The 72,089-nt window shown below is 42.7% G+C and overlaps 3 protein-coding genes across 3 annotated transcripts; 2 read left to right on the plus strand and 1 right to left on the minus strand.

The window, feature by feature from the left end:
• Positions 1 to 22,956: 22,956 nt before the first annotated feature.
• Positions 22,957 to 29,457, plus strand: ufl1 (UFM1-specific ligase 1). The gene is made up of 19 exons (XM_034527898.1): positions 22,957 to 23,190; positions 23,373 to 23,518; positions 23,679 to 23,707; positions 23,830 to 23,927; positions 24,342 to 24,456; positions 24,590 to 24,720; positions 25,281 to 25,339; positions 25,417 to 25,563; positions 25,704 to 25,879; positions 25,967 to 26,146; positions 26,365 to 26,491; positions 26,653 to 26,775; positions 26,975 to 27,095; positions 27,184 to 27,350; positions 27,792 to 27,922; positions 28,101 to 28,181; positions 28,259 to 28,344; positions 28,478 to 28,658; positions 29,037 to 29,457. Exons 1-19 carry the CDS (start codon positions 23,114 to 23,116, stop codon positions 29,262 to 29,264), a joined length of 2,403 nt encoding a protein of 800 aa, XP_034383789.1. The 5' UTR covers positions 22,957 to 23,113; the 3' UTR covers positions 29,265 to 29,457.
• Positions 29,458 to 31,133: 1,676 nt separating this feature from the next.
• Positions 31,134 to 33,566, minus strand: lyrm2 (LYR motif containing 2). The gene is made up of 3 exons (XM_034527576.1): positions 33,477 to 33,566; positions 32,697 to 32,837; positions 31,134 to 31,502 (listed from the first exon to the last, which is right to left on the minus strand). The coding sequence occupies exons 1-3, from the start codon at positions 33,519 to 33,521 to the stop codon at positions 31,422 to 31,424; spliced, it is 267 nt and encodes an 88-aa protein (XP_034383467.1). The 5' UTR covers positions 33,522 to 33,566; the 3' UTR covers positions 31,134 to 31,421.
• A 2,238-nt stretch (positions 33,567 to 35,804) lies between these two features.
• On the plus strand, positions 35,805 to 45,095 carry frk (fyn-related Src family tyrosine kinase). Its single transcript, XM_034527977.1, has 8 exons — positions 35,805 to 36,444; positions 38,333 to 38,454; positions 40,566 to 40,729; positions 40,851 to 41,019; positions 41,504 to 41,662; positions 42,989 to 43,170; positions 43,764 to 43,929; positions 44,146 to 45,095. Exons 1-8 carry the CDS (start codon positions 36,053 to 36,055, stop codon positions 44,352 to 44,354), a joined length of 1,563 nt encoding a protein of 520 aa, XP_034383868.1. The 5' UTR covers positions 35,805 to 36,052; the 3' UTR covers positions 44,355 to 45,095.
• The last annotated feature ends 26,994 nt before the right edge of the window (positions 45,096 to 72,089 follow it).

Here is a 72,089-nt window from a genome sequence, read left to right on the forward strand (position 1 = left end):
TTGAGAACCACTGGCAACAACTGTTTCACTGCTAAAGCTGTCCACGTGGAACCCTCACACTTTACACTGCGCGCTCCACAGTGTGGACAGCGTTGGTTTCGCCTATACATCATTTTCATAGTGTACTATTTCTGCAGAGAGTAAACAAGGAATCGCTGTACTTTATTATTTAGTACGAACCGGGTAATTGATGCAACATGTGCACTGATGGCCATTATATTCAATAACAGAAAGCAAAAGATTTTTGTCTTCCAAGATCTTTCTGGAACTTTCTCACTACCATTTCCAACTTGTTATGAATCTGTGAGCAGCTCTTCAGTTCCCTTGTGCATTGCATGATGGGAGATCAGTGTCTATTAACAGCCCCCAAGTTTTTGAAGTGTGTATACAGTTTTTTTTTTTTTTTAAAGTAATAAATAAATGTATTTGTATAGATCTTATATAAACAGAGTGCCCAAAAAATGCTATCTAGTATACCAACCCTGCATGGAATCAGTATGTAACCTGGAAGTTGGGCACAGCTCTCAAAGGTCTAAAGTGTAACCGCTAGTTAACCTCATGCAAAGGTTGGTGGCAGGTCAATATCGTCATCTAGTGATAACTGAATAAGATATATGATATTCCTTGTGAGAAATGCTGGCTTGGTGCCAGAGGAGAAGTCAAGAAAATCTGACCATAATTTATGCTTGATTACATAATTTATCACAGACCAAACTGATGCTCAATTGTACATGTTGACCTGATAGCGGTGCTAGGTATAACAAGTCAAAGCGGTCAAAATCAATAGGCATAATTCCCCCCGAGGATTATGATAATTAACGCTAAACTAAACGCTATTGAGATATCTCCAAACCAAACCATTCGACAGCAAGACTCGACAGCATTGCTATCGTCGTCTGACTACATTACGTAACCAGATCTACAGCACAGGGCGTAAAAAAGCCAGCACAGTCGGGTCTGGAGCTGGATCTTGGAAGAAGGAGTCAGGGAAAGTTGAGAGGCACCATCTTCCTCCCCTTGCTCAATTCTCATTAATGTCAATTTCATAGTGCCGGACCCGGGGCGATGCTCTCCTAAAATGTGTCAGGAATATAGTCGCGCTCTGAATACACTTCCAGACATCAAAAGAATTCTTCGATAAGGCTGTTTTGATAAACCTTTGCCGTGTTGATGTGACCAACTTTTACCCCCGTGCCCTTTTGACCTTCAACGTGTGCCAACTCCAGAGGCGACAGAGGGCTGGAATTTTTTGCGAAACGGGAGCGAGAAACGCTTAAGATGTGACAGGAATTTAAAGTAAAACAACACGGTGACGAATTGTGAGTGTGCAGATGAGCAAAAAGTTGCTTAGGAACTTCTTCTTGTTTTGGGGGATATGTGTCACATCAGTATGGATTTGTCACCGAGTGAATAATTCTGCAGCGTTTCATACGTTTCAATGAGGGGTGAAATTCAGGTCATCGGTAGTGTAGTTTGAGTGTGCGCGAGTGTGTTAGTCAGCCCCCACACATTCTGGCAGTGTTATGAAAGAAGTCCTCGTCTGCATTATTCCTCCACTTCCCCGCTCAGCGTTGCTCCCTCTCTGCCTGTCCTCTTCCAGCGCACATTTTGACAGCAAACCCCCGCTGTGCTCATACCAAACTCCGTTGCCATGGTCACAGTGAAGTTGTGGCTTTTGCGCTTGTTGCTCTTTGGAGCTGCCATTTATCCTGTCAGAGAGGGACATGACTAACCCGCGGTGTGTTTTTCTTCCGGTGTAGAGGCACATCGTGTGGGGGTGGGTGAGCTGCATTGACGGGCGAGCTCCCACCCCCCCGAGCAGCACCCATCCAGCAGACAAAACAGATTTGCACTCGGCAGACTCCAGAATCAAGCAGATTGCAGATTTAAGGGCTTTTTTTGGATGAGGAACGACAGCCGCCTGGTAATCATTCATTTTCAATGAGAGGCTGGCAGCGGAGGAGCCGGCAATCTGGCAGACGAAGCAGCAAGGCAGCTCAGCCCCGTGCCCACCCGCCTGCACAGCAAGCGCTGAATAGCATGTATAGTGAACCCTGTGAATTGGAGATTAAGTGGACGTGAGGTTGACTGACCAATGAAATGAAGTCAGGTGATGTACGTGTCAGAAAAAAATGTCGTGTGGAATGCAAAAGTGTCCATTTTTCTGCCACGAGATGAAGACTCTTACTTTTTTAATGACTGGGTGTGTTTGGTGACCCCGAAAGGGCTGCACAAACCGTAATTCCGATTTTATTAAAGTCAATGAGAAATGCCCCGACTTCTCTCTTGATTTATTCCCTCAGTAAACATTGTAAACATGAGTGTATGTTCTCAATTAATAGTTTGCTGAGATGGGCAATGGCCGTAATCCAAGATGGCGACAGCCAAAACGCTTCTAAACCGTAGTTCACAAACCAATGGGTGATCTCTCAACGACTACCTCCCCTTCTTATATACAATGCACAGAAGTCCATTTTTTTTGTTTTGTTCATCCACCACCAAGCAACTCTTATTGGGTTGAACATCCGCGCGCTCTGCTCACTCAGGCCGTGGGACTCATGCTAGCGCTAAGCTAGCATATCGAACGGAAGCAGCTGCTCGTTTTAAAGCGGATGGAGAGCTGAGAGTCGGACAGCAGGGCTCTCATTACGCACGCACAAAATCATCACAAAAGTGACGAACTCTGGAAGCGACACTCCCCATCTCTGAGTGGATACGCATTTTAGCGGTGGCAGTAAATGTCCAGATAAAGTCGTATTGTTCATTCTCGGGACATCCAACCAGCTGAGCAGCTGTTTCCAGCAGCTGGCTAGCAATAAAACCACACAGCGGTCCATCGTGTAGATCGGGTGTGCAGATTATTGACATAAAAACCAGTCACACTGAAGCTCCCTTGATTGGGGTAACTTGTTTTATATTCATGCTTCTGATTTCAACAACTTTTTATGTGGATAAACACCATATTCATGAAGTGAAAGCAAGCATTACTGATCTGACACAATTAAGACCGCAACTTCATTGACTGTGTGTGCACTTGGTTTGACAGCAGAAGAAGCAAGCACAGCTGTGCCCTCCAGTTTTTTCTATGAAATCCTCATTTAAAGGTGTCCACATATGGATTCAGGAATGACATGACATGGGCCTCCTGGGTGAGAGTCCTGTGTTTGTTTGACTTCATCCCACCTTCCCTTTGCAGACTTTATTGCTCTTCGTTCTATGTCAGTTGCTCTCACCTTCTGATAGCGTCATGGATGGCTTTACATTGTAGTTTTGGACGTTAAAGGGTTCCGAGGTGTGTCAATGACAGACGGAGAACTGACCAAGCGTTTCTATTTGATGAGCTGTGAGTGAGAACAGGTTGCATTGAGAGGGTAAAAATATATATTGTGCAGACAGGCTTGACAGGATTGAATTGTTTTCTGTGTTTCTGAAAGATTCAAAGTAAGAACAGTTGATTGTACAGTGACAAGCTGCTCATTTCCCTTCCACTCACCGTGAGATTTATTTGAGGAATTCATGGTCTGGTGAAAACTCACACACCACTGATTAGAATTGAAGAAACTGGAAGCAAGCGGTAACAGAGTCTTTGAAATGTATCTATACCAGAAAGATATCTCCATCTAATGTCATTCCCCGGTGTTTAAATTAAGTTCTTTATAGATAGTTTGCAATGTATAACCTTATTTTATATCTGTTATTCAGTAAAAGCATGAGCATCAAAAAATACGTAAAGTACCAAAAGTCAAATGAGAAAGGCCCTTCAGAATCACATATATAATACTAATAATTTATATGATGCGTTCATTACTTTAATGTTACGGCTGGCAAAGGTTGAGCTTATTTTAATATACTGCTGGGTATCTTAACCTGTAAGGATTCATTTGCTCTATTAATAATCTAAAATAAGCTCTTCATGACATTTGGAGCATTAATATCGCTCTGAATAATATTAATAAATGCTTTGTCAACATGGCTGTGCTTGTAAGCAAGTTAGCTGTTAGATGCTAGCCGCCGGCTCAGCCACCTCCCTGTTGGGAGCCTTGTGGGGGCAATCTTTAAATTGTAAAGCTTTTTTTAAATAAATGTAGTAAAGGTAGAAAGGACATTATTTCCCTCTGACATGTTGTGGCTTGGAAGTATCAAGTATTAACACTTAAGTGGCGTACAAGTACCTCAAAGTACACAATCACAGTAATGTGCTCAGTAACATTACACCATTGCTCCATGAAATCAACAATATCCCACATCACATTTGGGTCGGCCGCAGCTCATGGGGAGAGGGGTCGTCCCGATAACCACAAGGTAGCCGGTTCGATCCCCGCTCTCCCCATAGCTGCATGTTGAAGTGTCCTTTAACAAGACACTGAACCCCCAGTTGCTCCCCGGGCGCTTCACTGCAGCGCACTGCTCCTTAATAACTAAGGATGGGTCAAATGCAGAGAAGAATGTCCCCACTCTGGGATTAATAAATGTGTACATTCTTCTTTTCATCAGTTCGAAGCAAAAAAAGAAACTGGTAAGTCAGAGAGCTTTCTCATATCAGCGTCACCTAAAGAAGGTTTTTCACTTAAGTAGAGCTACATTATTGGTGCTGAATAGAAAAGGACTATCTTCATGCAAACACGTTTTCATCTATCGCTTTTTCCTTTATAGGCGCTTCACTGTCGACATTCCTCAGAGAAAGAACTCTGAAAGGCGTCTTGGATTGAGACATCTATAGAATTTATACTTCAGTGCCTTCTATCCAAGGCCCCTTCTGAATTCTTCACATTTCCTGACCCTTATTTCTGAGTTTGCAGCTATGATTAGGGTCCCCAGTGGACTAGCTTCAGATGCAGACAGAGTGCAGTTGGCCAACAAAGGCTCTCTGGTTTTCAGTGCTCCTCAGAGCCAGCTGATCCCCCTTGGATGTCGACATATAAATCTCAATCTGCTTCTAATTGTAGCTGCTCAAAGACCTGCCCATGCCACAGGCATGCAGGCAGAGAATCAGTGGAGCTATCCAGAGCTCTGACAAAACTTACTGATTAGAAAATAATCATTATGTGACTGTTATGTTTTTTATTCCAGAAAAAAATGGATTACCGTTAGACTTAACCATTTTCCGTAATTCTGAACCCATTTTACAGCATTTCAATGTTTTCATGAATGGAAATAGGATGCCAAACTGAATACATATGTATTCAAAATGTATACTTAAAAGCTGCACTAATATTTTTACTGTGTGAAGTGAAAGGGGTCATTTGAATTATCCAACGCATTCTCACTTCCAACTCGTCATTTGTCGCCTCTTGGTAAGTGGCCTGCGTGCCAATTTCCACTCGTGACATGGAAAGTGTCTGTTAAAATGTAACTTCGATATGCAGGAAACATACAGTTTGTACTTAGTTTACTTGCTATCTAACTTACGCATTAGAAGTACTTGGATAGGCAGAAGAAAATATTGCGGTTGAGTTCAAATATATATGTATTACATAAAAAAGGTAGACTACGTTTGTTATGTAACTGGCGTGGAAAGACTTGCATCAGTTATGTAACTAAACAAAGGTAAATAAGTCATAATGACGACTTGGTTTCCACACGCGACACAAACCGCCGTCTCCTGAGTGAAAGTCTTGTGTTTGTTGCCATCCAAATGATGTACTGTAACTGCTGAATGTGTAAAGTAAAAGCTATTGTTAACTTCTGGCCATGATGTGATAAATATGTGTAACAACAACTATGGTTCTTGTGGAGTTTTAGGGTACTTTATACTAATTCACTCCATTTCTGATGAACACATTGCACTGTTGTGGAATCTTTTACCACTGTGGGGTTCTTTTTACTTAATGTGATTGTTTTTCCTTCCACTGTGCAGATTGTTTTTATTTCACTGCGATGCATTAACCACATTCCAGAGAATTGAAACGTACCGGAACTACACAATCCGTAATCTATTTTATTACTTTCACCTCAAAATGAACTCACTGTAGTTAGAAAAGTGTTCTCCTGATCTGCGCTGCATTCATGAGCTGGTAAGGAGCGTTGGAATCAGAAGAGTTGGCTGCTGAACAGAGTTCTTTTGACACGCTCTGTCGTGGCAGAATCAAACCCAGCAGACTCGTGGCACGGAGCACGGACATGATGGAAATTAAAATGTGAATGAAGCAGTTCTCAAAATCCGTCTTCAGTCCTGGGAGTGTATTCAGCCGTCCCTCCATCTGTAGCTATGCTTTCACAGCACCTGAACTTCAGGTTTTAGGATTCCACAAAACCTGTTTGGATTCATAAATCTTGGAAATACTGTCGTCCCATGAAATATGAATGTTGTAGAAAAGTAAAAAATGAATTCCACTGTCCAGCAGTATTTTGAGATGCACTTTTTTTAGAAAGCAATACAAGGTGGCCATAAACTGTCATTACTTTATGTATAGTTTCTTGTTTTATTTTATACAATTTATATTTGAATTCTTTCACAATGTATAAAATACCCAATACCCGTGTTACTATTGGTTTACGTCTGTGTAGTCATACAGTTCATTTAGAGACTCTTTTTATGTTATTAAACATCACAGGAAGAGGTCAATTAAACCCCAGACCCCCCAGACTAAAGAGACTTGGGGGGGAAATGCCCTTCACTTGGGTTTGATGAATGGCTGCCGTCAGCCCTTCTCATTTCACACTGAAGGTCGATTATTTCCTGGGATATCATAGGCATAACTTAAAGCCTGGTTCCTTTTGTTCACACACACATGGAAGCGGGAGAGCAACCATCTCTCTGGATATTAATACTTGATTTAGAAGTTGCTGGTCCAAATCCACTGAGCAAAATGTGTTGAGAGAAAATCCCTTTCAGGATGGTTCTCCAGCGTCTGAGCGATTTAGCTCACACACGCTCCCGTAACACCTTCAGATATCAATAGCGGGCTAAGCCAATGTCCGCTAGGCTTGTGCAAGGTGAGAAATGACCAGATAATGTTTATGGTGCAGATAATTTGCTGGGTCATTAGCAATGATACACAGCTCCTGGTGCACCGAGGCCTGCGTGTCACCGGCAGGCACTCGAACGCCTGAAGCCAGGCAGCCTGTGAGGAAAGAGAGAGGAAAGAAGGAAAGAAATCAATAATATATTACCTCAATTAAACTTGAATAACCGCTGCCCCTCTGATTAAGGTGCGTATACCCTGAAGGGTAGCAACCCGGGTCTAAGGTGAGCACAGCTTTTAATGGGACATGTAACAAAAATATATCAGCAAGGCCAGCGAGGCGAAACAACATGTTCTATATATCTTCAGACGTTTATCAATTAAGCAGAAATGGATGAAAACACGTCCTGAACGTGAAGAAAATTACTGTGGCTGATCAGAGTTGATGAAGAAGACTTCAGTAATTGTGACACGCTGAATAAAAATAACTTTTCTAGTCCCACGCAGTGGACTGTATAAAAAGTCACTGTGTTCTGGGGATCATGAATGCGTAATCAAACATCGTGATATCCAATTAAATTGCTGAATCCAAATGTATCCCTCTCGCATGTCACATAGCTTTACATGTTCGATCTAATATTACCCGTTAAGCCGACGAGATGGAAAGCTGCGGCGGTCGCTCCGAGCTTCTGAGTCTGCGGCGCAGTGCTGCCAAACTAAAAGCTGGAGGTCACCCGCAGCCAATCAGTAAACAGAGTCCTGTGACTCCTGTCACATGTTGACTGACACGTCACAAAGGATTTCTTCCAGCCTGAACACAAGAATACGCCCCTACTTCGCAATGGTAAGGTTAAAAGGTCATGGTCACATTTGCATATTTTGTTGACCTGTTGACGTCTACGTGATCATCACGTGACTTCCCAAACTGCATCTTTTTCCAACCAGTTGTTCCTTTCAAAGAACCGATCCCTGGCCCACTGCGCCACATCAACAGCATTTTTTTTTAATTCCCCTCAATGGCAGAGAAATAACTTCACACGGTGGCATTTAAAATCCTGTGTGACACAGAACGAAAAATAGAAACAATTAGGGACGAGTTTATCATTAACATTCCCAGCATTAAGGAAAATGCGTTAGCACGCCATAAAAGAATACTCTCTCCCTTTTAAAGTTAATTGCAGTTGATTAATCAGCGTGATTAATGGCCAAACAGCCATTCAGACTGTAGTAATAATCCGGAGAGTCATCCAAGGCCCATCTATTTTTCTAAATGTATGTTCATTAGCAAAGGCCTCAGTCTAACTTCACTCCTTACCTGATATTTGTCGTACTTGACAATGCTGTTCAACCTACACCGGCGCGTGATGAATGGGCAATCTGTGCTAATGATACATGCTCGAGATTGCTCTGCCTGCAAATGCCGCAGAAGTATTACTTTTTAATTTGATTTATTGCGCTTTACTCTGAGCATATGTGAGGTCTTGAAAGAATGCACAACCCACACGGCGGAGCACCTGGCACACACACACACACACACACCACTTTTCTTCGTATAATTGCACACACCCCACAAAGACGTCCAAATAAACTGGTAAACAGAACGAGCAGGATTACGTTTCATGCCCCACGCGGCAGTCAAACAACGTCAATCACGTTCCCCTCTCAATATTGTGACACGCTAGCTGCCGGCGTGCAGTGTTCAGTGTGCGACGTCGGCACGCCGGTCGGTCTGTTGCAGCTCAAAGTGCCACTGCAGCAGTTTTTTCTCTCCAAACTGTGTGGACGGAGCAGCTCCTCTTTTAAAGGTGGGGGGGGGGGGGCATCTCTCTCAAGACGTCCACTGTCATACTTATTTCAGCTACTGCTTGTCAGCACGGTGGACTCCTGGGAGATAAGGGAGGGATGCTCTGTGGAACGGCAGTGTGGCAGGAGGGAGAACAGTTGATCTGACCAGTGAGTTGGGGGGGGGGGGTGCGAGAGAGAGAAAGGAAGAAGAAAAAAAAGCTCTCTTCCCGCATTCCCTCTCCCTTTTTGATAGAAGTAGTGATGGAGCTTCTACAAAGCCGCATTTCAATATTTTAAAGAGGGCATCCATGACATTTGATGTGCAAGACCTTTTACGCAAATCCAGTAGAAGATACAGGTCACCGCAGGGACCACATCCCTTTATCCCTCACTCTAGAGCTCTCTTTTTTCCTTCTTCCTTTTTTAATAAATCTAAATGAACTCTTCACACTCCCTTTGAGGACCACCAGCCCCACCTGAACTACGGAGTGTAAAGTCAAACTCCTTGGCCCTGCGAGCATGCGTGTTTTTCTGGAGCACGGGCAACGTGTGCAGTTTCATTCTGCAGTGTGTGCGCGTGCGTGCGTGTGTGTGTGTGTGCGTGCGTGTGTGTGTGTGTGTGCGTGTGCGTGTGTGTGCGTGTGTGTGTGCGTGTGTGTGCCAATCGCAGCCGCAAGAACAGAAATCATAGAGCTTCTTGTGCGCGTCGCCTGAGGGTTAACGGTGAAAAAGCAGCAGCATTAGGCTTAGGTTGCAGGTAATCTCGGGGTTTCGGGGTGAGTGAAGCGATTGTAGTTGGAGGGGAGTTAAAGAGCACGCTGACTTTTAGTTCAACAAACATTAGGGGGAGCCTCGAGAGGCAGAATTAATCTCAGCTGTTAGGTGGAAGCAAAAGTCTTTGACCTCTTCAAAATGTCACCCCCTCACTTTGTTAGATAGCGTGAGCTTCTCCGTGCAGTAACGTAAAACGGGGTTGGGTAATGTTGCATTTGTTGAAATTCTCATTACATCCCGACAGCAATCCATACATCATGTGTCTAATAGGCTCCACCCACTTTGAATGTTACCAGCCAATTACATGGGCGTTATCGGCTCCAGCTGGTCACATTCGAAATGGCTGGGTTGGGTGGGTGGGGGGGGGGGGGGGGGGGGGGTGGGGGGGGGGTGGGTGGGTGGGGGGGGAAGGGGTGTCTCTTCTCTCTCCAACTATCTCTCCACTCTCTATTTACAAATGTGTTACAGCCAGCCCACATGCTGTTGTCCACATTAGTGATAATATTGGATTAAAAGTATTCTTCAGTATGTACCAGCCCTGGGATCCATAGGGCTGGGTTGCATTTTTATGTGTTTCATGTTTTGTGTTTGGAGTTTAATCTTATGGGGAGGTAATTATAGGTTGAATTGATTTAGTTCCATTTTGTTTGTTACTTTGCTGCTTGCCCACCCTGAAGCTTAAGTGTCCCAAAAAAAGTTGTGAGTAATAAATAATTTGAGGGTTGAAAATCTTTTGTTGATGCTGGTTGCAAAGAGGGGAGTCTCATTTTTCATGCCAAGGCAGGTTTCCCCTGTAGGCCGGGGCATAACATTAGGAAAATATCTGCATTTCTAGCTGCTAAATGCTCCACTATGTTTCGCTAACTGTGTCTGTGGTTTGGTGCTGAAAAGGTAGAGTTCATCAGAGCTTTTATTCTGAAAAACAGCTACCTGTTGGGCTGAAAACAAAGTTAATGAAAGCAAAGTTTACTCTAAAAGAGGCTAAAAAGCTAGCTCTGAGGAAACTGCTGAGTTGTGGGATCACTCTGTACGGTATTGTCACTACACATGAAAACTTTCACATCACACGGAAACGAACGAGCCAATTTCAAAAATATCGATTATAGTGCAGCTTTAGAAAAAAGGGGTTACGGTTGGGCTCGGCAATATAGGATTTGTAAGTGCCACTGAGTGCTCTTTCCACTGGGCTAAAAGACTAAAACAATTAGCAGCCAGTAAACTTCTGCTGGACTGAAAATCAATATTAAATCCTCCAGATTTCCATAACCGTCCACCTCACAATAATCCTAACATTGAAAAACGTGACGCTCAATAAGCTCCTGTACTTCACAATGAATGGCATATACATTTCCAGTCCATCCTCTGATGTACCAGCTATGAAAAATAGATACAGGCCGAGCGGATGACCAAAGATAATGGGCTTAATGCGATTCAGGTGTAGCGGCACGAACATTTAGTGTAGCTCGACATTCTTTTTGGGTTCACCGACCTCCACGAGTCCTCTCACACAGGACAGCTAAGAGACTATTTACAGACTCTTGAACCGCAAGCTTTTCTCGCCATGCAAAAAAGATCTTAGCTCAGGCGCAGTCATGCATAAACATGAAGCCTGAAAGTATTGCCACATTTTTATGTATTGATACAAGGGTTGTGGAGAAACAAAGTGCTTCTGTGAGCTGAACCCTTCCATTGCAGATGGTTAGCCTGCAGCTCCACATGTCAGAAATACTGTAAGTAAAGCATGGGGAGGGCTCCATGTGAACGTGCTCTTTTCCCTAGACCGTGAGGGGGAAAGGTCCTCTAAGCATAACCCACTCATTCTGAACACTGCGACTTTGGATTCACATTACCATAAGCGGGTATGAGTTCAGATGTCACGACTTCACAGGGAAAATAATATAACGGCCTTTTCAAAATAATCCTGAAATTAGGAATTTGACCCTCATTCATTGAGGGCTCTGCAACGCAACACATTCCTGTCTGTATTTCGTTACCAATCCGACGCGGTGCAAAACAAAAGCTTGAAAGGACCGATTCCCTTTTCACTGCAGGGCGAAGAGTCAAAAGCAGCACGGTGAGGGTAATTACAGGTATTGATTCACAGCTCTAATTATACGTGGAAAATTTGACCTGTGCAGACTATGTTAGTTTTCTATCAATTCTCCCTCTGTGTTTTCTTTTCCACAATGTAAATGATTCATGAGGTAATCATGTAGCATGAGCACCAGCTTATTTTCTCTTTTCACAGGCTGTGAGAAGACGGTCCAGTCTTGCTTTTCAACACCCAGACAAAAGACAACATGGACAGATTATGAGTTATTCTTTGTTGCTGCTGCTGCTGCTGCGTGTCTCTGTAGATGTTTTGCTCCCTGCTGTGGTCATTTTGCATCCCTTTGTAGTCATTTGGTTTTATTGAAGTTTAGTTTTTGTTCTTTTTTTAGTTGGTCTTTGTGTCGCTTTGTAGTCGGTTTGTGTCTCCGTAGCTGTTTGACAACCTATTGTGGTCATTTTGCAATTCTTTATTATCATTTTGCTTGTGTTTTCTGTCTCTTTGTAGTTGTTTTGTGTAACGTTCCCTTCGTAGTTATGTTTGTGTATATATGGTCGTTTTGTGTCTCTTTGGGTCATTTTGTGTCTGTGGCTTTGGCACATCTTAAAGAGACTGAAGTTTTTTGATTGACTGTCCAGCAAGAAATGTTAACAGTCACTTCAGGGGTCCAAGGGCCCCCTAAGGCCTTGGGCCCCCGGGCCTGTGCCCAGTAGACCCATCAGTAATCCATCCATACTCTCGAGCCAGGGAACCATATGACAAGTTGTCATGGTTTAAGCTAAGGGTGTGCACTGCCACCTTAACAGGCAAGAAAATGTGGATGTCTGTTAAGGAAGTAGACGCGGGATGGAGTCTTTCGAACTGTCCACATGGCCAGTCAAGAGAATCCTTCAGCGAGTAGCTAACGAAAAGCGTTGACATACCAGGTCAGATGCAATAGTGCCGTCACTGGCGATGCCAGCGGAACATCTAAAAAGTCTTGTCCTCAATAAATTGCCCCAAAGAAACGGGATTCCTGTGACTGTAATCCAAGGTGCATATCTCGCCTGTGTACCACACAAAAAGTGGAGGAATCTTAAAACCTTGAGGCCCCAAAGCCAAAAGCCAATATAGTGTATCTTGAGAGAAACACACTCTGGTCTTGATTAGGTTGCAGCGCTCCCGGGTTTGATGTGGCTTTCAAGGCAGCGTGACAAAAAGGAAAATCTCCGGGGGTCTACCTCATTCTATAAAGGTTAAATAAACTGGAAAATACAAACAATCTGCAGACTTTAGACAAGGTTGTGAGGAGCCCTCCTGTCCACGGGAATTCTATTGATGAGCGCCTGCGCCCAGATTCATCCCATCCCCGTAGTAAATTGTGAGGTGGGTGTGGCCTGTTATCACACTGGCTGTTCTCCAGAGATTTAAGAGTTTGAGAGGGGTTAAACCTCAGAGCGTGGGTTGTGTTTTCTCTCCTGTCAGCCTATGAAAAGATAACTACCATCTCGGATTCCCGTCTGTGTGGGAAACACAACCTTTGTGAGTTCATGCTCTGCTTTCCCCCAAAGACGGAATGACTGCATACCCTAGAGGTGATGAGCAAATTAATGAATCTGCTGGATGGGTGGAAAATCTTGCATTTGTATTGTAAGATAAAACGTGGTGTGCTATTACTAGAGAGCCACAGGAATACTGGAAAGCATGTCAGCAAATCAGGACGGGATTTTTAATAAAATGGTTGCCAGGCGGATTTTCTTTTGTAAAAAGAGGGTCAAATAACTGTTCAAACTATGAGACGGGATCTCTCATTCAGTATTTACATAAATGTAACCATGTGATTTAATTAGAAATATATTATATTGATGAATGGGTTGTAATAGGTTTTCTGTTTTGAAGGCGTAAGAAAGAAAAAAGAAAAGTTTACTTAAGCCGTTAATTTATACCTTAAAATGTTCATGATTGGGTTTGGTGCTATCTGTAAAATGCCATGGGGTTATTATTGCTTAAAAACATATTTAATGAACAAACTTAATGGATAGCAATATGTTGATTTTGAATGGATTGAGGTCAATATACAGATTTTACTGTCATCAATGGGTCAGTTGGTCAATTGTTATTCTTATTTATTTTGTTTCATATCCTAAACCCTAATTCCTAAAGACTGATTCTATTAATGTCGTCAAACAAATTTGCTGATTTTTTCCCATTGTCTTTTATTTAACATTTATATCTGCAGCACGCCTGAATGTTCATACCCTGCTGATAATTGTAGCCTACTCATGAAATTGATTCTAATATTAAAGTCTCACATACATTCTCTTTGTTTTACTGATGATAGGAATGAGGAATTAATAGAATGAAAACCTGTTTATTTGGTCTCATTTATAAAGTATTTATGTATATGTTTTCAATAAAAGTTGGGGTTTTCAAACATTTATCTCTTGGAAATGGCTAGTAACATTCAACATAATAAGGCAATGGGGAAATGGCAGAGGACCGTTCATTTACGCGCAAAATTGCTTATTTCTAGATGAGGGCTTTTGTTAATTGGGTCGCAACGGTTTTTAAAAGTGGGCTCCTTCGTAAAAAAGTACTGCCTGAAAACCCCATTAAATGCTCATTTCTCACTTTACCCCACATCTGGGGACTTCATCGCTACTTACCTGACTTCCTCCATCGTAACTACGGCCACGGAGAGCGTCACAGGGCGACTAGAAGCGCTGTACAAGTATTTGTCATTTGCAATTGCCACAGTTCACCGTCCAGGGCCACCGACAAAGCTGCCATGTTTGACGAGTTGGGAGTGAGAAAGGCTGCGTGCAATCATAATGATATCAGTATTAACAGTAAATAATTCTCAGACAATATTCAGCGTCAGGAGAAGACAAATAGAAGACCTTCACTGAGGTCATGTGGGTTACTGGGGGTGATCTTCAGGCATCAGTTGTAATTGACTGAGTATATGTCAACTGTGAAATGAAGAAGAAGAAAAGAAAAGTCAACCGTTCCACGTTCCTTATTTTTGAAAGGCGTGTTCTGAGATTTGACACCATTCGTCACTGTGACCCGAGCTCACGTCGACACAGAGAAACAGACACTGAAGTGTTTTTCATCCTCATGTGAATTAACGGAATTTTAAATAATCTTTACGAGGTGGTGGTCGGCCTCGGCAATGAGTTCTGGAGTGAGAATAACACTAGCTCATACAAACACAAAAAGTCAGAAGATCAATCCCTCTATTACTTAACTACCTTGTAGGAAAGTCACTTTGGTACCCATAACCGCAGGCATTAGCCTGTATGCTGTTGGCGTTGGATATTCTAATTGCTTTGCGTCTCTGGAGGAAAATGATATGAAGAAAAAAAAGATATCACCATATACTCACATTAATCATGTCTGTGGCGGTTTACTGCCGAGGACCTTTAGCCACTACTTTCCTTGGTGGGAAGGTCCTGAATCTTTTGGGACTCATATAAACTACCACAGAAGGAGATCAATGGAGGTGCTGGAGTGAGTGGTTTCCCTTCAATTGCTAATTTATTAAACCAACCTTTGTGAACCTGGTATTATTTAAGCAATATAAAGGTGGAGTTTGTCCAAATCATGGGAGAGCTTGATCAGTTCTCCAAGACAAGTTAATTGATCCTGGAGGGTAAGATCAATTGCAACAGCAGCACGGGGAGCAGGCGAGAAGAGGTGGATCTAGCTTTCAGCTTTAATTCCAAACTATCATTAGCAGAAGGGGAACAAAAGGTTTAAAGAAATCCACAGCTGAGCCGCAGTGTGCTGGAGAGACACTCGACAGTATGTGCTCCCAAATCACAGTTACATTTGCTGAGCTCCTGATGAGTTTGTACGTGAGGCGACAGGTGCCAGAATACCTTATTTACTAGTACATGCAATACATATGGTATTGAACAAAAATTCAAAAGTTGGTGTGTGGGGGGGGGGGGGGGGGGGGGGGGGGGGGGGGGGGGGGGGGGGGGGGGGGGGGGGGGGGGGGGGGGAGGAGAGTTTAGAGGGAACAAATCTGTATCCATTCCAGACAAAATGGTGTTATGAGCCTGATGCTGTTACACAAGCCTAAAACTCTATTTTAAACTGGCACTGTTGAGAGGGATTGGCAACATTGCAGCCGCCTGTAGCAGTATCACCGACTCTGAGCGTGGACTGTATAAATAAATGGACCACGCGTCTCCTTCTTCCTCCCATGGTGCAACCGTGAAGCCAAAATATCTTGGACATGGACGGCGCAATTCTGCACTGGTGACGTCATTCGGAGCCAGAGTCTGCACAGTAGTGATCGGGGGACGGAGCGGCCAGCCATGATATCTGTCTGAATATATTCACGCACGTTCTATTACACATACTCTGCGTGTCGTATAGCACCAAATGACTTATCATATGAACTTATCAGGAACATTAACACTTGAATATACACCAGGTGATGAGAACAACTTTCTTTGGTAAAAATGTATTTCAGATTATACATTTTTGGCTTCTTTTTAATTGTATTGCCTTTATTGGATAGACAGATATAAGATAGAAAAGGCTGGAAGGCAGGGGACAACATGCTGCAAAGGGCCGTGGGTTGGGCTCAGTCTTTGTACATTGGACGCCCGCTATATATCTTACTTTCTCTACGTTCTTTCTACACACTCTGATTTTTTTTGTTTCGCCCATGCATTTCTCATTCGCTAACAGGGAAGGGGGCGGGGTCTTATCACCTAAACTGCAGCCAGCCACCAGAGGGAGACAGAGATGTTTTAGCTTCACTTTGGCGGCCATCTTTATACAGTCATGTCATATACAGTTGATGTCATGATGATAAGCAATCTGGGGAGCACGCCATGTGTATATAAACTGTTCTTCTTCTTCTTCTTTTTGCTCCCGAACAAAAGATGAGATCGTGTCATCATAATAATCTCAGTGTGTGTTATCTTTTTCAAATGATACTTTGAGCCAAGGCATCCTTTGAGAGGGTGGGAAGTCAATTAGTTATCAGTAACTACAGCCCAAGTTTAGCTCAGGCTTTGCATCGTTATTGGATGTGATGGTAATGGCGGTCTGAGCTGGTGGTCAGTAGATGTCATTTTTCAGGACGATCTGCTTGCTGTTCTTCTAGCAAATGTCTCCCTGTGGTTTTGGCTCACCTTCCAGACGGCTGTGAGTGCAACAGAATAATATGTACACACCATTCCAGGTCCCTTACCCACAACAGTACCATGACATCTGCTGATGGAATTTGTCTCCTGCCCAGTATGACAGATCCTAGCAATCTGGAGCCCAAGGACACGGGACATAGACCTTGCCAAGGGAGAATGATCGACTCGTCCTCTCATGAACCAGGACTGAAATGGCGAAGCACGTCTCAACACCTTTCCTTACCTTTTCTTTTCCTTCCTTTCCTTCTTTTCTTTCTCTTCCCATACTTTCCTTTTCCTTCAATTTGACTCTCTCTCTATCTTTCTTTTCCTCTCCGGCCCTGAAGACTTTTCTTCATTTCTCTTTTTCTTTCCCAGCGTTCCTTCGCCTGTTGTCCTTTGGAGTTCTTTTCCTTCCCATAGGTTTCCTTTCCTGTGATAACTGTAAAATGGTGACAGGAGGAACGAAGAATGTTCTTAAATCTGGATAGCTACCGATGAAATAACATATTTCCACAATGTTGGGAAAGCATCAATGTGTGTGTAGGTGTGTGTGTGTGTGTGTGTGTGTGTGTGTGTGTGGTCATTGTGCAGCACCCTCATTACACTTGGCAGCAGCGTGTACAACCATAACCTCTTGGCTAGCTGACGCGTTCTCTCTGTGTCCGCCCCTCCTCTCTCCAGCTCACTGCTCCTCTTGCCAGCTCTACCGCCACCGCTCTGTCTGATTCGGCAGATACGCTACACGACATTGAAATACTGTTAAATTAGCTAACTATACAGCAGTCTGTCTCTCCTGAAAGAGCTGTGTTTGTATTTGCTGTGACCTCGGCACACCTTTTTGTACTGCAATCAGTGAAATTAATCCGAGGGCTAAAGGCACTCTGAAGCTTTTTCAAAATATTTTTTTATGTATTTTAAACTCTGACCTAACTGGAGCTGTTAGCTGTGGGGCAGCAAACATTTTGCACTGCTGTCTTTTGAAGTGGGTACATGAAAGGACCTAAATTTAACTCGAGTAACAGCTCGGTCTTTCATGAAAATACACTTTGACAGAAACACTCTAAATTGCTCCAAAATGTGTTTTCTACTTGTTTGTCCCTGCACCTTTTTCTTTGACAGGAAATTAATACAGTTTGTGTCTGTTCTCCAATAGACTTGAATGAATAAGTTCCACCCACACGTGGCCACCACCCCCATCCGCTATAATCACCATTTTTAGGGGGAGCTAGCACCACCCACCTCCACCTCGAGGAATCAGAGAACAAGAGAGAGAGAGATGAGAGCTGAGATGTCAACACCATTGGGAAGGCAGAATCCACCTGGAGCTGCCTGGTGTCAGTATCAGGCCACACGCTAGCCATGCTCTATTTTTAGCCTCAAACAATGGGGGCCAGATTGAGTCAAATTTTGGTTGGCTGAACTTTCAGAAGTCGAATGAGCAAACAACACACCATGGAAATATGTGTGTTTACCTGGACTCAAAGGCAAACTGGTTCATTACAGCTTGGGGCGTTGTTTTCCTGGCTCCATTAGCTCCATCAGTTGACATTGTGAGGAAACCTGAGCAGTGAGATGTTCAGACTTTGAAGGAGTGCACTAATTATTTAAAAGAGACAAACAAAGAATTGGCACCTCGGGTCAATTTATTATTCCTCAAACTCTCTACTGTGAACATCCACCACAGCTGATTTCCTGGTTACATTTTGGCTTATTGAATAGGCTTACTTACAGAAGGACCATCTAAATCCATGGCTGGAGCTACAAAAATAAAACCCAATGTAATAAACCATACTTAACGTGTTACTCTCAACTTTGTGCAGTTACGTGATTTCATTTTTGTTTGGCCATTTGAGAGCGGCACAACGAACCGTAAACACTGACATATTACCACCTTATGACCTTGTTGTGGTACACATGTTAGCAAACGGTTTCCTGTCCAACAGATTGATGTTGAGTTGAGTTTCTGGCCCCCTGATTTTAAATCCATTATCCACTCTCCTTTTAGCTCTGTTTTGGTCTCCTCCAACTCCTCAGAAAAGAATATCTGTCAAAGTTCTGTCTGATAGTTGCTAATTTTGTCTTTCTGCTGTTTGGTGCTGGCCAGGTATACGGCACAGTAGGTTTATTAGAGGTTGTTTTGCTGCTGTAAGAACCTGGTTCTGCTCAAAATTTCATTTCCATACATAAAAAATGGATTATCAAGTATTTTCTCCTGGATTATGTTAGTTTTTTTTATCACAAATACGTTTGTAATCATAGTCTGCAGTAGTCCGTGTATGGAGGACAACCTGGTGGTTCGGACAGGTTTCCTGTGGGAAACCAAAAGTCAATGTTGAATTATTTACATGTTTCTTCAATTAACAACATAAAGCATGTGTTTAAAACTTCAAACGCAGTTTCGCTCTATGGGAACGTACTTTTAAAGGAGTAAGGGATTTGTCTGGAAACCACACTGATAAGAACCAGGAAAGTTATCCAGTTGCGGGGTCACAAAACCCAAAGAGCTGAAAGATGCAACACAATTAGAGCTGAGCGGAACTGCAAGTCAGATGGTGGTCTAATTATCTGTGGGTTCATCAAGCATTAGTACATTTTTAGGATTGCATGTTGATTAGTGCAGCTACATAAACCATGTATATTAACAGGCTGGTTAAAGTCAGGGGTATAGGGGTGAAATATGATTACTGATCGGCTCCATGTATCCAGGTTGTTCTCGTGCGTGAGTTTTCACAGTAGCCTGGTTTCCTTTGGGCGTGTAATCCCACTGAATGCAACACATTTCTCATGCATTTAACGAAACAAAACGGATCCTTTTCATCAAGCATCTTGCTGGTTGCTCAGTGACATCTTCAAAGCACATTTTACACACAATCAACAGTTTCCCAAGTTCAGCTGTTTGTAGTCGCAGGAGAGACAATTGTGTTTACTTACGGACAACTTGATTATAATTCAAAGAAGCAGCCTCGCCGTACTTATTCACTGAGGAAATATGACCTAAATTCTTATGAGAAGGAAGCTTTGAAGTTTGAAATTACACTGAACAACTTTTATGAAGAAGACGGCTAATCAAATACACTTTTTTATTCATTTAATTCTCAATATCAAAGCTTTTGAGAACTCAATTAGCTTGTTATGGAGCTACTTTACACTGAGATTTAACGGAGGGTCGTAGAGAGCTGCATTGCAGACGGGCCTGCGATATAAACAGGTTGTTTAAGTGGTTTCCGCCCACTATCTCATCGGATGCATAAACAGCCTGTGACAGGCATGGAGCATGCTCGTAAAGCATTACAGCTCTGTGAATGACATCATTCAGGGTTCCTGCACCATCACACAGCAACATAAACCATGGAGCATCTGGTTGTTGGGTGTGTGCATAAATCCAATCTGACTGCAATCTGTTTAAGGAGGCCGCTCTGGTTACACTGCTGTAAAACCAGCGTGACGGAGAGAAACGGTGGGAAGAAACAAAGAGAGTCAAAGTCAAAATATTGGTCAATAGTTCCACATATTATCTGCACAAATAGTCAATTCAGAAATCAGAAATCAGTTTCTTATATAATAGTTTAAAAGGACATGTAGGATGTGATGTATTTCGCAGTGACTTTAATTGTACAAATGTACATTAAGGATACGAATGTAATAAAGCTAACCACATATTTCCATAGTAGTCCGGCATGTAAGGGATGAATGGAAAAATGGCGCTTTAAGTCAGACAAGACAGGGTAAAAAATGTAAATCTGCTTTTAATTGAGTCCAATTTTTAAGGGAACTTGTTGACACACCAATGCATTGGTAATACTAATCTAATGATATAGGCTGTTATATAACAACTGTAATAGCTTTAAATACTGTATAATAATATGACAACCAGTAGTTAGTTCTCTGCATATGAACTTTTGAGACAATAACCAAATAAAAAAAATATTTGCATCTTGCATGTCTATTTTACACCTAAACCTTTTAATGATCTAATTGCTAATTATTTTTAATTGTTCTGCACATGTGGGCAATTGTTGAAATTCATGTATATTTTAAATGCCAGAGAGCTTAAACTAGCTTGCGATGCGTCTCTCTGGAGTGGCTTTCATGAGAACGCACATAAGAACGGGAAAACATTAACAGTTAAGAAAACAAACACCATAAAAGCTCATTAAAAGTGCCTGATTACATACATGACTGATCCCTGAGCAAAGTTATATTCAAAATTGTTCACAAACTCCTTCAAAGATTGGTTTGCCAGCAATAAAGGTAAACGCATTGCTGCAATAGCCCCCATAGTGTTAATATTGCCGAGCACAAAACGCAATAAAGCTAATAAAAGCATGTTTCTATGTCGGTCCTAAAGGGGTTAAAAACACATTTTCCCTCTCAGCTGCCTCAGAAATCCCAGAGAAACTGCAGCAGTGTACAAAAGTGCATATTTTCCTACGGTGGTGGATTTCATTTTTACATTTTTATATAACTATTAAACCCTCCCATAACTGTGCTGACACAAACCTGTGGCAATTGACTGACATATGCGTACTTCCGCGCAGCCACAAACATCCAAAAGTTTCACGTACAACATCCATCTTCCCCCTGAGTTAGGTGTGCCCCCCGCTGCCAGACCAGGTTTATGTACGTTGGCTGCTGGAATGGGATGATCAATGATTAGCCGCCCCCGGTGAGTCCGGCACACTCTAAGGTATTTGGCAGAATTCCATTAAAAGGCCCCAACAGAAGGGGGATTTTGTGGGGGTTTTTTTAACAAATGATTTAATATTCAAACAGGTCGGACTGGGACATTCCTCTGTACCGTTTTCTATACTTCCAGCAAGGCTGCAAATCCCACCCACACACTCGTCTGAAACCAGCCAAACCCCACCGCCCCCCTTCCATAATTTACTGTAATCTCATAATATTCCTTTACCTTGACTGGTCATTTAAATCTGAGCTTGAAGGCAGAGAATCATATAATATATCCTAAAGTTTGAACAAATCCACTTACAACTTTTCTCCTCATTCTAAAACTTGGCCCGAGGCTACTGATTTCCTTTCTTCTTGACATAGAAAGTGTGTATGTCATACAGTATCCTGCTACAGCCACACTATATACACACACACTATATATATATATATATATATATATATATATATATATATATATATATATATATATATATATATATGGAAGCTGGTTATGAGGGGCGGCATTTCAAGAAGTTATTAAAGTCTTCACGGCTGTGAGACACTTTTGCATACACACACAGAGGGGCGGTTCTCTCATCTAGATTGTGCTTTTTGAAAAATCATCTTGCAATTAATTACATATAAGCCTGCAGTGAATGTGCATATGACACATAATTAGAGTATTTCACTCCTACCCAGGTCCTTTGCCGGCATGATGGAGTGCTTCATACAGCACAGCGCCATCTGTTAAACTCCCTGGAAGGAACTTCATGGCTTGTAGTCTACTGCTCCCTAGTGTTCACAGGCCTGCACTGCAGCTCGTGTTCCATTCGACTTCATATTGTGTGGCAGGAATGCAGTTTTTTAGGAGGGGGATTTCCAAAATGTTGTCATGTCAGGGAAGAAGACTTGTTTTTGACCGCAGCTAAAAGCTGGTCAAATTTAAAAAATCTTTAAATTATTTGAAAGTCCATACATATATTTTGAATGGTTATGTAAACTGCAAATATAGTGCCCTTTTTCTTCTTACTATGTGTGTCTATATGTGTTTATATAAGTATAGTTCATAATATACCATTTTAACTTCATGTTTTACTTTTCAATTCAATTCAATTCAGTTTATTTTGTATAGATTACAAATTTGCCTCAGAGGGCTTTACAATCTGTACACATACGACATCCCTGTCCCAGGACCTCACATCGAATCAGGAAAAACTCCCCAAAAATAACCTTTCACAGGGAAAAAAGGGAAGAAACCTTCAGGAGAGCAACAGAGGAGGATCCCTCTCCCCGGATAGACAGAAGCAATAGATGTCATGTGTACAGAATGAACAGCATTACAGAGTTACATAAACACATTCAAATGTATTTTTTAATCCCCTCTTTATGTATTCATAGGTTCCCTCTGCTTCAATTATTTCCTGTTGCCTCTAAATGAGATGCAATGTCTCTAGGCTGTGTTGCTGAAATGTTGATGTAAAAAGAAAAAGAAATACATAAAAATAACATGTACTCAAAGCATTTGTCCCCAACGTGAAATAACTGAGCTGCTCCAGCTCCAGACAACCTGCCCCACATTATTTCAACAGCATCCGTGCGCAGCCGCAGTCGCGTTAGGACATCTTTGGTTCAGCGCGCGTGAGGGAATTTTGTCCTTCTGGCTCTCGGTTGTACGTCACCGTAAACGTTGACGTGTGGCTAAGCAGGAGAGCTGTCTCGCTAGCCGGTTTAGCCAGACCTTGCTCCTTTGAGAGCGGACGACAGCTTTTAGTTTTTGCAAACACTTCAAACTTGTAATAATGGCGGCGGACTGGGAAGAAATCCGAAGGCTTGCCGCGGACTTTCAGAGGGCGCAGTTTGCGGACACGGTGCAAAGGTAAGCTAACAGCTGTTAGCGACGAAGCTAACGTCAGCTAGCGCTTAACTTTACATCCAGCTGTGAATTATCTTATGCTTTATTTATTTGTTTACTCTCAGTCTTTAGCAAAAAAAGTATCTAATAAATAACGGGCAGCAGCGGCCCTGGTGACATTTTGGTAACGTTAACGTTGTTTCCAGGCTGTCGGAGAGGAACTGCATTGAGATTATTACAAAACTGGTCCAAGACAAGAAGCTAGATGTGGTGCACACGCTGGACGGGAAGGAGTACATCACACCGGGGCAAATCAGCAGGGAGATCCGGGATGAGCTGTACGTCCACGGAGGTCGGTTCCGCAGCCGAAGTAGCATTCATAAGTGTGTTCATCACGTCCTGGTCTCTCTGTTGCCAGAACCATTAGTGCTTAACACAAGTAGATCTGAACTATTATCAATTGAGATCTGGGCATGATGACAGTGAACACATCATGGTATTCTATTTCACAGGGCGAATCAACATCGTGGACCTCCAGCAGGTGTGTACGTGTGGTGTGGTACTCTGTGTGGTACTCTGTGTGGTACTCTGTGTGGTACTCTGTTTTGAACTCTGTGTGGTACTCTGTGTTGAACTCTGTGTCTCGGTCTCCCTCCTTTTCAGATTATCAATGTGGATTGGGTCCATGTTGAAAATCGTGCAAGTGATCTCGCCAAATCGGATAAAGGGATGCAAATTGTGCTGGGACAACTTATTGATGAGTGAGTATTGAGTGACCATGGCAATGTGAGTCTGTCCATGATGACACGTGGGGAAAAAAGATACAAGATCTGTTTCATGGGTAGAAATTAAATGTCAAACAATCAATAGAGGTATCTTTCTTTTCTTTTTTTATCAATCAACACTTTGATCAATCCCTGGCACAATATCTTCATCTTAGTTTAATTGTATCTTATCTAAGATTTCAACAGATGAATAAGAAAATAAAAATGGAATACAAATGTTTACTTGTGCCAACCGTTTTTTAAAGGCTACAAGCTAATTGAAATGCAAATGCTGAGAAAATATTATCACCCTTTCTAAGCTCAATTAAATTTATATTGCATAGCCCAAAATCACACATTACAAATGTGCCTCGGTGGGTAAGTGTGTTGGTTGTCTCGTCTTTTCTGCAGCACGTACCTGAACCGATTGGCCGAGGATGTGAACGACAAGCTGCAGGAAGCTGGTTTGATCAGCATTGCAGAACTGTGCAAGACCTACGACCTCCCGGGAGATTTCTTATCCGAGGTGAGCCGAGAGAAATTTGGCAACGTGTTATGAACTGCTGTTATTCAGACTATTGATTCATGACCTCAGCTTTTATGTGTGGCTGCTCGCTGACTCAAATGAATGCGCGCATGTTTTTTCTAATTTATCTCAGGAGCTGTCCAAGCGTCTTGGGAAGCTCATCCAAGGAGAAATGGACCAGTACAACAGGGGGGTGATATTCACTCCGGCTTTTGTTGCTCGTCACAAAGCCAGGATCCGAGGGCTGTTCAGCGCTATTACAAGGTCAACTTTGCCGAGACAGTTCACACATTGGGCCTCAAGCCAGAGCGTTGCGTATAATAAGGTTCTGTGGCAACCTGGGATTTAAAGGAATAGTTCACCCAAAAATTATTTTGCAGACAAAATCCTTGATGAATGGAGGTAAATGGGGTCACGGTCCAATAACACGCCCGCATAGGTGTGTTTTTAATAGTATGTTTTTTGGCGAAAACCTATGTGTTTGGGAAGTAATTAAACTGCATGAGTTTGTGTACTTTTGCTGTTGTTAAACGCCGACCCATTTCACTTCAATTCATCCGGGATCATCTCTGTGTTTTTTCTATTCTCTGTGCTTTCTTGAGTCATTTCTGCTTTTCAAACATCTCACAAACATGCAACGACTAAAGTGAGCGGTTTACAACAAGCGTTCACAGTTTAGTGAATCTGACCCGGAACATACAACGTAGTAGAGTTGACAAACAGATAACCAGGATAAGATTATGAAGATGTTCTTGCGTGAGGCTCCTCTTGTATTGTTTTGAATGTTTTCACTCATTGCCCTCCTGTTTGACTCCATCCTGCAGGCCGACACCTGTCAGCAGCATGATTGGAGCGTTCGGATTCCAGGAACATCTCCTGTACTGTAAGGAGAAGCGGTTCTTTATTTGACCGGGTGTGATGCGGCTCGGTATTTTGACATTGCGGTTTTGTCGTCGCCAGCCGTCCTGGAGGAGCTGGTGAACACTGGCCGCCTGAGGGGAAGCGTGGTTGGGGGTCGGCAGGACAAAGCTGTGTACATCCCCGACATTTACGCCAAAACGCAGAACGCCTGGGTGGACTCGTTCCTCCAGCAAAACGGATATCTGGGTATGTATTTTTTTTAATGATCATAATTAAAGTAGGTTGTTGCCATGATTGGCGGTAGCCTCTGATTGGACGGTTATCAGATTAGTGGTGCATGTATGCCTTGCGGTTTTAATGACACTGCTGATGTCCGTCTCCTACAGAGTTTGACGCGTTGGTCAGACTGGGCATCCCCGACCCCACCAGCTACATCAGGAAGCGCTTCAAGTCCAACAAGCTGCTGTTCCTCAGAGCAGCCTGTGTGGGCCAGGCTCTGGTGGACCAGGTGGAGGCCTCCGTGGAGGAAGCCGTCAGCTCCGCCACATGGACGGATATACAGGTGCCGCTCCGCCTTTACCCGAGTCACTGTTTTCTGGTAAAAAATATTAGTTGCTTCTGTTTTTCATTCCCGCTCTCGCTCTCTCAGCCGATTTTGCCCAGCTGCCTGTCAATGGAGGACGTTGGGATGTTGATCAACCAGGCGATGAGGAACACCAACGTCCAGTCCTCTGCCCGAGTGCTGGGAGAGACGGTCGTCGTCAGCGAGAAGTTCATCGGCAACTGCCTCTCTTTGTTCGATGACGTCATGCAGCAGAAAGCTCAGAAGGTAGAGCCGCCGTGGTCACACATCTCTACGAGATGTCCACATCTTCGTCATAGTAGCCTATTTCTTTTTTTTAACGCAAAGAAGAAGAAAAAAAAAAAAAAGATTTAGCTGGTTCCGCCCGGAAACCTTTAGCCGTCGGCTGGTTATCAACGTGTGTGTGTGTGTGTCCCCTATGAAGAGAAAACACATAAACTAGAGTGTCTGTGTTTTTCTCCCAGGAAGTCAAGAACAATCCGGTGTTTCTGATCACTGAAGATGATCTGAGGCAAGCATCCATGCTGACGGAGAGCTCAGCAAATTCCAAAAAGGAAAAGAGAGACGCAGAGCGCAAGAAGAAGGCCACAGGTTGGTCCTCCCCACTTAACACACACACAGTCAGATTTCATTTGTTCTATAGACTGTCATCAAAAATCAAACGATACTAGAGCCGAGGCGATGTCTTCGAATGTTTATTTATTTTGCCAAAACCAAAATACACTCACCTGTTTGAACCGTTTGTCTCCCAGAGGGCAGTGGCAGCGTGAAATCGGGCGGCGGAGGCAACGCCAGAGAGATCCGCATCCGTAAAACCAAGAAGAAAGGGAGGAAAGACGAGGACAGCGACGAGGAAACCGGACCGTCGCAGCAAAGTAGCGTCCCGTCCCCGCGAAGCTTGCTTTTAATCTTCACGGGGACGTGATGTCTCTGTATGCACATTAGGCCTGTTCTGTGAGGCATTGTTACTGTAACAAGAGCGTAATGGCTGGTTGGCTAGAAATCTCTCCCCAGGGTTGTTAAGCTCTGTATCCCTGAGAGACTAATTAGCTTTTGTTTTACCTTTTCGCAAAGATCGCAGTAAACAGTCTGCAGCCCCCTTCATGGCCCAGGACGACATCGTCGCAGTTTTAGAGGAGAGGGTGAGCGACTGTCCCGAAGAAATGCTCTCCGAGCTGGCAGAGCATTTAGTAAGGTAATACATGGCTTCCCGTCGAAAGTGAACTTTTCGGTTTTTTTTCTGCCGACATAAGTCAGTCATCTCACCGCGAGCATCTCTCCAGGCCGCTGGCTAAAGCCTACCAGGAGGTGCTGCGGACGGTGTTCATGTCCTCCACCAGCGCTCCGTCGAGGGCCAACAAGAAGCAGAGCATGAAGGATCTGCAGGAGGAGATCACCAGCCTGTACAACAACATCCGACTCTTCGATAAGGGGAACAAGTTCTTCTCTGGTAAGTGCTGCTCTCGACTCAAGTGAAAAACATCTGTGTGACTTAATCTTTCCCAGTGTCTTTTAAATTTGTACCCAAAAATGTTCTGTTTGCTCCTTTTGTCTTTTTTTTTGTTTTGTTCTGTTTGTCTCTGTCCTATGTAAAGCGTCTTTGAGTACCTAGAAAAGCGCTATATAAAATTGAATATTATTATTATTATTATTATTATTAATAAATCTGGTTGTAAGTCACCCACACTCCAGTTCATCAGTGCCATGAACCGCTGGAATTATTGTCATCCTTTTGATTTTGTCTCTTCGATGCCGTCTGTCATCAATTTTGCACAAAGCAGCAATTTGAAGCAAGAAGTAACACTATACGCTGCCAATCCCACGCGTCACATTGCAATGAATCTGTCAATTAAATGAAGTTGACTTCATGGCAATGTCTTTCCTCGTGCAGATGAAACCCAGGTCCACATCGCCAAGCACATCCTGAAGACCCTGTGCACCGACGTCACCAACATCTTGTTCAACTTCCTGGCCGCCGACCTGATGATGTCTGTGGAGAATCCCGGAACCATCACCAACGAGGTTCCTGCTCTGTTTTTCTGCAGCTTTCAAATAACCGCATTCAGCCGAGGGATGGATGGGGGGGATGGGGGGGGGGTGGCAGGCAGGCAGGCAATCAGCCGAGATCACATTTGAATCAAGGTGGAGCTAATTAGGGCTGTTCGTGCTGATCGTGAACCCCTCTGATGTGTTGCCTCAGGTCCGGGTGAAGATTTTGGTCAAACTGTCCGAGGACACCAAAGGACCTCTGATGAAGCTGCACAACTGCCTGATCGGCAAAGTGAGTACATTTCCCGTCGGTTCCGCCGTCGGCTCAAACGCAGTGACGGGAAGCCGTTCGCTCTTTGTCCTTCTCAGACCGTCGAAGACTTTCTGACCAACATAGAGACGTGTGCAGAGGTGTGCGGGTTCATGCTGAAGAAGGTAGACAAGAAAAAGGAGAGGTAAGGATGACGCTTATGTCTTTTCTTTTTTCTTTTTTTTTAACTTTTAGTGCTTGATTAATATATATGCTAAACGAGAAATGCTTCAAAGTTGTTGTTTTTTACGTATTGTGGTGCCCTGCTTGTCGTCCAGGCAGGCGCTGTTCCTGCACCGCCAGGCTCTCGCCGAGCAGCTGAAGGAGGCGGAGGATCCGGCCCTGGTCCTCCACCTGACCAGTGTGCTGCTTTTCCAGGCCAGCACCCACTGCATGCTGCACGCCCCCGGACGCTGCGTGCCCCAGATCATCGGCACCCTCACGGGGCGAATATCCACGGTACGTCTCGGCGGACGAAAACGACCGCATGTTAGCAGTTTCATACAAGAGACGCAGTAGAGAAGAATTTTCCCCACCGAAAGAAGCAAAAACATGGAAACCCATTACGTCATCTGAATTTTGAGCCTGTCGTGCTTTGTGATCGACCGGTTTGTATTTCCATAGTGCAGCTGTAGCTCACTCATAACAGGCATGTTTATGCATTCAGTTTGGTCTAAATGCTTCAGCAAACATTGGCCGTTGTTTTTCCCAGACTCTCCAGCTGTCTCTAATCGCCATCTGCTTCAGTGTCGGGCGCAGTAGTCTTTTTTTTTTTTTTTTTTGGCGCAGTTAAAACCGCTGAAATGTGTTTTTGTTTTCCCCGTGTGCTTGTTGCAGGAGCAGCAGCAGCTGCTGTCGGCCTACCAGAGCCTGGTGGTGAAGCAGCTGGTGAGCCAGAATCCGAGCAGGAAGCAGCAGCAGCAGGAGGGGGAGGAGGCCGAGGACGAGAAGGCCGAGGAGCAGGAAGAGGAGGCCCGCAACGTCCGCACGCAGCTCATGGCCCTGATGCCGCAAGTCAAGGATCTGATGCTGTCCCAGCGGAAGGCGTCCGTCACGGAGGACTGAACTTTTTTTTTTCTTCTACGTTTTAGAGAAAAGGGATGCCGGGAACCGGATTGAGGAGGAATCTTAATAATAATGTTTGTTTCTTGTGTGTGATTTATCCCATGTGGATGTCACACCCTGTAAACCCAATTTACATGAAAATCCTCTGAGGTTCTGATTTGTCATGCTTTCATTAAAGCTCTCCTAACTCATGCGTTTGAGTTATTTATTGGAAGATGGTGTACAGTCAATGGGCCTCGTGCAAGAACCACTTGTACAGACCGAGTTGTTCTGAAGTGAGTGTGTGAGTTTGCAGCGTTCGAGAATTTTCTTGCATTTAGAAAAAAACTCGAACGCAATATTTGAGTTGTATTGAGACTTTCCATTATGTATCTCCGAAAGCAGGACGCCAATCCAGTACATATGGGGCAGAACGCATATCCCAACATGGTTTTATTGGGGTTATATTTATTGTTTTTGCAGAGGTGGGATGTTTAGGTTTGTCTTCTGGTCATGCTGCCGGAGCAGTCAGCAAGCGTCTTTTGTTCTTTCTGGCTGCACACCACCGTCGCCACGGAAACAGACAGGGAGAGGTGAGGCGGCACTGCAGTCTTTTTGTAATTATATGCATCGGTTCATTCTTACAGTTTGCGGCTATTATTTAATATTGATAATCATTAGTTGCAGTCTTTCGCCACTGAATGCTGGCTAACGTTCCCTTGAATCCTCGTTGTTTAAAAATATTTTTTATCAAACAGTGATAAAAGCTGAAGAGCGTGTGGTGAGGAAATATGACTGAATAAATGCAATCTTGATTCATGACAGCCAGCTGAGGGGAAGCACAATATTTGTTCCGCCCTTTTGTCGTGTTTGTGGGTTGTTTCTTTTGTCATTTGGGAAGGTGGTCCTCGGAAATGATTCAACAATTTAGAAGTGGGCCGTAAGTTACCAAATGCTGAGCATCCGTGCACTAAACAGCCTTCGATAACGGTCACTTGGAGTTGGACCTCAGTCGTCGTGACCACGGGGAGGAAAAAAAGACGGAGACGACATCACACAATTACAAACGTCCTCACCAAGAAAAATAAGTTTTTCTTTTTTTAATAAAGACTTGGCTTTCATAATCCTATACAGACAGCAAATACTTCAAGTGTGTAACGGTAGGCCAGTCATACAATGAATTGCTAGTAACCACATACAGTGCGGCCATTTCACTTAGAATTCATAATGTAATGCTATTCAATTCAATTCAATTCAGTTTATTTTGCCCAATATCCCAAATTACAAATTTGCCTCGGAGGGCTTTACAATCTGTACACATACGACATCCCTGTCCCAGGACCTCACATCGGATCAGGAAAAACTCCCCAAAAATAACCTTTGACAGGGAAAAAAGGGAAGAAACCTTCAGGAGAGCAACAGAGGAGGATCCCTCTCCCCGGATAGACAGAAGCAATAGATGTCATGTGTACTCCCCAAAAAAAAAAAAGACCTGATTCCATTTGAGAAACTCAATGAGCCCTTATGATGCATTTGAGCGGTTCTGTGTATTTATACCTGGATAAAGTTATGGTAGTTAGTCATTGAGTTTTATCAACCATTATGAATGCTGAACTTATAATACAGTATGTCCATGTATAATATTTTCTAAAACCTTGTTATAAGTTGTTATGCATTGTTAACAATTTGTTATGAGCCTTATAAAGCCCTATAAATGCATTATGACATGTGACACTATTCAATACTCCGGTTAGGGTGTTGCATTGTCCTTTTTATTAAAAGAGTTATGTTGATGTATGTTTGATGCAATGATGTTCATAAATGGTAATTATGAAACCTTGTATGATGATACCAGAAAACCATGTAGATAAAAAAAAAGATCATTCCGAGTTCATGTTCATTAGTTCCTCTTTAATATTTACAATATTACAATATATTTATATAATATGAAGCGCAAATAGATGAATGAGTTTCCATGATGATGGTCACTGTATGCTGAACAGCAGCACACATTTTCCTGGATGATTCCTTTCGGTCAGTTCCATCAAAAAGATGACCAGCCAAAGACGAGTGTGAATACATTTCATATTGGTCACACTGTTACAATGACACCACCCTACGAGTCTCCACAGAGTACGGATCCAGATCAGGCCATTGTCCACAGCAGGTCCCAGGATGTTAACTGCCGGCCAAAGCCAGAGAGCCCTGCAGCTCCTCTAAATGGTTGTTAGCTTGTGTGATCATCATACGAATAGCATCCTGAATGAATAATGAGGAAACAGCAGTGTCATCACAGAGCAGAGGATGCTGGGAAACCAAGTACAATGTCTCTACACGTGTTCCATCTCCAGAGTGCTAACGTGGTTTAAAGCTACAGAAAAGTAAGAAGACCTTGAGTTCAGATGGCGTCTTTGGGCAAACTACACTTTTTTAATTCATTAATGAACTTAGACCAAATTATAACCCTATGCATCAAAATGAATACTTTATTTGGTTTTATTAATGCCTAAACCTTTTAAAAACGTTACTGATATGAAAGTAAACCAAATATCAGGGACTCCCCCACCACGACTGAAGGATACCCTTCAACACATCTGCAGCAAGAGTTACATTAAGTTACGGCTCCATCTAAGGCCGCCTTAGGGTACGTCCACACTCCTACGTTTACATTTTCAAACGGACATCTTTTGCTACGTTTACGCTGAGTGTTCACACTACTCCGGAGAAGGAGTTTAGAAGTGCTTCAGAAGCCGGCTAAGTTTGGAAACTCCAGGGTTATCTTGTGGTGTGAACGGCGGAAACGTTGACCTTTGAAAACAATGATGTAGAAACCAGCGTTCGCTACGTTGCAGGAATAAAAAAACACCACATCAGCCCTGATTACCAGACTGCTAGTCGTCTGGAGCGTTATCGGCCCTACGTAGCGGACGTCTGAAGTCACGGTTTGCAGACTTTCTTTTAATTATTAATGCTTTTCTTCTGCAGAACTATTGTGAAGTTCACAATGAAACTGTAAACAAACAAAAGCATAAGTGCCCTCCAGTACAACAGAGACTTCAGCCACCAGCAGAGCGACGAGTGAGTGCGTGCGTGTTTGAGAGAGATGGTTACAACGCGGCAGGTATTTCTCTTAGTTTAATCAAATAATAATACAATTCTGGAAATGTGTCTGAGTTTATAAAGGCATATTATAGATTTCTGGAACAAAGTAACTAATCTACTTCCTGTTAACACTGGCATGCCCAGGGTACATGAATAGTCATGTAATGTTTGTTTTCAGGCATGCTAGTATAGATGGAAACCCTTGTGTGTGTGTGTGTGTGTGTGTGTGTGTGTGTGTGTGTGTGTGTGTGTGTGTGTGTGTGTGTGTGTGTGTGTGTGTGTGTGTGTGTGTATATATATATATATATATATATATATATATATAATATATATATATATATATATCTTTACCTGGTCTGTGGCACTCTTGTTCCTCTTGAATTCGTCTCTTGCCCAGTCACTGAGGTACTTCCGGTCTGCCTCGTCTGGTACCTTCCGTATGGTCCTTATCATATTTCTGTAAATCCCCAAAACCCTTTGTCTCTGTAAAAACTGTCAAAGAACCAACAGTTTAGCAGGCAAGCTACACACATTGTCTTTACTAATTAACCAAAAAATAATACTGATGGCTCAAATAAAGCCTGATTTTCCAGCTCCAAAATTACCACTACCATCAGCCCCATCTCTACCTAAAGCTGCAGCCTTAAATAATCCTAATATCACGATATCGTATTGTCTTGTTATAGCAAAGACTCTTGCACAAGTTGAAATGAACTCCATTACTTGATAATCATATAACGTTACACAAAATTACACATTCATAAATGTGGCACGTTTTGACTATCTGTTTGACTATACGTTAGTGTAGTTGTTTGCTAACCCTCATGGTGCTAGTTTAGGTTCTGCCACCGCATAAACTATCTATTAGTTTAACCGACTTAAGTCACCGTCCACCTAACAGAGTTACAAAACGGACAAAAAGTATTCCTCTAATTGTATAAACGACTAAAGACGGACAAAAAGAGTGTAGCTAGCGATGCTCTACAGGCGTTAGCCAACAAGCTAACACCGCTCGGAGGACAGCAGAGGGGTCGCATTGCGGCTGCGCAGGTGCCGACAGTGTGACCAAAAGTCTGGCTCTGAGCGACATGAAGTGCACCGCTCCTTCTGTTGTTGTTCTGTGTATTTTACCTGTTTTAGAGAAAGCGCTGCAGACGGCAACCTTGAGACTCCCATCTTGCCCGCCCCGGCGTCACAAATCGGATGTTGTGATTGCGTTGCTTCTTTTGGTTCAATGGCCGGTTTCAACGGTTGCCTCTGGAGGTGCATACCGCCACCTACTGTACCGGAGTATGTGGTGTGAGAGCTCACCCACCCCCACGGATTTGCTTTATAGAATTAGGTAAATTAAGTAATATTCAATTATATTACAAAAAGAAACAAACAAACTAGTATGAATACAATAAAAAAAATAGATTATATGACATAGTCTCATGTCCTTCAAATAGCCAACTGCTTCTCCAGCTGAACAATGAATATCCACAAGGTAATTTCCTTACTGAGCATGTCTTACCCTTTTCCCCAGGTTTCATCGCTGGGGTTCGCAGGCAAACAGGCAGGAAGGCCAGTCTGACGAGGAATAATCCTGAGCACAAGGAAAAGACAGTCGGTACAATCCAGGAATAAAGCAGGAAGGACAGATCAATAACCAGAAAGGCCTGAACGCGTCTCCTCGGCCTTGGACATGACCCCACATGACTTGGACATGACTGAGTCAACAACCTGGGGATGAGTGAGAGAAGAGCCGGGGTATATGTATATATATATATATATATATATATATATATATATATATATATATATATATATATATATATATATATATATATATATATATATATATTCTGATCAATGGCAGGTGTGTGTGAGCTGAGAGAGCATTGAGATGTAAAACACAAATTACATGCACTCATAAACATGGAACATAAAAACACCTGAAATCAGGTGATATCTATTTATTTATTCATCAAATATTTAATTTTGTTATATTTGAAATGACTTCTCATCGAATGAGGAAAGAGACGTTCAAGTTGGGGAGTAAAAAGTATTAAATAAATACCCACAATTGGACACAATATTTGTTTGACATTGCAGCATCCCATTCATATTTACACCACGTCAAGTCCTCACAGCCTCGCACACTCAACTTTACATGGCGATGTGGATTATGGATGAATTTACATCTTTCCATTGCACCTTATTAACTCTGCTTCCTCTCCGGAGTCGTTGTGACTTCACATCTTATAGGATCCATTGGACCTGGAGGTGTCTGATGCCTGGTGAACCGGCCTCCCGCGGTGGCCCTGCTGATGCGCCTCCTCTCTACCTCCTTGTGTTTCATGGATTGGAGTTCCATTCATACATTGTCATATTCATGTAATGTGTTTATGTAACTTTGTAAATGCTGTTCATTCTGTACACATGACATCTATTGCTTCTGTCCATCCGGGGAGAGAGATCCTCCTCTGTTGCTCTCCTGAAGGTTTCTTCCCTTTTTTCCCTGTGAAAGGTTATTTTTGGGGAGTTTTTCCTGATTCGATGTGAGGTCCTGGGACAGGGATTTCGTATGTGTACAGATTGTAAAGCCCTCCGAGGCAAATTTGTAATTTGTGATATTGGGCTATACAAAATAAACTGAATTGAAAATTGAATTGAATTGAATTGATGTCCGTAAGCCCCTGAGGGTTCAGGGCCTTAGGGAGGACACTGGGATCGGGCCCTCGTGAGGATGGAGGCCCCAAACTGAGTGAAAACGCTCACTTTTTCACAGCTTCATAAGGACAAAGACTGCTTTGTACACACTATTCAAGACATCATAATCCATAATATGTATATATAGCAATGGAGCTATATATCCATTTTAGTGGGACTTTTTTGTGCGTTTATGTATGACCAGGAAACAAGTGGGCACTTTTAAGAAATAAACTAAATGTTAGTGTTTTGTTGTTGTTTTTTTGCTTGCATGATACTTCTTTTTTGCTTCATTATATATGTTGTTGTTATTTTTTATCACACATACTTTGTCAATTTAATCTTTGTATCTTTGTAGCTTCAGTTTGCCCTATAGGGCGCAACATAACGTTGCTGGAGTTTACCTTCTTCCAGTGGGTTGCAGTTAGAAGCTTGCAAAGCTATATGCTTTCAAAGTAACTTCATGCTTTGATTTATGATCTCATCATTTCGATAATTAAGAATTGTACTTGAAACATTTTGACGTACGACAACTTTTACAGAGTACCACATAATTGTCACACACATGATTATTTAAGTTTCATTTGATTTATTTACTGGCAGGAAAGAACTTCAACAATGACCTCATAGTTATTTATAAAATACATCATGGCGCATTTTTTCCGCTCCCCACCTGCCCTCCAACAATGGCCGCCAGGGGGCACTGGACGTCGCTCCGCACGTCGAGCCGCTCCCCATTCCTCAGCAGGTGCAGGTGAGTGACGACACATGAGCAGCCTCGACCAGGAGAACTTCAGTTCAATTGAGCGTTCGCTGGGTGAGTGCCGGGGTCAAAGATTGCTGCCGTCCGATCCCGCTGGGATTATAAAATCACTCCTGTCATTTTATTATTTGTTTCCGTGTAATGTGGAGCGCGAGTGAGGAGGAGGAGGAGAATAAGAAGAAGGGATCCCCCACTAACCGTTTCCGCTCAGTCCCGAACACTGAATGGCTCGCAGTGATTGACGGCCGCAATCATGGAGATGAAAAAGCGGCTTTCCTCGTGCTGGCAGAGTTTTTTGACGTGCTTTGAGAAGCCGAACCGAACCGCAAGCGAGACCCGCGTCAGAGTCGACACGGTGTTCGTGAATGCCCACGCTCACCAGAACGCACCGAAGCCGGGCTTCCGTCGAGAAGCCGATTTACAGCCGCCGGCGAAGAAAGCCGGTGACTATTACCTTGCCCAGTACGACTACTCCGCGCGCACGGAGGAGGACCTGAGCTTCAACGCGGGGGATACTCTGGAGGCGCTCGATAAAAGTCACGGCGACTGGTGGTTTGCGAAAGCCCTCACCGGGGTCTCGGCGTCCAAGCAGGGGTACATCCCGGCCAATTACGTGGCGCCGGTAGAGAGCATTGACGCGGAACCGTAAGTGGCCCATCAACCTTTTTATTATGGTCGCATTCGTGTGGCGTTCGCTGGCGTAGTAAATCACCACTTCACAACACAATTCCACGCATGTAAGGTTTATGGGATTTTTGTATTATTATTTTTTCGCTCAAAGGTAAAACGCCGTAAGGTGTTTTGTTTTGCCCTTTTAGTGCTGAACTCTTTTCCAGATAATGATTCTCTGACCAGGAAATGTAGGTTTACAGGTTAATAAAAAGGCTTTAAACTCATAAACGCTCGAAGAAGACTGTTGTGGGTAAACTAGTGTATTAAAGCAAACTTATCAAATACATGCTGGTATTGGAAGGGAATGAGTCTGGGGAAATCTACACACGATTCTTTCACTCGGACTGTTGTTGAACATGTTGTGAAAAGAAAAACAATGTTTGCTGACAAATTATAATGTAGAGCATGTTTTTAAAAAAATTACCAAATTAAACAAGCACTTGAACTACTATGAAACAAAACGAAGAACTGGTTAAAAACATGTTTTTATGTAGAATATTCTTTTTTATATATATACACACATTTTCCATGTTCTCTACTTGGGTATTTCCTTTTCAAATATAAAGTGTATAAACATTGCTGGAATGCTAGAAGCATATGTCAGCAAATGTCAATTTATATTAACTCTAATATTAAATAAAAAACACACAATAACATTAACAGTTTATAACTATATAACTCAAGATCTTTTTGTAGGCCAACCCAGAGGTGAGCATTGGCTAGTTCCCTTGAAAAGAAAAGAACAATGCCAATAGGATTTTTCCATTTGTATTATTGGATACAATAAGCTCCGTGGCAAACCTATGCTTTTCATGACTTTTAAAAGATGCATACAATCGATGGAAGTAAAAATCTGACGTTAGGCCAGCAATCGAACTACGCCACGGTAACGCAACTTCATGTCATGCAAACTAAGCTAAAAGGGGGACTGGTGTTCGGCGTGATGACGTTTTGTAGTTTCATTTAGACACTTGTTAGCAATCGTCTTTTTTTTAAGACTCATATAAGCTTCAAAATTCAGGACAGGACAGGACATCACAAAAATAAAAGGGCCAACCCGTATTTGTGATGCACTCTGTTCCATCTCAGCAGCATGCTGGTTTTTCCCGTTTGGTTAACAGGGTTAAAAAATACCGGATAGACAACAGTCGGTTTCATAATGCATGCATACGCACAATCATGTTAAATAATCAGTTGTTTGATTCTGGGCTTGTGGACTATGCTTCTGGAGCTATTCTCAGTTTATTCAGGGCCGGATTAACCTGCCTGTTGTATGTTAAAACTAGTTTGTGGTCAGGAAATAATTTTAGGATTAAAAGATACACAGACTAAAATAATAACGTATTTGGGGATAAGGCTATGGTCTCATTCTACATCTTTTTTTATTGTCAACAGATCTCGTGAAAAGACCAAACCAACCATAATTAGTCAGACTTTCACAGCCCGCCTGCGACTGTCAGCTCCCACCCCACAATTCCCACTGAGGATATAAGTCTATAACAACAGGTAGTGTGTGTGTGTATATAAGCTGCTGTTCTTTTTTAAAGATGCTAATCCATCTCTCAAAACAGCTGGGCACTGTCTTTTAAACAGGACGCACGCACAAACACACGCACACACACACACACAAGATACTGGTTGGTGGGTCCTTCAGGGGATTTGTTGACAAAAGGACAAGTGTAGAATATCCCCAGACGGAATTTTAATGATTATTATCTATATGTTTGAGTGCGAATAGAATTGATTAACCAAATTACCAGTGACTTTGGGCCCCCCCAGACGGTTGACACAATTATGTAAATTCCGACCGCCCTTTTGTTTGACCTGCTCTGCGCCCTTTTGCATCAACTCTGATTTTCAGATGGTATTTTCCCGACACAAAGAGGCTGGATGCGGAGAAGATGCTGTTGGCCGGAGGGAACGAGCACGGTGCCTTCCTCATCCGAAACTGTGAAAGTCAGACAGGGGAGCGGTCCCTCTCGGGTAAGCGAAGATAAACGCTTTGACGGACTCTGACCTCCAAAGAGGGGCTGTGTACATTTTTGAAAGATAAAACGACGCCGCCGTTCTTTAAACAAGTAGAATTTGGACATGAGGAAAACGCACGCTTGTTCAATTTAGCAGCACAACATATGAGGAGGAGGAGGAGGAGGAGGAGGAGGAGGAGGGAGGAGGAGGAGGAGGAGGAGGAGGAGGAGGAATGGGCAGTAGCCTGTGGTGGATCATGAATGAAATGAAAATCAACAATGAACGCAAATGTATTTTTTGTTTCTACTAAGTAAACAAAAAGCGAGTAAATATTGATTCATACTTTATGTGTTCAAATTAAATGTTGTGACGGGTAGTTTTTGGCAAACAACCAGAATAAATACAGTTGATGGCAATCTGAAAAAAAATATTAGAGGGAATTATGACCGGTTTAACTTCCCAACACTGACTCTAAGCAGCTTATAATGCATAATTAAACTATTAATGCCAAGATTACATTTTTAAGCAAAGCAAATATTTGATTCAAAAGACAATCATGTATTTCTTAATCATTTGCATGTGGTATGCAGATACCCATTATAGATGGCAATAACAAAAGTAAAGGATGACATTTAGAACTTTTTTTTGATGGTTCACACTGACTTCGGGACAGTTCAGGAAATAATGTTTTGGGACAGTGGGGGAAAAGGTTAAATGTAGAAGTGAAACAAAGAGTTGTTCCGTCTTATTTTTTTATTTGTATATTTACCATTGCTCCTTAAGGAAGCTCACTATTTTTTTTTTTTTATAGTATAATGCCATTTTTAAAATTATCAATACCTGCAGTATTAACAGGGACTGATAAATGTAAATTGAGCAAGTTAGTAAGAACACGTGACTTTCTCTTCTCTTAATAAATTCCTAAGCTATAAAACGCACACTCTCCAACACACCAGGTGTTCAATTGATGATTAAATTCAGTTGCATCGCCCAATATCACACAAATGTACAATATGCCAATATGAATAGTATCTCATGGTAATATAAGTATACGTAAAAACAAAACATTGGTCAATGTATCACGATAGTTATGACCTAACGACCTGTTTGACGCAGCAATGACTTTATTCTGTATCTAAAGCGTCGGACCGCCGACAAGCTTAAATTGCACTAATGTGTTAGTCGATCAATATTCCTTTCCCAGATGAAGTCATGCTCGGTGGCCAGTTAGCATTCTGCAGTGGACACACATTTCCAAACAGCCCCGGCATTGTTCATTGACTCACTCTTATCCTCAATAACTCGAATGATTAATGTCCCCAAGGTTATCAAGTTGAATAAATGTCGTTCTGTGCTCCCATAAAGCAGCGTGATCACTTTTATCTCCCTGTGCGTGTAATCTGTCTTTACCCGTCAGCCTGGCTCTTTCTTTCCATTGAGGCCACATTCTTTCCGTGTTCGTTCATTAAAGCCCATTTGTGTGTGTGTGTGTGTGTGTGTGTGTGTGTGTGTGTGTGTGTGTGTGTGTGTGTGTGGTGTGTGTGTGTGTTGTGTGTGTGTGTGTGTGTGTGTGTGTGTGTGTGTGGTGTGTGTGTGTGTGTGTGTGTGTGTGTGTGTGTGTGTGTGTGGTGTGTGTGTGTGTGTGTGTGTGTGTGTGTGTGTGTGGTGTGTGTGTGTGTGTGTGTGTGTGTGTGTGTGTGTGTGTGTGTGTGTGTGGTTACCCCGTGCTAAATTTACAGATTTGTAAATGAAATGTAATCGAAAGACCAAATATTTGCTCTTTTTTTAAAAATGTTATTTGTGTGAATTATTACTTTTCTAAAACTATCCAACAGCAGCCTTCACATCTGTATATGTGATTCATCACACAGATAACTCCCTCAACGGAGCACATTTGATCAAGGAACTAGTAAAGTCTTTAAGCATTGAAACAGTGCAGCATCTTTTTTTTATTAAAATAAAAAATTTAAAAAAAATCTATTTTAGAAGTGTAAACTTATTTTTGTCCATGAAGCTCTTTGGACTGTCTCATGCTGGTTGTGTAAGCAAGACCGTGACAAACGTGGCGTTGACTTGTCCCCTTGACTCCTGACCCCTTGACCCCTGATGTGGACTTGTCTTTTCAGTGCTGGACGGCGGGAAGGTGAAGCATTACAAGCTGAGAAAACTGGACAATGGTCACTACTACGTGTCGAGGAGCAGATCCTTTCAAATGCTGGAGGAGTTGGTGGAACATTACTCCAAGGCGGCCGATGGCCTCTGCGTGCGTCTCGGAGAACCGTGCAAAAAGGTCCGACGCGCTGTGCACCCAACGCATCCCCGTTGATTGTCCGAATTCCATTATTGCCTTTTTGTTCCTGTAAAGTCCCATTGTCATTCTCAGTAAACAGTAACTCCTCCCGCCCGTGTAGATGGAGGCGCCACAGACTAACGGCCTGTCCTACAACACGGTGGACCAATGGGAGATCGACCGCAAATCCATCAAGCTGCTGCGGAAGCTCGGAGCCGGTCAGTTCGGAGAGGTGTTCGAGGGCGTGTGGAACGACACCACCGCGGTCGCAGTGAAGACCCTCAAAGCTGGTACGCTATTGCCTCCTTTTTCTGTCCGTGAAAGACGTTCGACAGGATCGGACTGTTTAGGAATGAGTACAAGCACAAGATGGTTTGCACACGTCGATAGTTCAGTGTGTGGAATAGGATCGAAAAAGCGGTAATGTTTCCGAGGGCCAGACTCCCTTTTGGAACACCTCATATACTGCGGCAAGGTTTGATTCTCTGCCCCGTGCAGTCCCGCACCTGGTTCTCCAGGGCCTTTCCCAGGTCTTATTAATTGGCATTTAACATGTTCATGTGGGCTAATTTGTCAGAAAGTTAAGTGCCAGTTGGAGTTGGAAGTGTAAGCAGGCTCAGTTTCTTCTTTGGGGGAAAAGAAAAAGGATATATTTTTCATTGTGGGGGTCCAAAACACTACACCCCACACTCACTGTAGATGTTACAAAAGTTCAATTAAACCAAGAAAAAAAAGTTCCACTCCTAATATGCCATCACTGAACAACTGTGGCAGGTACGATGGACCCGGAGGACTTCCTTCGAGAGGCTCAGATCATGAAGAGGCTGCGGCATGCCAAGCTGATCCAGCTGTACGCTGTGTGCACCCTGGAGGAGCCCATCTACATCATCACGGAGCTGATGAACAACGGCAGCCTGCTGGAGTTCCTCAATAGTAAGACGGCCGGTCATCAACTTTCCCCGTGATTACGAGCTGCTGCTTCTTTACTGCGGGGTCGGAGTGCAACGCTAATGCCCGAGGGTCAGAGATTCATCCCGCCGCAACAAAACCGCTTTAGGTCACAGTTTATGAATCCAAACTTTGATCACAGCTGCACATATTTCCCATTAATTATTTACTGATTTAGTCTCAGCCAGTGGCTAGCACTTTTAGTTGGGGACACCGCAAACAGCAACAGCAACAGCAACAGCAACATTTTTATTGACGACAACTATTGTTAATGAATGAATTTTAATCAGAAGATCTGTCCATAATCTATATTATCGTTGGTTGCAGCAGGACACAATCGCGAAAGGATGTAATTCCTGGATGGACTTGAACTGAGGGCAGTGGTAGCGTGTTCTAATGCTGGGTGACCGTGACTTGGCTTTTACAGGAACACCTGTAGTAGACAGATTAGTGTTTAAAAAAAAAAAAGGCCTTTTTGATTTTCTTTATTTTGGTATTCGTATTAATTGAGACATGGGTAGTGCTCACCTCTTACACAGACATGACGTGTAGTAGTGAGAGATACTGTCTTGTCACTTCCATTAAGAGTGCTCATGTGGTGAGCCAGTCTGCGTGGTGACCCACCATAATACACGCTCCCACTGTGACATCGAAGTCACGGGTAGGAAATATAACTTGTAAATCTAGACTGTAGCTGCTATATATTATTATTATTTTTTTAATATAAGTCTAGTAAACTGTAAAAGGGGAGTTTTAGTTGGTCCTTGGCTAGATTTTGCTCTAAATGTGCTAAATGTAACATTCGTAGCATATCTTTAATTGTCTCCACATGGCTCTCAACATGGCGACGGCTGAGCCGGCAGCTAGAAGCTAATGGTGCTAACAGCGACTAGCTCAGACACCGGTGGATTATGACACAATGGGCCCCTGGGCAAGGACACACAAAACCAAGAGACAGACTTCATGGTTGTTTAGCCTCATTTTGTTGATGTTGTTGTTCTGTCTCTTTGTGGTCATTTTGAGTCTCTTTGTAGTTGCTTTGAGTAAAGGTCTTTTTGTAGCCGTTTTGCATCTCTGCGTAAGTGTTTTGGTCTCTTTGCAGCTTTTGTGTCTCTCCTTTGTTTGTTTCTTTGTGGTCATTTTGAAAATCTTCCTGCTTGGTACGTGTCTCGTTGTAATATATTTTGGGCTCCTGTGCCAGGTTGGCCAACGGCGGAACAGCTTTCTTTTTCATCACATTTGTTTTTTCTCCACCACCGCAAAACATGGTAGAACCGCGACTGATTTATGTGCCTCTCTGCTCGATTACAGAGGACAAGGGCGTCACTCTGGGTATCAACAACCAGATTGAGATGGCTGCCCAGGTGGCGTCGGGCATGGCTTTCCTGGAGTTGCAGAACTACATCCACAGAGACCTGGCAGCCAGGAACGTCCTGGTGGGCGAGAACAACATCTGCAAAGTAGCTGACTTCGGCCTCGCCAGGGTCTTCATGGTGGGCTTGACATTCAAAGGGGTGTTGTATAATGAATGTAGCAATTGTCATAGTCCTTCTACCTCATCACACCAAATATAAATGTACACTACACTAAAGAAATTCATGGTATATGTTTAAGCAAGCTTTTATTCAATTCAGTTTATTTTGTATAGCACAACAATAGCGCAAATTACAAATTTGCCTCAGAGGGCTTTACAATCTGTACAAAAAGGGGAAAAAAAGGTGGAGCTACACTCGAATGCTGAATTAGACATTTGTAGGCGACCAAAGTGTTACAATTGGCTTCTTTTTTTTTAAACGCAGTGTTGTAAGCATACCCTGCTTTATGCTCTGTGGCTCTAAATGGACCATAATTTACTAAATGAACAATCTTTAGTTTCAAGTCTGGAAACTAAACGATGGAGACCATTAATGGTTTCCAATGTTTCCTGAGGGAATAAATCAAATGAGAAGTCTCAGACTTCTATACAACCATACTTCTTACTGTGTGGACATATTCACGCTTCACTTTTCACACTGGAGGTTGCTGCTATATCTCTACACTAAAGCTGATAAACGAAACTAAAATAATAATCTGTTTTTGTTTATAGAAAGAGAATGAAAATGTGTATGAAGCCAAAGAAGGAAGTAAATTCCCAGTGAAGTGGACCGCGCCAGAGGCCATCAACGGCAACAAGTTCAGCATCAAATCGGACGTTTGGTCCTTTGGGATTCTGCTGTATGAGATCATGACGTTTGGACAGACGCCTTATCAAGGTGAGACTTTGGTCAACTTTGTCTCAAAGGATTCTCTGAACATGGAGAATAACAGTATTCCGAATTTTATAGAAAGTCAAAGCGCAGTTTATTTTTTTCTCCTGTGGTTTTAAGTAGTGATCAAATAGTCTCAAACATTTTAACGTGAAACAATTGTCTCCTGCAAGATGAGCTATAATGTCTGTGTGTCGCCCCCCACCCCCCCCCCCCCCCCAGCTATGACAAACTACCAGGTCATCCAGAAGCTCTCCCAGGGCTACAGGATGCCGTGCCCCCCCAACTGTCCCAAAGTCATGCATGACATTATGACGGACTGCTGGAAGGAGGAAGATCTGGACCGGCCCACGTTCGAGACCCTGCAGTGGAAGCTGGAGGACTTCTTCGACATTGACGTGACCTCCTACGACGACGCCAACCGCTACTAGCACACTGGCTAGACAAAAGAGACCGAAAAACATTCTTTCTGCACCGTAGCTAAAATCCACATTTTATCATGTTTTAAAAACTTTTTTTTTTTTTTTACAATTGCATTCTTTTGCAGTGAAATGAAGGATCCAACATGGTTGCTCTGCGCGTGACAGTCAGGGTGTGGCTGCATCTGGCATGCAGTGAGGAAGCCTCTACTGCAGCAGCACTCCCGTTTGGCTTTGTTTGACAACTGAATGCACTTTCAGACGAACTCTTAGAAGCACACAGCCGAGACATCCGCCCATTCTCGGCGGACCGGTTCTTCTTGCACGGCGCACATTCTTTCCACTGACCTCCTGCCAAGCTATTACTGGTCGCTACCTGAGAGGAGTCGTGAGTCATGTTTGCTTGGTCTGTTTGGCATGTGAGTCGGTCTTTGGCCCCAGAGCCAGAGCTGCCCATTTAATGAAGGAACAATAAGATTATCTTCTCAAACGGAATGTTCGCAAACAAACAATTTAAATCTTGTGTGAAGTCCACGCCCTCCATTCCAAAAACAAATGGTTTTACGTCAGGCTTGTTGTGCCACTGTAAAAACTACGAGAGGGCTAAAAACAAGCGGCTCCGGTCCGGTCCGGTTTGTGAAAACCAGTTAATCGGCACAAATAAAAATAACTAATGTTTTTAAATTGTGTACACAAATGACTAACCTAACATTGAAACAAACTACCTTTATTTATTTGTGGCCATTTGCAGGTTTCCTAGAGGAAAAACAAATTCATGCAGTCACTTTGAAAATGGTTCTAAAAATACCTAACATTAAATTATATTTTCATTTTTAACTAATATTTAAAGCTGCCTAAATATATATTTTTCCCAAGCAATTACTTACACATCCAACCGACACGGAGCAACAGTAGCATGCATTTCTTGTATCTCTGACCTCCAACATTCCCTCTTTCAGCTTTGACAATGTTAATAATAATAATAATGTCTGAGCTCATTTTGCTGATAGCTGATAGATGAGCCTCTATGTTCACCAGCTGGTTTCTAACCTCGATGCGTCTTACTGCTCGTTTTTTTTTTTGCGCATTAAATCAATGTATTGTTAACTTCGACATCCCTTTTAACGTTTAAAGAATGTTTTAATGCTTGAATTAGTGTGAAAGTCTTTCAAGAGCACGTGTGTGTGTGTGTGTGTGTGTGTGTGTGTGTGTGTATAAATGTGTTATGCCTATTTATACATCCCAGTCAAATCTTTTCTTTTTTCTTTCATTTTTTTTTGGTAGGGCCCCAAAAGCATCTTGTCTGCCCCTGGTATATTAATTAAATGAATGTTTTGTAAGTGTTACATTAGCATTAGCTCAATGACTGAACATTGTGAAACGACTTGATTTCCCTCTTTGAATGATTTCTGGTTAAACGCTGTAGCGCTGCTCTCAGATCTGTGGCCACGTTGATTCTCACCATCAATTGTAGAAAAGACGGCGCCTCAAATCAAATTGATGACGCAGACTTAAGTGTTTGACCCTGGTGGATTATCTCGTGCTCTAATAATTGTATATAATGTATTTTATTGTCATGAACAAAATCTTGTTAATTGTACATTTGCACCATGACAGTGTTTATATACTCCCTTGTATTTTATTATAATTATCCTTTATACATTATGGCATAATTAAATGATTTTTTATTTACTAAAATGTTTTGTTATTATTTTTTGATTTGGATTTCACGATTTCTATAACATGGTAAAAGAGTAAAAGAAACACGGCATGGAAATGCATGAACTGGACTGTAAATATGCCTTATGTCACTTTTGGCTGTAATGAGAAATACATATTCATCTAACCTTTTCCCATCACTGCCTGCCTGGTGCAGGGTGGTCTCTCTCATCACTTTGTTTCAAAAACCACATAGATTTTTATGTCACATTAGCTATTGCCTCTACCTGATGATGATGATGATGATGATGACGATGAGCCGGGGTGATAGTCAAACGAAACTGGTCATTTTAATTTGCAGTATTATTTATGTGAATCCTTGACCACATATAGATGTACATTGTGTGAATTACCAAAAACACTTTTTTATTTACTTGAATCTAACCTGAGGGCAATACCTCCATAGCCCACTAAGTGGCGCTCTGAGACCCCACCACCCCAATCAGCTCAGACCGGTTTGTTCCAGGTCACTCTTGGTTTGGGTCCCAGCTGCTTCGAGTGAGACTTCAAGTTGCTCTCATTCACAACCTTCATATATGTTTGCACTTTATTCACCTAATATTGTCATTCTGTTTCTCCGCATGGTGATTTGACTTGTCGTCTCTGGTGCTCGTCTGCCGCTCCCTAACTTGTTGCTCTTCCTGAGAGATCATACTTTTTTTTTTTTTTTTATCATTTGTTGTGCAGATTGTAAAGCCTTCCGAGCCACATTCGTGATTTTGAATAGCATAAGAATGAATACAAATAGTACAAAGTTATTCCATTCCAGAAGTGGGTCTTGTATTTTAAAGAAAGAAAAAGAAACACATCTTACACTGTTGACTTTGTGTGGAGTTGTTTCTCCCTATAGAAATACATTTGCTTTGACTTGACATAAATATACTAAATCTGAAATTACATACAGCGAATTGACTTTGGCGTATTGGTGCCTTGCATACATACAAGAGATCAAACATATAAGACACAAACATAAATAAAAAATAAAAGCCATTATTGCAAGAAACATAAATCAAGAAAATAATGTTAGAAAATAATGATGCAAATACTATACAAATATGTACAAAGTACTGTATATCTGAATAGAATTCTTAGAATCAAAGCTATATACAAGTGAAACATTTTCAAATAGTTATCACAACAGAGTCATTTATATATATATATATATATATATATGTGTATATATATATATGTATATATATGTGTATTTATATGTGTATATATATGCTTGTATTTTAAAAATTAGTCTTTTATCCCCTCTTTAAAACTTTTTTTTCAAACAGAAACTGTAAAAGTAAAAGATAACTTGGTTAATTTGTTTGATTTTCTGCATGCTCAAATTTCAAAGTTTTAGCAGAAATACAATGGCTTTCCAGAAAAATATAGATATAATTTCTCAATTTGGCCACACAGTGGCACTGACACTCTCCTGCTCCCACTCATGGCTCCTCCTGGCACCTGACTGACGCCAGCCGAAGTCAGTCCAGGTTCTCTCAACTAAAACCCAGTCACATGTGACAGTTTATATCTGCACCCTTTAGTGCCGACGTAACTTTTACATTTTTAGTGTGTGCACAAAAATCCCTCTGATATGTATTCCTGCTGCCCTCTCTGTTTCTGAGTTGGGGGCAGGAAGCGGTGACCCCGGCGACCTCAGGTAGGAATATCTTGCTTGATAACTTTCGGCCATAGACAGGAGTGTGTTCTACATTTGATTATTTGGGTCAGAATCAACAAGTCTTGAATTTGTGGGTAATTCCAGATTATTAGTTGAGACATATATGTGTGTCATTTAAAAATAATCCATCATAGGGCAACAAATGTTTATAACCTTGAAAGTCACACAGCTCAAAACATCTAAGACGGAAGCGATGATATTCATGGCCGCCTTTAATCAGACTTGAGATATGTCTATTGCCAGTAAAGTTGCCAGAACAATATTCACTGGGGATGCTTCACAGATCGGTTGGCTAAATTGAGATATTATCATGAGAATATTGTTGCACTTCCTTCCAGAAGCCTGACCTGAATTCCATCAGGAAGTGTTCAATTGAAAATCCCCCCAAAAAAGAAAGAAGATCCGTTTCTTGTTCTTCCACAAGTATCTTCTGGACTCAAGTATCGCATGTATAGACGTGCACTTAATTGAAATTTACACACAAATATACACTCATAGAAATGAAGACGCTAACTTGAACCGCTCTGGGTTCTTTGGCTTGTCATCATAGAAGAACCCTTTTTAGTTCTGGTAGATCCACCTGGAACTGTCGTGAAAGGTTCCACCCTAAACCCATTTTAACAGGTTTTACACCGAACCATTCTATGGTGTCGTGGTTCCAACCAATAACTTGGAGATTTTCTATCCAGAACCTTTCCCATCTTCTCAGGGTACCAACAAAATCCACCCTGGGGTTCTACTAGCAAGCCTTTGATATTCTAAGGGTTTCATCTAGAACCCTTTTATATTCCAAGGGTTTTATCTAGAACCCACCCAGGTGGTTATACCAAGAACCCTTTTATGTTCCAAGGGTTTTATCTAGAACCCACCCAGGTGGTTATACCAAGAACCCTTTTATGTTCCAAGGGTTTTATCTAGAACCCACACAGGGGGTTATACTAAGAACCCTTTTATGTTCCAAGGGTTTTATCTAGAACCCACACAGGGGGTTATACTAAGAACCCTTTTATATTCCAAGGGTTTTATCTAGAACCCAATCAGAGGGTTATACCAAGAACCCTTTCATATTCCAAGGGTTTAATCTAGAACCCAATCAGAGGGTTATACCAAGAACCCTTTCTATTCCAAGGGTTTAATCTAGAACCCAAACAGGGGGTTATACCAATAACCCTTTCATATTCCAAGGGTTTAATCTAGAACCCAATCAGAGGGTTATACCAAGAACCCTTTCATATTCCAAGGGTTTTATCTAGAACCCACACAGGGGGTTATACTAAGAACCCTTTTATGTTCCAAGGGTTTTATCTAGAACCCACCCAGGTGGTTATACCAAGAACCCTTTTATGTTCCAAGGGTTTTATCTAGAACCCACCCAGGTGGTTATACCAAGAACCCTTTTATGTTCCAAGGGTTTTATCTAGAACCCACACAGGGGGTTATACTAAGAACCCTTTTATATTCCAAGGGTTTTATCTAGAACCCACCCAGGTGGTTATACCAAGAACCCTTTTATGTTCCAAGGGTTTTATCTAGAACCCACACAGGGGGTTATACTAAGAACCCTTTTATGTTCTAAGGGTTTCATCGAGAACCCACCCAGGGGGTTATACTAAGAACCCTTTTATGTTCTAAGGGTTTCATCGAGAACCCACCCAGGGGGTTATACCAAGAACCCTTTTGTATTCTGAGGGTTTCATGGAGGATCTTTTAATACCCATGCTTTCAACAATCCTTGAAGAACTCTTTCCTTCCAAAAAAGCATTCGTTGGATGAAACGTCTTCTTATTGATCCTTCGTCGTACAGAGAACCCTTGAAAACTTTTCTCCAAACAATGGGTCTTTAGAATCATATGGTTCTGGGTAGAACATCAGCTGCCTGCGCTGTGAACTATAAATTAGTGAAAGCTAAGATATTGCACTAATAATGTCACATAAATGAAGACCCAGGTGTGTCAGTGAGGACATGTTCACATCTTTTAAAATGTTTCCATATGTTCATGACCACTGGTGTGCAGCTGCCGCTCCATCCACCACCCCGACATGTTCTTTATGAACTACGGTTTTGATATTGTTGCTTTAATGTTCATGTATGTGTTTGTTTGGATGGGAATAATTCTTCTTGTTTGTGAAAGCTTTTACGGATCCATGTTAGTAAAAAAGACATGCCAACAAAACTGAAAATTAAAGGGGTTTTCCAAAATAAAGGTGACTACATTTGAGTTATCCGCCATCTCCGGTACAGTGACTGCAGACAATATGCAGGGGCTCAATAATAACTCTGGTACTCACTGGAGCACGTTGAAAGTGATTGTTGCTATCGGCCTTATTATGTCCTGAGGCTAACCGCGCACAGCACCGGAAGCCTACTTTACCCGATAATCAAGTTGTTAAAAGAGGCTCAGTGCAACAAACACGAGTCCCGATGCATCTTAATTCGTTGAAGAGGCGGGGCTGGAATGTTGGAAAGCTTTTAAAAATCATTTCACAGTGATAAACTATTTGCATAATTTGGATAATGAATAAGTAGCAGTGCGAAATAATCCATCTTCCTTTTTAGTGTCTCAGAAACGCACACGGCTGAGGATCCACCTTGGAAAGCACCTGTCTTTTCCCATTAAAAAGTGTATTTTTCCCCATTTACCATGATGCGTCGCAATAACAAGAGTGTGTTCTAATGCCACCCTGTAAAAAACACGGCAGATTTGCTCCGCGGTCATAAATTACAAGCAGACAACGGGTGATTGCCTCTCAAAGGGAAAACAAGTGGATGAGACAGGTTTAGTGAGAATTATTCAAATGAATTGCTCTTGTTTGCATCGAGAAAAGGGGGGATTTTGAAAAGACGGGCTGCCGAGAATGAGACCGGTAATTCCTTTTGCAGTCAACATATTTATGAGCACAGGGTTAATTCCCCTTTCCGCGGAGAGATGTCAAGTCACGTCTGCAGGCATCCATGTGTGATTGACTGTCACTCCTTCCCGGTATATATGTGAGAATGTAGTTCGAACCCACTGTTCAATACCCCGCTCGATTGAACTGTGTCATTTACATGTTTTATGTTGCCTTTTTATATCATACGAGCTATGAGAAAGACAATAAAACTGTATTGAAGTTAAGATCCCTTCCAATTGTGTTTTGGGGGTTCTCAATATGATAATTGCTTGCTCTCTATGTGCCGAGTACCCCATTTAGGTTAGGCTTAAAGGCTTGAAAGGGGCCGTGATGAATAGACAACGCAAAACACTTTGCCTGCGAAGTGCTTTTACTGCTTTAAGTGCTTTTATTGTGAAAGGTAAGAACAAAAGGTGTGGATATGGCCTACGCTACCTTTGCCAAGGTGGAGACGAGTATTAAAGTGTTCATGTATCAATAATTTGATAATGAACCAATGTTAATGTGAAGCTTGGTTTTGTGAAATGAGACTTTTTTTGATACTATGTAATACTATACTCTATTTGATACTATCTATTCATGGTCAACCTCTCTATCGAGTGGAAGTCAATAAGAGGTGCAAATCACAGAGGTAGTGAATAAAAAATGCCCAACACTTGCTGTGTATTATGTATATACGTAGATGTATCATAAAAGTAAAATCACTAGCTTTCTGCCTGTAACATAATGTTCAAATATGTGATCGATGGCTCCTATGAAGTGCATCTTGGGAGTCATAATTAACTTCACTGCCTCCATCTATTTGGAGAGTACAAAGGCTGGTTCTTTTGACGATCAAGGGACCAGATAGTTTCTGACACAGTTGCTCGTCTTTTGATCAACCGGTTTAGTCGACACAGATTATTGGCAAAGTAAGAGACTGAAGGAGGACACATTTCTATACAAAACGAAATGGGAAAAAAGCAGCTTGAACTCATCCCCAAAAACCAATACGTTGTCCGGACCTATCAGATTGTGCGATGCACATCTGAAAGCAAGCGCGGCGTCTTAAAAGGAACACGCCGTAATCTACGGCTCAATTGCACTTTGAGCCAGGAAGGCCTCGTGTGCGCGCGTGTGTGTGCGTCTCACATCCGTCCATCGTGCGTCACATTCTGGTAGAAAATGTAGGAAATCTATCATGCTCAAGCCGCACAGTCCGGAGCCGCCCTGCTCAAGAAATGCGTAGCTCAATGCCCCATCTGCTCCACATGTGCACGTCCGGTGGGGGCTGGAGTTGAGGACGGCCCTGAACAGCCACAATCTCCCTCATAACCGCCCCCGCCATCGGCCCGATCAAAGGCGGCGAAGCTGTTGGGTAACAGTTTTGTTTGTATTCATTTCATGCGGCGGTTCCTGACTTTGTACAACATTGTACAGTTGCGCAACAATTTTTAAACAAATTATAGACATTTTATATCAACACATGAACGATGTATTGCTGCAACTGAAAGTGCGCGGAACGTGTCGCAAGCAAGCAGAGAAGTCTGAACACGTACAGCTCAAAGCAGGGTCGGCTGACAGACTTGCCTGAGAGGCTGCTGCGATGCTCAGCTTCCAATATAATCAATACAACTGGGGACAGCAGCAGGTTAGTGGTGTGAATGCGTCACAGAGATCCCGAGAAGGGTCATTGAGTGTCTATATTGTTTTTTTAATACAACTATAGATATATAAATATAGGAAATGACTTACTGCCAATGAGAGTATTGCCAGAAGTCCCGCCCTACTGTACCTCTGACAAGTCAATACAAAAATGGCACTTCACATCAAAGAGGTTGCCGATCCCTCATTGAAAGCAATGGATACATGATTGAAGTAGAAAACGACAGCAACTATTGAATAAGCAGTTGAAATAGTGAGCGAAGGTTCTTGGACACACGGTTCAAAATGGATAATTGTTACGATAAAGAGGGCTGACAGTGGTCGACGGAGCTCAAAGGAATCCTTTCATGTTATCCATTCGTGTTTTGCGTTTCCTGTTTCATTTCGACACTCACCTGCGTGATCGTCCGCCCCGCCCTGATTGTTTCCTCCTGTCCATCAGCCCTCGTCATCACCCTCCTTTCCTTGTGTATTTGGTCCCTGTGCTCCCTTCTCCTCGTGCCACTCGGTCATTGTTCTTCAGTCCTTGTGGTCCTTGTCTGCTGTTCCTGACATGACCAAAATGACCTAAAACACAGTTATGGGACAAAAAAAAATGGCACAATATTCATTTCTATATAATAGATTGTGTTTGAAAGCTTCCAGTCAAACCCATTTGGTCGATGAAGCCGTACTTGAGTTCATCAAAAACAAAAAAAAGTAGCCAAGCTTGGGAACCACTTTTTAAATATTTGAAGATGAGGATAATTGTATGCAGAACAGTCCAAGTCTTCAGCTGCCCTTTATTTGTCCTTGCGGAGGCGACCTGTGGAGGTCCTCGGAGCCTTGCTGGCTGGGAGATGAGCATGTCCTTCGGGTCAGTTTAACGCATGGAGGCCGATGCAGAGTGTAATTATATTTGTGGCGTGGGGTTAGGTGAGGTTCAGGAAGCCAGCTCCGTTGGGGTCGGAGCGTGCCGCGGTGCGGGTGACATGATGGATGGACTTCCTCCCCCGGCTCCTCACGTTGATCCCTCAAACTCTCACGGCCCAGGGAGAGAGGGTGGGCATCATCTCAGAGACGAATGACCCGCACCTGAAGTCCCGGAGCCCCTTTCTTTCCAGGCCTGGTCCATCACGTCTTCATCACGCGTCAATTAGCGGCGGCGATAAACGCCACGCTGCGGTTGCTGTTACGATGAACGCTGAAAACTGTGCGGGCTCCTTTTTTTTGCGGAGACCTGGGATTCATTAGCAGAGCCACGGTAGCCCTGACCTGACATTCATACCTCTCTATATTTAATTATCTCCACTCTGCAGGGGCGCAGAATTGGCTGAAGCAGGTGCTTCATTTCCTTAAAGCTAAAACCAGGAACACTGTGCAGGGGGGAGGGGCTAGGGGCTGGTTAGATCAAAAGGTACAGAAAAAAGACTGCAGGCATCTGTTGTTTGATGTCCTGGACTGGAGTTTGTCTGGAACCTCAGAAAAGACATATTTAATGTCATGGCTTCGTCAACCCCCCGTCTCAGCAGCAGGCTGGATCGGGTCTGCTGCTGGAGTCTGAGCTGAAGGAGTTTCTGGTGAATCGATTCATCTGATTTCGCAACAAATCAAACCTGATGAGAGGCATTAAGAATACGCTAGAAGAGAAATAGCAATGTGTTTTACACTGATGGTCCCGTTTACTTATGTTGATCGCACAGAGGCATCAGGGTTTCATAACCAGTTAAACGTTCCTCACATTGAGTCTTTGTCGCTTAAAACCGCTTTAACTTGATCACCATGCAGAATGGTCCCTTTCTGAATTGTACATACACGTGTGAAAATATCATTGTTATTGATGTATTTGAACACACATAGAAGCAAATGCTATTGTTGCTGGAATGCAAGTTTAAGTGTACCAAATTTATTCTTGAATAATGTAAAAAAAATGAAACGTTCCACAATCTGTTCCAGTTATTCCCCAGTCACCAGATCCTCACCTGTCTTCACACCTGCCTCACCCTCCCCTTCCTAATCAGCCCCTCAGTGTATATATACATATATATATATATATATATATATATATATATATATATATATATATATATATATATATATATATATATAGCAGTATATACATATAGCAGTCCAGCTGCTGCTCGTTTGCCTGCCTACCTGCTTGCCTGTTGCTGACCTCAGCCTAGAATCAAGGCCAAGTAAGCCTCACTGTAATCCCTCCTGCTCTGGTTTGGAGTGCAAACACTGCCAGGTACTTAAATAAAAATAACATACACAAAGTGTCCCACTATAAGGAAGTGAGTCAAAGTATAGAAAACCAAAAAGTCTTCTATCGTAAAAGTGTACCGACATGAGAACTTGAGTTCCTTCCCAACCCCTCTGCCCTATTCTTGCTGCACGGCCACGCTTTGTAATTCAAGCGCAGCTTTAAAGATTCAAGATCTGATTGATGAATGTAGATACAGAAGTAATAAGCCTATAAAGTCTCATTTTTTCCCCCTCACAATTACTCCCCCTCACACAACCCTTTCTCTATTACAACATTTAGAGCATCCGGCTCCTTTCACTCACATCCCCATTTGAAGATCAAAATCTTTGCATTTTAATTGGAATTATATTAGCCCATTTAATGCCGTGTGTCATTGAAGTTTTATCCGTAATTTGAAAATAGGATTCATCTTGTTGAAAATGTCTCGGGATGAAATGGAGCGGGGGGGGGATCGTAGCTGATTCGGCGAAATGGTCCGGATCACGGTGACACTTGCCCCGGTCCTGGGACCTGAGTCAAGCTGTTTCCTCAGTGTGTGACAGTGGCCACCTGCTCCATGCACGGGCCACTGAACATCGACAGGCCGGGGAGGTCGTCATTCTTGTTGTTGTTTCGTCGTTATGCCCCATGACATGGACAACACTTTTGTAATAGAGATGTCACTTTTTGTTCAAAATTCCAACCGCCATTTGAACGTGAGAAAAAAAAAAAACCATTTCATTCGTCTACATGGATTCTACATTTCCAAAAGTCATGGTCATGTCCTAAAATGCTCCTTTGGGGTTTGGCCTCCTTTATGCCCTGTTTGTCTTAATACCACAGGCTGTTCTCATTCCCTGTTTGTACCCTACGAAAAGGGTTGCACTCAAATTAGTTTGTAACCCACGTGATCCGTGATCGGGACATCTAGGGCGAACGAAGTCCGGTGTCGTAGTGCAAAGAGAGAGAGGAAGTGGGATGGGTCAAACACAAAGGTGAAAGCAGGCCTTTCTTAAGTTATCATACGGACCGTTGTGTGAGCTGAGCTGAGCACGATGCCAAACCTTTTGAGACGTAATGTGCAGGAGCGGATCCGACACCGCAGATGTCCTTTATCACTGAGAAAGTATTGATGAAGATGCAGCTGCCTGGCACAACATTATTGATGATAATAAGGAATCTATTATGTCAATCGGAACTAATTACCGATTAATAAGTCATTCACGAATACGTTGTCGAGCAGTTAAAAAAACACAAAGGACACCGGCCTTAAAAAGGTCTCCAGAAGATCAATGTGAAATACTAACACTGTATTAAACATTTATTAATGGATTTCAATACAAAGAGAGGACAGAGATAGCAGCTTAAGGACCTAACATTACCTTCTGGAAATTAAAACCTGTTATTAATGCCATATTAAGCATTTATTAATTAATGGTTTGCCACCATTTAAAAATGTGTTTTTACTAAAAAAGAGAGGACAGAGATAGCAGCCTATGACATTTCCATCAACACTATGAACACTTAAAAACAAAAAAAAAACGTTATTAATCCCATATTAAACATCTATTAATGGATTCCAAAGATTGTTAACTGCATCATTATGTTAGAAGACACATGACATGACATCCAACAAGGGTGGATGAGAAACCGATCCACTTAAGTGTTGCAATTCTTTTTAAACAATCTTTTAATAGATTTTTGGAATGCCTGAATCAATATAACCGTACTCCTTGAAAATGACTGATATATTTGACTTCAGGTCATCTCTGACTACATACACAATGGACATCAAACATCTTTACCAATCAATCAATTGTGTGACCTTGCAAAGTAAAAGTCTGCACGATTGAACTTTCCCATTGTGTTATAGTCAACAGAAAATTGAATAAATTGTAATTATTGAATCGTAAAACTTTAAAAAAAGCATTACATGTAAAGTCCTCCCCCAAATATCGTTACGTTATTGAAGTGGGAGATAAGCATATTGTCCAAACCATATCATCCAGTGAGAGTTCTCGCAACCCAAAACGAGTGCTTATAACTGCTCTATAAAGAATTAGTAAGTGATTTAACACTATTGGCTTCATTAGTTAGATACATGTTATAAGGCTTATTTGACTTTATAATAAATCACCTCTGGCTAAATCGATCACTCAACTATAACACTTACGCTGTTGTTTGTTTGTTTGTTTGTTACATCTTAAACTATTGTTTTGTTCGTTCATTTAATATTATTCTATTTAATTGTTTGTATATATATAAAAATGCTGCTGTAACGAAACAGTTTCCACTTAAAGTTAATAAAGTATCTATCTAACTAATAATTGTATCATTATACATCATTATAAATCCTTTTAAATGTTGCTTTATTAAAAAGTGGTTCCCGCATGGGAACATATTGGTCTTTTTTTTAGCATTGGGCGATGAGAGCAACGCTCTGTGCGTTTACAGATGTTCAAGGTGTGGTAGGACTCGGCTGCTTGGTCGGAGGCCATTGTTCAATGACGGCCACGTTGGAGTGACGCGGGCCAGTTCAGCCCGGTCTCCTCACCTCCTCTGTCGAGGCTTCATCCTCACGCGAATCCCACTGGGCCACCATATGCTTCGCCCATTTTGTCAGAGGCTCACATGTCGAGGAGCAGTCTGCCGCTAACTGTCTGAGATGAAAGGCAAACGTCCCGCAGATAGAAGTCGATTGATACGGGAGAGAGACGCTTTGTGGAGAAAAATGGTGGGAAGTAATTTCATTTCTTACCCACCTTCGGCTTCAAAGTCAGATCCTTTTTTCCTCCAGTCCTTTCTGATTTGCATCAAAGTAATGATTAACATTACTGAAACAAATCTGGGCGGAAATCTCGTAGCCCGACAGAGGAGCTCCGACTGCACCAGTCCTCTAGAAAGTGCTAATCAGCTTGAAAAAATTAACTTGACAACAGATGCTTGTGTTTCTCCAAGAAATTAAACGCCTGAACAACAGCCAAAAAATGTCCCTCTTCACCTCTGGACAATAAAGTACTCGCCTTGCCAAGTACTCTTTGACATTGTACCAGATGCACGAGTCTATCAAATGGTGTTCAAGGACTGCCATGACCATTGGCAGAGCCGGCCAAGAAAGCACTTGGATTTTCTAATCTGCCACGGGCCTCTGTGACTTTGAGTGTTAACAAAAAGAGCTCGCCCTTCAACTCGGGTTGTCTTCGCTTAAGAGAGCAGAAATAACTGGATGACTGCTTTTAACACACCTGCTGCGGTTTCAAATCATGTGTGTTGTGCTTTGATGTGGAATTTAATAAACCAGTGGCCATCTGTTTTGCCTGCGGGGGATCACACACGCTGACCGGGGATCAAAGACACAATCGAATCCAATACTGTAGCTTTGTTACTCGTTTGGCGATTTGAGGCTATGGATACTACGCGGCATTGCCGACATGAAAGCTTGTTTATGACAAACAGCCTCATTGTATATGTCTCTCTGTCTGTGTATGAAAAGATTGAACAGGTCAGTTCAAGTAATCCCCCCCTAACGCCCCCCCCCCCCCTTGAGCGTGATTAAAAGAAGAAACATTCGACAATCTGTATTCAGAGTTTGTCAGGGCCTCCGCCTCGCCCCAGAAAGCAGAGAGAGAGAGAGAGAGAGATGATCGATTGTGTTATGCAGCGGACCTTTGTCTTTCTGGCTCCCAGAAATGAAGATAGGCAATCATCCATCAGACCAGCGGCCGCTTCCCAGGGTGTGAATGTATGATTACATCTCTCTGACTCCATTTATCTGCATACCTCCGATTCAGCAGCGTGGACTCCGGAGTGTGCTACTACCCCCCCCCCCCCCTCCCCCCCCCCCCCCCCCTCCCACAAAAAAAAAAGGCAGCCCATAGAATTCCTCACAATCTGTCCCAAATCCTCTTAATGCTATCAATCCCGCTTCCACTCATTCCACTTCATTGTCTCTTTATTTCGGCACTTTCCTGCATGGGGAGGCTTGATTGATTTGGCTTTCAAGGATGGGAGACAGGAAAGTTGGGGGGCTAGGCAAAGTGTTTGGGAGCATCGTATAAACTCTGACACAGACAAATGGCTCCGGGCCCAGATCGGATGAATTATTTGACTTTCGGAATACAGCAGAGGCTCCCTTTGCACACGAGTGGCCTCGTCACGCCGTTTCTCCTGCTTGATAATCTGGAGACAAGCACATCTGTTTTCCTCTGGCCTGGATCACTTAGCTGGAGCGCATGATGAGTAAACCCACAGTAAACCTGTTTGATAAATCACACCTTGAAAGAAATTAATAGATTCATTGTATTATACTTGAGCAGTCGAACGTTTTGGGAGTTGTTCTCAGTAACAATCAGATATCAATTTCATCCTGTTGTCGCCAGTACGTATGGAGGTCCATTGTCAAGCTGAGCACAAGGACTGGAAGCAGGTGGAGACTGTTAAAAGAGAAACATATTCCCAACAACTCCCAAGCTGTTTTAGTTTAATTGTATACATATAATATGTAACAAAGAGCAGTTGGGTAATTTTGTGGGTCCATGTTGTTTTGGCCTAGCAGGTGATGTGCTAGCGTAGCACGATTAAAAGTAAAACAATATGTCCTCCAAGACAACGCCGAAACACACCAAATATTGACACATGGCATTTGATAACCAAATGTCGGTGTAAGTGGGAATGTCTGACAAGGTCGGATGGGACAAACAAAAACAGGACTTTCACCCAGTAGATCACTTGTCATGTCCCGTATGAAACCAGGTCAACGTTGACTTATTTTAACATGGTTTTGGTATGTAACTTCCGTACTTAACTAACGGTTGTTACATAAAAAACATACGTATTTTACCTAACAAACCCAAAACTGAATAATCTCCTTAACCTAACAAAGTAGTTTGGTTGCGTAACCTAAACCTAAAAAACTATGTGCATGTCGAAAATGTATTTTAACGGGCGAAAACTTACATGCTGTTCCTGACACGTCCAAAAGTGACGCTATAGGGGTACCGAGAGCATCATCGGTATTAGACGAGTTGGGAGTGAAAATGTGTTGTCTAACAACGCCAACGCTATCTAAGAACATCTTGTATTTCATTTATTACATGTAGAAATATCAGACGGGACATTGTGGATCTAGAGGCAGTTCGTCTGACCAATAGTGGTGTCCAAACTGCAACATCGTAATTGTACAAAATCTAGGTAGGATATATTTATGACTAATGTATTCTCATATGATACTTTCCCAATAGTCCATAAGGGTTAGTATGAGGTTTGAAGGGCACTTAATGGCATGGGTTACAATGTGCTAAAAGAGCCCATGCGATAATTGGACGACTTGTGTACTGCCTTCATCCAATGTCAGCTGGGATTGGCTCCTCCCCCCGCAACCATGAACAGGTTAAGAAATTACAGATAATATGGATTGATGGATGGTGTCAAAATAGGAGTATGTGTGGTAAGTGGTAGGGCTTTATGTCTCAAGCTAGCTAACATTACAACACTTTTACAGTCATATATTCAACATATTCCACATATATATGACACCCAAAATGTAGCTGAAGTCCAACAAAGGACTGTTTGTATTTCCCCTCCTACATCAGTGAAGACGGGAAGTGTAGGAGCAGGGAACCGACCTTTGCTAAACAAATCCTGCGTATTTGAACTGGATGCACATTGATATAGATCTCCTCATCTTTGTCTGATTAACACACAGAAACAAGTTCATTTCCCAAAACACAACACCGCTTCTGTAAACACTCCTCCAGAAACTAAAGTGGATTAAAGTCTGCTTCTTGCTCCGCACTGAAAGTATATGTTCTCTAACTGAGGCCCCTAAAACGACAAGCGGAGTCACTTAATTTAGGTTCCTCGCTGTCATGAATTGAACGACTGCATCCTCCAAAGCCGCGGCACATTTGCAGCCTCAGCCAGCGGATGACGGATCGGAGAGAATATAAAGTCCTCCGTCTGCAAACGCAGTCCGAGAGTTTGCTTTGTTATAAAATCTCAGTGGCGCTGATTAACACCGTTGTGGAGATTAGTCGGTAGCAGCTGAGAGGCGGCTGAGAGCCACACTGCGGGACAGGGCCTTGGGGGCAATTAACAGCATTGACACCATTTTGTGCGTCGACCGCGAGCGACAGGTCTTTCATAGAGAAGAGTCCCACCAGCGCCGAGCAGCTCTCCCTCACTAATCCCCTGCAAGATTTACATTTTTAATGAACTTCATTTATTTTTGTTACGACAGCTTAAACATTTCAACAAGTTTTTTCCTTTTTCTTTTCTTCTTCTTTTTTTTTTTTGTCGCCGTCGCCCATGGGAAGAGGCTTAACTTGACGTGTTTCACATAATTGACGGAACAGGGGCCTCCGCCGAAATAAGCATGAAATCATTTCCGGATATATCCAGAAATGAGGCACGGAGGGGGATTCAGACGGCGGACAACCCCGATGAAGACATCGACCAGCGCATCACCGATGTGATCGGAGGAGAACTGGAAATGTAGAATGAGAGCGACCTGCAAAAACAGTGGATCTTTTACTCTCTTTTCGCTCAATCCCCATACATTTTCAGGCAGATAAAATCTCCAGTGCCCCCCCTCTCCATATCGTATATATCAAATGGTGGTATGTGGGAAGTGTTGCAAGTGGCGGGTCTGAGGGTCACTTCATTACTGCTAAGTATTAGAAATATGCAGCAAGTGGAGTGGGAGGAACTCTGATTACCTGAGGTGATGCTAATGGATTCGGAAGCAACAATTGTCTAACCTCTGCATCTTGATTAATTTGGTGATCCTGCACTTCGAGACCTCACTGACACTCTCTGAATGAATAATGGCCTGGAGTGAAACACAAGTTTCTTTTAATACTAAATCTCATAAAAGCTCATGCCTCCATCTACTTGTTTTTATGATTGTACTGCCACATTTTTTGTAACAGGTTGAGTTTTTTTAAGGAAAGGTTTTAACATTTTGGGAAGTATGCTTTTTCAATGTGGTCAATGTGGTGCTGCCAGCAGCTGTGTAGGGTTTCAACTAACTCCAATGTAAACCCATCTGCGTCCATGTTACCGTCTGCAACTGACACGGTAAAAAGAGTCAAAACTGTTCATGTCCTGTGTGGAACCAAGTCGACATCTTACCTTAGTTTTGTTACCTAACTTCCGTATTACATCACACGTTGATCTGTGGTTTAAGTGTGAAAGCAACAAGCGCAAAGTGGTCCCAGCTATGGGTCGTCTAGGATTTTACAAAGACCCTCAATTAGTTTTTTAGATGCTCGAGAAATTATATATATCTAACCTGCCGAATCAAATTGTTTGTTTCTTTGTAATGCATTCACTACCTGAATGAAGGCCGTGAATATGACATATGAGTTTACAGGTAATTACGATCCCTCCTCAGCATCACGGAGGTTGTTTTTTGCGGTATTGCCCGTTCCACTCGTCGTCTTCTTGCCTCATAGGACATTTTGTTTGTACGCCCTCTGGTGTTTCAGGAAATAATGCGACGAACAGCGCTCCGGGCATGAATGCCTTTGCATGCGCTCGGAGGTGGCTCGCCATCTGTCGAGGCTCGCGCCACGGGGGCCGCACACGAGTGTGGCTTCGGGGGGCCGAATAGCCGATTCCCTGTTTCCAGTTTCTGTGCTAAGCTACGCTCTCTGGCTGCTTCCCATCTGATGATGGCTGGTTCAAACTGCTTTCTACACGGGAAACCGATATGCCTGATGCGGATGGGAGGAGCACAAAGCTCATATCTGTTCTGCACTCTCGTCAACAAAGTGAACATAGAAGTGATGTGCCACAAAAAAATGGTTATTTCGAATAACGTTGGCAAGACCATACCTGTGGAGCAGAGGAATGAATGTTTTCTGTCTGATTGTTCCTATAGTGGGTTGTTATGATGCGTTATTTATATTTTTTTCTTTGTCTAGTTTGAGGTAACATGTAACCTGTATGAACTGAAAATTAAATGATTGAACGAAAGAAAGAAGCAGAGGAAAGCAGCAGCGCCTACAAAAGCTCTCGCCACAGCAACACAAATGAAAGGAGTCGCACATTAGAGACCCGACCGCACCGTTCGACACATTTTCTGGGAAGTGCCAAACTACCGCGGCAACAAGTCCTCGTCCCAAAGGCGGCGCGCCGAAAGACATCAATGATTACCACTTTTAAATGTGTCTTCTGCGGAGGCCTGAACAATAACACACGCAGCACAACACGAGTAAATCAAACAGGAATCGCTCTCGCTTCCAGTGTCTTGAGTTACAGCTTTTTGAGATGTAAGAACATCTGTTGGCTGCCACCGGTGCATACAACTCAATCCGTGTTTTTGTTTCAAGGTGGGCCTGCAGTGCGATGCAATATTTATTCAACCTTATGCTCCCCTTGTCTCGCCCTCCTCAAGGACGGAGGCGGAGATGTTTTGACGCGTACGAGCAGGAAGGCAGCGAGCACCTCGCTAATGATCCGGCCCGGGCTGATGGGAGCCTCGGGGCGCTCGCAGGCTTGCAGGCTGTTGCAGGAAAAGCCCGTAACGGGAGGGTCACCAGTTAATTTTTTCAATTCAATTCAGTTTATTTTGTATAGCCCAATATCACAAATTACAAATTTGCCTCAGAGGGCTTTACAATCTGTAGACATACAACATCCCTGTCCCAGGACCTCACATCGAATCAGGAAAAACTCCCCAAAAATAACCTTTCACAGGGAAAAAAGGGAAGAAACCTTCAGGAGAGCAACAGAGGAGGATCCCTCTCCCCGGATGGACAGATGCAATAGATGTCATGTGTACAGAGTTACTGTCACTAATGAGGCCATGTCATGTCCATTAGGAATGTACAACATTTGAAGGTATTTGAAGCTGTGCTCTGTTTATTTAAAAGTGCAATAAAACATTTTTCCCTACTTGATCGGTTGATGGAGTTTGATAAACTTGCAGTGGAACGTGAGTGAAGATATTTTGCTGAACTAGTCCTAAGGTCAAGGATGGATGGATGGATGGATGGATGCTGCATTTTGACTGCTTGCTCCAGTCACTCTTTAATGTCAATTATTAGGGAAAAATGCACTGGACACTAAAACAATCCAGATGAACATCTGTATCCATTTGTTTTCTTTGGCAGGCAAAAAAAAAAAAAAAATCCCTTCTGGGTATGACGAATCCTAAAAATCCTGACAACAGCGTGCATTTCCATTGTCCAACATCCTGACCCTGAGGGCCGTCCGGTCCTAAAACCTGCAAGCAGCTGGGGCAGTGCTGCATCAGTGTCACTCTCGAATGAGAGCAGAAGTAATTGAGCTTGATTAACCTGGCCCTTCGCCACGCCATTAGATTGATGGATGGAAGTGGCAGATCAGACAGGAGAAGGCGGGAAGCACTTAAGTCATAAAGCAAGGTCGTCCTCGCCACGTGTCTCGCTCATTTGCAGTGTTTGTTTCCACCTGCCTTGGCGCGCGACTCGCAATGTCAATTGCATGAACGAGGTGTGGTGGGGGGGGCGACATTCCACTTTCCCCGGGTGACCATCTACTTGATGGCTGCATTGTAAATGCAAATTGGAAACAGGAGACCATGAATCATCGTGCATCTACTATACGCACGCTGTATGGATGGCTGCAGTCGCTATCTGTTTCGGTGCCAAGGAAGCTGCTCTGTCAATCCTCTTACCACATTTATTCTGCGCTATCTGATGAGGCGACCGCTGAAAGCAAGTCAAACATATCTATGGGAGAAAAATTTCAAAAAAAATGAACAATGCAAGCTATATAAGATATAAATAAGACGCCCAAGTGGATCGCTTACTTCTCACTGTGAAGCCATCGTCATTGTCATCGTAATGAAGTTCTCTGGGTTGTATTTTATCAGTGGAAAAATGTAACTACATTACTGAAGTACACATCTGAGGTATTTGTACTTTAATTCAGTATTTCCATTTCATGCAAATTTATAGTTCTACTCGACTTTATTCTGGGAAATATTTCCACTCCACTTCCTTCATCTGACAGTTCTGCTTGGCTGAATAACACCGCTAACAGCCAACAACAGCGAAGGTTGCATTCAGTTACATTATGATGCGTTCAAGCTCTTTTCAGTAAAAATAAGCATTGGGTGAACGACAAATGTACGCTATCAGCATGTGTCAATAAAATCTTGTAACATGTAGTTTCACTTGAAGGACATGTTTTCACAGCAATAAAAATATATATATTTGATATGGAATCAAGGCCTGTTTAACTTACGGAAGCTGCTCTATTTAATACATAATTAAAACTACAAATTTCCAGCAAAAATCTGAAATCCAGCGTCGTCAGAACGCAGTATTTTCTGTAAAAAGGAGCAACGCAATTCCTGCATTTTAGGCCATTATGTGTTCTCGTGTGTGTCCCAACAAACACTCTCTTGATAAACTCATCAACCACTTTCAGAAAGTCTAAGAAAGTCTCCCATGGAGCTCTCCAAAAAATATCTGCCAAGTTATTTTCTAAGACCAAATATGTGTCACGGAGAGTCTTTGTCCGGTTGGGACTGATTTACTATTCGGGGACAAGCTTTCAAACCTCGCACCCAACCCTCATTTATCTCTGCAAATCTCAGCAAGTGGTTCCTCTCCTGTTTACTATCTGTGTGTGCTCTCTTTCATGAATCCCGGGTTGTGCCACCTCACAATATACAGCGCGACACGACGGTGAAAGCTCCATGAGACCTCATTCATTTCAGTGTGGATTTGTGTGTGGTACTCAATCTCGAGAGGTGCTTTGGGATGCACTGAGCAGGACGAGTCTGGAGCAGAGGATCCAAATCCAAATGCACACGGAGATGTGAGGTTATTGGTCTGCGAACATCTCCAGTGGTTGAGGATCCTCCGCTGTGAAGGGGACCCGGCCTCCATTTAGAGCGGGGGCTTCGACCAGTGAGCACGTTGTTCCTGCCTTCCATGGTGTGGGTGCGGGGGCCGCGTTATTCAGTGCTTATGGTCTTTGCGTGGGAAGATTTTTTGGGAGAAAGAGATTACACTGATCTAATTAACTACCATCGTAAAACAGCAAACATCATTAAAACCTAATTCCATTAGAGCTCCTCATTCCACCAGTATTCATTAGCAGACAAGAGCGAGAAACGGGAGGTGCCGGGGGAGGAAAAGTCTACGCCCACACACACACACACACACACACACACACACACGCGCGCGAGCACAGTGGTCTGCTGTTATACGATAACACGTTTGCAGGTTTTATGCAATTCTATGTTGGAGACATATCAGTGCTATGAGGATTCTGGGAGATCTTTGTGGAGGCGATCCCAGCATGCAATAGATGAAAGGCAGAGAAATAGGCAGCGCAGGTCACCAGTGGGTTGCCCCGGTATTTCTTTTCAGAGAATGTTTCTCAACTAGTGGCATTCAAGATGTTTCAATCGAGAAAAGTTGTCACCTGCTCAACGTGGATTCTTGCTCCATCACATAATGATGATTCCCTTCCACTTTGCACTCCTCTTCCAAAAAGCAAACTCTGTATTTCCATTGCGGTTGAGTTGACAGGTGTGTCTTTTGGAGACAAAATGCTTGTAACGCCTTGTGCCAAACACAGCGAAGCAGTGGCTGAGTGTGGCCTGCGGGCGAGCTGCCATGCACCGTCAATGGCAGCAGGTTTGACTCCGCCGTGAAGTGCGGCCCAACAAAAAATTACTTCAAGCCGTCGGAGACACATGGACACGCCTCCCGGCCGCAGAGAGGAAATGCAATTATGTCTGTTGTGTATCCTGCGTTACAACCTGTGTGTTGCTCTGTGTACAATTATGCAGGTGGAAAAGGCATTCGGCTTCAACTGACAATATGACGTCACACTTTGACATTTTGGAATCAAATGTGTAACTGGGATTGGTCAACGTGATGCGATCAGACATACTGCCCATCACCGTTTGAGCGTAACTTGACTGACTATTTGAATCATTGGCCGTTTCTCAATATGCGTTCTTGTCCGTACTTGTGTTCTCGTGGACTTGTGAAACATCATCAGTCGCGGCCCAAGTGCTGTTCCAATTCAAAAGTCCGCTTCTCGCAAAGCACGGTAAAAATGCCCGGATGTGACTTGATCCGCCCAGTTTCCAAAGGATGCATCAGATGAGACTTGTGCGTACTTTGGACAGGCAATATCCCACAATGCATTTCGCACCAGCGACCGGGAGCAATGGCGGAGGAGAAAATACTCAACTGAAAGTTGACTTTTTCTAAATACTACTGTTGTAATTTTAAGATGTTTTCAGGCGAGAAGTTATTAGTTTAAGCATCAAATCTGTGGTCGGTTTGTCGAGATTCAGCCGACAGAAAATATGTGGCGACGGTTTCGGAGATTTGAGGTCCGGCTCGCGGGACCGGTGAGCCTGCAGCCCCGGGCGGTCAGCGCTCAGTGTGGCCGCCGAGAACAGCCTGATGTCGGCAGGACTTTGAAATGATCCGCTGGCTCTGATGTCTCCGTAGCGGCTACACATGAGATATCATTCGCGTTTGGAGCATCTAACGAGCACAAAGAGTTTATTAGTTCTAAGGTTAAATCAGTTTAACTGAGGGTTGCAATTACATGTGTTAATATAACTATATATATATTATACATACAAATATATATATATATATATATATATATATATATATATACATATATATAAAATAAATTACAGTGAATAATTGGAGTAAACTCATGAGTAAGAACAGCTGACGTGGTGACGTCATCAAGTTCGCTGCTGTTCCAATTGCAGAAAGACCGTCCTGCGTCCTCCCGTCCTCTGGAGTCTGGACTCCAGAGTCCAAACTCCCAAGTCCAGACTCCAAAAGAACACAAGTCTGTACTCAGCGTACTTTGGATTGAGAAACGGCCCTTGTGTAGGAGACAGCTGATGATTTTCACCCTAAAAAAAAAAAAAAAAAAGATGACAATCGCGTTCAGGACCAACAAAACCACTTTCGCCAACGCAACTGGTTCCATCATGTAGAAAATCCGCTCCCATTGGCCACCGGCGCTGTTGATCTGATCGTCGAGAGGCGAGATCTCCTGCTCCTTCAGAGGAGACCACGAAGGAGACTGAGATCCGTCGACAAACCCTGCAAGAATCAGAAAGTCTCTTCAGCCGACCAATAAAATATTCTAGTTTGCTGCTGATAAACTCGGAGCAGCAGAACACTTTTGTTTAAGGTCACACTGGATTGCGCTCATTTATTTGGGTGCCTGCCTGTCCTCTTGAGGCACTCCGAAAAAGGTCGCGCCGAGAAACCGCCTCCACCGCAGGTATATTGCTTTTGTGTGCATGACTTCTATCTCATCAGACTTTTATCACTTAATCCATCTACTTGACCTTTGGCGGCGTCTTCAAAACTATTTCTTTTAACAGATTTTTTTTTGCATCGAGCCCAGTCGGATCCCCCGAGGACAGCGCGGGCCGCTTCTGAATGATTAGTGCCCCGCTTTGTTCTGCCTGAATGGGGCTTGTGAGAAAAGTTTTTTTTTTTTTTTTTTCTCTTCAGCTGGAGATCGGTGGAGGGGAGAGACACTGACAATGCCACAGGAATAATCTCACAGCCCGTAGTCATATCTCACCGGCTGCTGACAATAAAAAAGAAAGAGTCTTTCAGGGTATGATTCATTACTGGAAGAGTGGAATGCAGATTGCCTGCAAGGTACTCCTATTTACATCAATATGGTGAATTGCAAAGAAAGTGCAAGATAGCCTCATTCTTGCCACCTTTTGTCTCTCTTTACACATCAGTGAGACTGATAATCACAAGCTTCACAAGATGCCACATAGCTGTATTTATCTCAGCAAGCTATATCACAGAAATGCATTTAAAAAAGCATCCACCGAATACAAATCACACCATCAGGGCGACAATATCCTCCTTAATTACACCCGTTTGGTCCATTTTGTATCCATAATGTAATGTAATGTAATGTAATTTTGTATCCAATCTGTTGTGATGGAGCAGAGTGGCCACTCCTCACGTCCATCTGGTCAAGTGTTGGGATTGTCTGAGGGATGAGATCGCACATTGTCAATCGCACATTGTCTGAGGGATGAGATCGCACACTGACGCCGTGTCTAAGGAGTGGCAAAAAGGGGAAAGGGATTCCAATGTGATGATTTCAATTATTTCTTTATGTGCGTGTACAATATGCATGCCAATACACAGCCTCGTTACACTTGTCTGTTTAAAAAAAAAAGTTTTTTTACACCTTTTAGGTTCTTAGTAACGCACCAGACTTTCAACTCACGCCAATGTAAAACCATCCCCGTTATTATTTAGAAGCTCAGGGCGACGTTGTGTCTGTGACGTTCTGCCATGGGAACAATGTTTCCTCAGCTAACATTATGTGTCAAGCATACACTTAAAGGGATTGAGGTTAATTTGTGTTTTTCTTTCTCCTAACCCTAAAAAGTAGTTTTGTTGCCTCATCCTCATCGCCACCGTTTCACAGCATCAACCACGTGCAAACCTTCAGCCTCAAGATACGACACCACTGCCCAGGCGTCAAAATACTGTATGAGGAGAATGGGTGAGATCACATTGCAATACAACACTTCAGCGGAGAGAGAGGGAAGTATACAAGCCTGGCAGCAATGCATCCGCATGCACAAAGCACTTGGATGTGCTCCAGGATTACAACACTGGACCTCATGCAGTAAAAACATTTGTTATTGTAAAGGTGTCATTATGCTTGAAGTGTTTGTTGAATTTGTATTTTGTCAACCAGCGTCTGAAAACATTAACATCAATTTTGGGTTTGCATCAATGGTCATCTGACAAATCTAAATCTAATATTTTCTCTCCTTTTTTGGTCTCCACCAATTCTGGAGAAATATATCTGTCTCTCTAGCCGCCGCCTGCTGTGGAAGACAACGGGGGCATGAGAACGGTGGGAGTTGGACCAAAACAGTGAAGTTATGGGCTGTAAAACCAAAAACGATGAGCTCAAAGACACAACCACAATGCTGCATAAAGCTGATAGGAGTCGCAGAATGGGTGATAATTGAGCCATCCCTTTCAAATACTCAGTCATTTGAATCCGCATTAACATGAAAATATTGTTAAGTACAGCTTTGAGTCAAGAAGTTTTTTTTTCCAGACATTTAATTAACGCCAGACAAACGTGTTTCACAGTTCTGGTTGGCTACTACATTTGTTCGAGCTTTAGCGAAGATTCTAAACATGAGAAAATGTATGAATGCAACACATTTTCTTAAGTGACTTTTCCACTAACTGTGGCCCATTGTCTACACAAATTAACACAACCCCCCCCCCTTCTGAATATCTGAACTCCTCCCTTCACACTCTCTGCGATTCTCTGCTGGCCAAGCTAGTCAGAGTGCTCTCTCATTAGTCAGCCGGCTGAGGTGTGCAATATCTTTAGCAGGAAGCCTGTGTTGACAGTGAATGGGCTGGAGAGTCCGAGAGCACTGGGCTGCTGCCAGTACGGCAGTCCACTTGGCACCAGCCGGACGAGTTGATAAGGCCTGCTGACTTCCCTTCTTTATATCACAATGTCAATGCCAGAGGAATATTTTATACAATGAATAATTGGTGGCATAGTGATTGGACGCAGAGGTGTTAATTCAATGTTTTAAGACTGAAATGACACTGTGAAAGGTGCTTTGTCCCATTGATTCTGACACTCGGATGTTTCGCAAAAAGAAATGGCACGGCTGTTATCAAGTCAACGGACTAACCTGAAGGCTGTTTCCTTCGGTGAAATAGAATGCGTGTATACGCCCTTGATTCGGATCCGCTGTGAAATGGAATGGGTTCCTCCTTTGCAAACACCCTTCCATGAAGTTTTTCCCGCTGACACACAGTCAAACCGAATGGAATACATAACCTCTTCGGCAGAGATAACTAGTATGCCTCCGCCAAGACAATGCCCCGTCTCACAAAGTCCTAAATAAATTGTGTATCCACCCTGAGATTCTGATCCGCTCCAAAATGTAATGGGTTCTTCTTTGGCCCATGTTACACCCTTTCATTGAGTTTCATATTGAGCCATATATATTTTTAATTTGTTATCTTGCTTTCAATTTCTCAACATTCTTTTGTGTTGGAATGTTCAGGAAATGTACAAACTTAAGGGTGAATGTTTTTTTTTGATCAAAGGCACTTTCCTTATGGCATCAAATAGATTGAAGTGATATTCCTTTATTCAATTTTGTCTCCTGTAAAAAGAATCTCAGCCACGCTTTCCAGCGTCTGCAAGGAATCAAACATCTGTGTGTAGTCAGAGAAAGGCATTAATCAGAAGGTGGGGGTTATATCCTATAATGTTATATCTGGGTTTGAAATCAGATGTTTGCCTGAAGCATTGCACTTCAAAAGCAAAGGTCATTTGTAGAGATCCACAGAGTACAGGATCTGATGCCAGTGTATAATTAATAAGCGGTATCCCTCACTGTATGGAAGTGACTGGGATCATTATTTTATTTGTAAGACAGGCATGTCGTAACCATGTCGTAACCATCTTTGTAAAAATAAACGTAACAAATACAGGTATAGATAATAATAATAATGCATTTAATTTATATAGCGCTTTTCGTGATACTCAAAGAAACTTTACATAACATAATTATAACATCCTAAAAGCTAAAAAAATAAGAACAACTAAAATTACAGGTAAAACAAATAGGGACTTTGTCAGTTGCTCGGACCCTATAGATATAAATGTATTGAATTATTTATCATGAAAATAAGAGATCATACAACAGCAATTTAATAATCTTAGCGTAATTATCTTCAAAATTAAGCCTTTTTTAGTGCACCCATACATTAGTAAAACCTTAAACATGTCGCTAGTATATAGATGCATAATTGAATTGAAAAGATAACCTGCATTGTCACAATACCCAGTACAGCTATTTAAATCAATTTTGGCCCAATATCCGATATCAGTATTGGTGCATCCCTAATCGTTTGTTATTAAATAGTTCTGTGAATATCCAAAAATGAATATCAGCCTACTTATGTCAAAACAGTGTGACCTTGTGTGACTAATAGCTTTCTGAGTTGAGTTCAGACATGTATGTCAATTATTTTTTGTTTCTTTTGTACCTTTTCTTTTTATCCGTTTTCTTTTGGATTGATTTTGAACTTAGACCTCTTCCACAGAGACCCATCCACCAAGTGCCTGCTGGGATGGACATGCCAAGACTGGATGGAAATTCAAGATTTCAATACGTGCCCCCATTGGCCTCATCACACCAACGCTCTCTGCTCTCTCACTGTTCCTCTAAGTAAAGCATATAGCGGACGGAAAGGTGAGCAGACTTTCCATTAAAAAATCTATTTGAAGTGCACAGAAATAAAAAGGTAGATGTCGGAGTTGCATATAATTAAAATGGTTCATGCATTGTTGAATACACGGAAGGGTTGTCTAGAGATTTTTTTCTGGACCATCCGGTGTCTCAGTAAGGCATGCCAGTATAACTATCAGGCCTGGAACTGGCCTGATTAGTGCTCACTGATCACTGCTAACTGAAGGCCTGTCTCCGTTACCCGGAGCTTCTCTCTGTTGCCAAAGCTGAGGATAAGAATGCTACTAACAATTCAGCTACATCTTTTACACG

This window comes from Cyclopterus lumpus, chromosome 24, assembly GCF_009769545.1.
Source record: "Cyclopterus lumpus isolate fCycLum1 chromosome 24, fCycLum1.pri, whole genome shotgun sequence".
NCBI lineage: Eukaryota > Metazoa > Chordata > Actinopteri > Perciformes > Cyclopteridae > Cyclopterus > Cyclopterus lumpus.

Excerpts from the sequence above, each read along its gene's own strand:
- ufl1 (XM_034527898.1), top strand. The coding sequence starts at position 23,114 with ATGGCGGCGGACTGGGAAGAAATCCGAAGGCTTGCCGCGGACTTTCAG. Across the intron at positions 24,721-25,280 it reads CTGTTCAGCGCTATTACAAG|GCCGACACCTGTCAGCAGCA; the intron begins GTCAACTTTGCC and ends TCCATCCTGCAG. Across the intron at positions 27,096-27,183 it reads CTGGCAGAGCATTTAGTAAG|GCCGCTGGCTAAAGCCTACC; the intron begins GTAATACATGGC and ends GCATCTCTCCAG.
- lyrm2 (XM_034527576.1), bottom strand. The coding sequence starts at position 33,521 with ATGGGAGTCTCAAGGTTGCCGTCTGCAGCGCTTTCTCTAAAACAG. Across the intron at positions 32,838-33,476 it reads CAGCGCTTTCTCTAAAACAG|TTTTTACAGAGACAAAGGGT; the intron begins GTAAAATACACA and ends GTTCTTTGACAG. Across the intron at positions 31,503-32,696 it reads ACAAGAGTGCCACAGACCAG|GATGCTATTCGTATGATGAT; the intron begins GTAAAGATATAT and ends TTATTCATTCAG.
- frk (XM_034527977.1), top strand. The coding sequence starts at position 36,053 with ATGGAGATGAAAAAGCGGCTTTCCTCGTGCTGGCAGAGTTTTTTGACG. Across the intron at positions 38,455-40,565 it reads AGGGGAGCGGTCCCTCTCGG|TGCTGGACGGCGGGAAGGTG; the intron begins GTAAGCGAAGAT and ends TTGTCTTTTCAG. Across the intron at positions 40,730-40,850 it reads TCGGAGAACCGTGCAAAAAG|ATGGAGGCGCCACAGACTAA; the intron begins GTCCGACGCGCT and ends CCGCCCGTGTAG.